We start from the raw sequence: 62,978 nt of genomic DNA, 5'->3' as shown, positions 1-62,978 counted from the left end.
ATGATATTTTGGAGACTTTCCGGTGATGTTGAATATTCTGGCTTACCTCCAATGATTGTCTAACGGGAGTTCGACAGTAGTAGGATGTAGGAGCGTCTTTAATTTTTTTTTTTTTTAAATTGTTAGAAATGGGCGCCCATGTGGCATGACCATTTCAATACTTTGAATTTATAACTGTAACTCCTGCATTAATGGGGTTTGTAACTCCTGTATTAATGGGGTTTGTAACTCCTGCCTTTATTGCAGAGATTAATGATGCATTAATGACCAGCCATAAAGGCTGAAGGCTTTTCCTCTCTCCCCTATACATGTATAAATTGAGACCCTCCTGTCAAGTCTAAAACACTCAGAAATTTCCCATATTCTGACTCTCTCTCAAAAACAACGATCAAAGTCGTTTGCACTGTGATTTGTGTGGGCATGTGATTTACCCACGAGATTTTTTCTATTCAGACTCTGCAGGAAAGGTATGACCATAATTTTTATTCCGTTATACTGCTGATTTACATTGGTATCAGAGCCTAGTTGGGTATTTTCGTATTTTCTTAATCATGTATATATATGTACACATTATATAGCATGAATTGTTTGTAAATTTACATGAAGATGCTATTGTATGGAATTTATCATGCTTTTTGACATGCCATGGTCAGTGGGAGGTTGTTCGGTTGAGAGAAATCTTTGTAGATTTACTCCCGAAAACTAATATTTTGCGCATAAATTAAATTGAATTTTGGATAATTGTCACCTGTGGCGCAAGAGATGATTACGAGCGTAGTAGATTTTCGATCTTGCGACTTGTGTAATATTGTCACTATTTAATTTAGATTTTTGCGGCAAAATTATATTATGCTAATCAAATTAATCCCAATGCGAATTTCTCTCTAAATTGACTTAACTTATGGAAGTTAATTGGTTGACCTAGACTTAGTAAAGATGTTCAAATGTAAACAATGTAATCCCATTCTTTAGATGAGCAAAAGTCTTAGAGACTTTAGGTCGAGTCTTAATTGAGCCAAAGTAAGGAAACATGACTCAAAGTCGCCGTGGTTTTGTTGCCTTGTTTGGCATAATAAAAACTAATGTGTGCGCTATGGTTAGCGGCACGCTACGTAGTGTTTGGTTGGCGAGTTTTGGAGTTATGAAATTAGTAAGTCCTCAATAGATCTGTATATGATCTTGACTATTGAGCTGCGCAGATTGACTTTGTAATTTGACTTGTAAATAATGTTACATTATTAGATGAAGTAACATTCAAGAGTCACATCATCCAAGAATGCGAGCTTAAATAAATTAGTCATTAAGTGTAAGACGAGTAAGCAGTATGAGTAGCGTTTTGCTCTCTACCCAATTATTGGGAGTGGATGGAGCAAAATTTCATGCACTATAATAGTGTGCGTTGAAATATCACGTGAAGTTAAAAGATTAGCGCTTAGAAGCTGCAAAATCTATTAACACTAAGTGAAAAGATTAGCGCTTAGTGGCTGCAAAATCTATTTACACTACGTGAAAAGATTAGCGCTTAGAAGCTGCAAAATCTATTAGTATTGCCAACTTGTCTAAGTCTGGACACTTACTGTTTTCACACTTGAGTGTGAGACATGAGGAGGGGCTTCTTTGTATGATTCTTTAGCTAGGCTAACGTTTTTTTTTAATAACGTTTAGCACTAAGCGCAAACGTTGCGGCATAGTGATGAAAAGGTCAAGGCCGACAAGGTTGTTATGACTCTAAGAATTTGACGCATCGCTTGTGAGAGCATTGTGTTGAATTAGACTCTTTAGCCTAATTCGCGCTTAAGTTACTTTGGAGCTGTCATAGTTGATAGCTTATTCTCTCTTTCTTGTGGATAGTAGAATTAATTGCAAGTAACTATGAAGCGAGAAATTGATATGGCAAGAGGAGTATCGTCATGTTTCAACTAGATGCAGTAAAGTGTATGGAGAATAAAATTGACTTGAAGATGCAAGGGGATTAGCACTTACTAGTTATATTTGCGACTTAGGCGCACTTGATATCTCCATGACATCCTTTTATGATCTAGTGAATGTGAATTAGTCGTGAGTCATTACCTAGTTGGGCCTAAACCTTTAAAACTTGTCTTCGAGAACTCACACATTAAGATGATTGGAATTAGTTTATGACATTGGTCATGAACCAATGGCTTATTATACTTAATCACATTAATGAGATGATGACACGATGGTTTGAGTAGGCCTTATCGGGCCCACTCGCTTATGACATCCTGCTCTCATGTGAATGTGTAACTTTGTTCGCAATGGGTGCGCACAAGTAAGTAGAAAAGCCGTAGAAAGTCATTTGTTTTGGCGCATTTAGTCCACTACGATATTTGTGACTAGATATGTGTAAGGGTATGATAGTTAAGCCTCCATCTCGACACATTTATAGATTACGATACACATCTGAGTCAAGACTATTTGATCTCCCATAAGTCAAAAGTTTTGAGATGATTTTTGACATTGCACATATGAGGTTGAGATCAATTAGATAACAGCTTTCGTGCTTTTAGTTTTGACCAAGGTGGCGAGTATCTATTTGAGTAATTTTTAGAAAACTCTGTAAAGAGAGATGGATGCTTAGAAAATTGATTATTCCTAGTACTCAACAACACAATGGTGTAGTAGAGATAACGAATTAAATATTGTTAATGTTAGGTGGATAATGGCGCAAGATGTTTCCCAGTTGGAAATTGAACTAGTTTGTTGCCTATATCCCTAACTAAGAGCCTTCCATATCAGATTTTACACTCTAATTTTGAGTAATAGGTTAGCGGAGAGCCATCTATGGGCGATCTGTAACCGTTAAGCAGCTTATCTTTATTTTACTTCTCATAAGATTGTGAAGTTAAGACCTAGGGTTCTATAGCGCATTATCGTATGTTGTCTTGTAAACACAAAGGGTCGTGTGGTGCATTATTGTATGCGGTCATGCAAACCCTCCAGGTCATGTGCATATAGGTAAGCAGCTTTGTGGTAGTGTAACTAAGTCACATAAAGTTTTATTAGTAAAGGTGACATGAATAGAGTTTTTGAAACTCTATAAGATAGAGAATTCTAAGCATAGCGCTCTATGTAGCCTAGTTGAGAATGGAAAGAAATTTCCAATATCCTAGGGACAGTGGGAGCGATGTGCCTACTAATGGATTACTCCATTAGAGAAGAATACTCTACATTCTTAGTTGCGTGGTAGCAAATGTGAAAATTTTCCACGTCATCACTAGGTGATTGAGAGGGAAACATTCATGATTGCTCCGCAAGATGATAAAGAGCCTAGGATAATACCAAAGGCTCTAGTCCCCTGTTTTTAGAAAGTAGATCAATGTTGCGCAGTTTAAGACAAAGTCTTTGAGGATTAACCATTTCTATAATTTGGTTGACTTTCCATTATGACACAAAACTGTTCTAAATTTATGTGTAATTTGGATAGTCATTGTTGAGGCATAAGACTCGCTAGATACCGAAAAGTCACACCATTGAGAAAAGTGTAGACCGTGAGAAGACTTCCTCCTAGAGAGTGAGGTTATTTCGACTTAGGCTATGATTAACATAAGTTCGGAACATTGACTTGTGGACATTGTGACCCGATTTCTCGTTAGAGAATTGGATAAGTAGATCCGTAGGGATTTACCATCTGCTTTTATGGTGAAAAGTTATGAGCGCAAAAAAGTTGCTAGTTCCAATAAATCTTTTACAGCCTAAAGCAGTTATCCAAACAGTGGTTCTTAGATTTCGTCAAGCCATGATAGGCCAACGATGATCGATGAAGACCACTGAGGCATGATCAATGGTCCAAAAGAAGTTTTTTCCTTACTTAGTCATTATGAGCCAGGAATTTATAAGGTTGTCGCCACCTAGGGTGGGCAGTCCTCTATTTTAGATGTGATGGACATGGGTGATGTAATTTATATACCCGGATGTATGATCCTTAGGGATTGTTTTAGGAAAATTCTCGATTTGTCTTCGATGACTTACATAAGGAATATCCTAGAACGATTCTAGATGCAAAATTACAAACCCATTGACTTACCTATCGGTAAAAACTAAAGCCTTAGCTATTGAGTGAATCCTCGGATTGTTTTTGGGAGAAACAGATGACCTATATTCCTTGATCTTTTCTTTGTTGTGGGAGCCTAAAGTAAGCTATGTGGGCGTATTCGGCATGATAAGTGTTATCTTTGGTAAATGGTCAACTGAGTTGTTTAGACATTGACCTTGCTCATTAGACTGTGGATAAAATGCTTTACTAGTAGTATATTAATTTGCTCATTGTAAGATTCAATGCGCTAGTTGGGCGCATCTGTGCTAGTTGGGCGCATTAAGAATGAACGCAAATTGGTCACCAAAATATCTTTAGAGAGGTTATTGTGCAAGAGGTAGTGATCTTAAATTACTTCATACGAGGCGCACATGGTGGATTCCGTTGTATATACTTATCACAAGAGGTGCTGATAAGGCTTATGTTTGGAATCTATAATTGCGCAAGCTGTGGTTTTTTTTAAATCGATCACTTATTTTGAGATGATGGGATGTTGACACTATTATGGTTTATGTCATAATGATTAGCAGATTATGATGTCAGCAGGCAAGATTGGCTTACTCAAACGAGCAATCGCCCTTGGCGCTTGGGAGCGAGCAAGGATGAGACTAGTGATTTTTTTATTTGGAGCCAAGAGAGGCTTAAATCATCCACTATGTATGTCGCCTTGGTTATAACCAAGATGAGGTCAAGTTAAGGACCAAACATGGATGTTAGTACCCACTTTCCATGTTGTGCCTGTTATGATTAGCCAGATGCGAGATCTCATTTGGCGCCTAGAAGGCAAGCAAATAGAGAATTCAGGTTAGGCGCTAGAAAGCAACTAGACTAATATCTGTACGATGTATCGAGTATGACGTCACTCTTTATGGAAGAGTTACTCCACCGTAGCATGTATTCATACTATATGTGCTTGGCGACCGAGTAATGAGGTGAGAGAATGGATCCCTACTTCCTCACCGTGTGAGTCTTACATGTCATTATTGATATGACTTTCATTTATGTACCCTTTTGTGACTTTTGACTATGTCATGAGGTAAAGGGTTGATGTTCTGCTACTTTGGTATGTTGCCTGAGGTCATGTATGATTCGGCCTTAAGGGACATCACTGGGAAAACGGTCAATCTTAAACTAAATGGCATGAGGGCAAAGGGAAGATCATCTAGTATTACACCACTATTGTATATTCATTGCCGGCAACTGACATCGCTCTGTATGAGAGGCGGATTGAGTGTGAATATATTGCAAGAATTGAGAGGGTCAAATATGCTCTTTTTTTAGGGATTAGAGATTTTTTTTTGTGGACCGGTGTAATTAGATGGGTCTAGGGTATATGAGGCACTATTTCTGTTCTTTTTGGGTTGATGTCTCTATGCTGGCTCATTTTGAGTTTCTAGTATAGAGCTCCCACATGCAGGTGTTCTCAGCGGTCGCACGGTGCATTGGCTAGTATGAGACTGTTCATTTTTTGGGGAGATTGAGATAGAGATGTGGCAGTGTCATGTCAACTCATGTGCGAGTGGGAGATGTTAGAAATGGGCGCCCATATGGCATGACCATTTCAATGCTTTGAATTTATAACTGTAACTCCTGCATTAACGGGGTTTGTAACTCCTGCCTTTATTGCAGAGGTTAATGGTGCATTAATGACCAGCCATAAAGGCTGGAGGCTTTTCCTCTCTCCCCTATACATGTATAAATTGAGACCCTCCTGTCAAGTATAAAACACTCAGAAATTTCCCATATTCTGACTCTCTCCCAAAAACAACGATCAAAGCCGTTTGCACTGTGATTTGTGTGGGTGATATTCACTGTTGTAATATCACCCCACTGCTGGGTTGACTGATCAGATTCAGGAATTACGTGATTTACCCACGAGATCTTTTCTATTTAGACTCTGCAGGAAAGGTATGACCATAATTTTTATTCCGTTGCGTTATACTGTTGATTTACAAAAATAAGATTTTTTTTATAACAATTAAAAATATATAAGACTAATTGACATAAGTATTTTATTTTGAGATTAAATGAATTTTAAATTTTATGTATGAAACTTATCGATAAATTCTCTTAATAATAATAATAATAATAATAATAATTACGCTGTTAAATTTTTTCATTTTAAAGTTAGATTTGGAATAGATGTTTGATAACAGATGAAGTGCTGAGAATTTGCTTTTCATTATCTAATGGGTGCGTTGAAAAGGGTATTGTTTAACATTGTTTTATGAATAAGCCTTTGTTTGGGAAGTGGGTTAGCTTTTTGATTTTTTGGTTATTTTAATTTGGGGTTAAAAAGTTTGATTTGGGAAGAATTTTTTGGCTTTTTGACTTTTTTTATTTTTTTTGTGAGAGAGGAGTGTAATGATTATGGGTTGAATTTGATGTTTTGTTTTTTGTGGCTAAAATAGTCTTTTTTTTTTTTTTTTTGTGTGGCTATTTTAGCCCCTAACTCACCAAAACCAACTTCCCAAACTATGCCTAAATTATAAAAGCTTTGCTTAAAAAATAAATTATTTATGTAGTTTTAGAAATTATATCCTTATCTTTTGAAATTTTTAATTTAAAATAAATGGTGTCTTTTATTAATAAATTATTAATAATGTTTTACAGCTCTAATTTGAGAGCTCAAATGTAACTCTAATGATGTGAAAAGTACCCATGTGAATGTAGGGTCTACACTTCTCTCTCTATCTCTCTCTACTCTCTCTCTTCCACCTCACTAGAGCTCCATTTAAAACTCTCAAATTAGAGCTATATATCATTACTCATAAATTATTAAGTCAATTAACAATTTTTAATAACATCATAAATTTATTTCAATTAATAATTTTGATAATTTTATTATTACATAGGAAAACAGTTAAAATTTTCATTTTTTAGCTAATTCTGTTAAATAAAAAATTTCAAATAAAGAAATATTTATAATTTTTCAAACTACATATATAGAACAATCCATATTTTAAGCAAACATCAAAAAATGTAGTATGTAATTTGCTCTTATTTTAATTAGTTGTACATGCACTCTTATACATTATGTACAAACAATTAAAATTTTTTAGGATTGAATTTCTTTCATGTTGGGATCTCAATATGAGAAAGGAGCTCGTAAGGCCCACCACGAGTCTCATTTTGATAATTCGAAACTTCATTTTGTAGCTTTTAATGTATATTATTTATGAAAAAATTTAGTGTGATCTGGTAATCGTAATCTTTTCATTTTATCGCATTTGTTCTTAAAAAATTGAATAGTCAATTTCAAAAATATATTTATGGTTCATTTTTTCAAAGACAAATGCGATAAAATTAAATATAAAAAAAAAGTTATGATTATTAGATAGAAGTAATTTTTTATAAATAATATACATTGAGGATCCTTAAAAATAAACGATTCAGATTATTAAAACGGAACCCATGATGACCTATATAGATCCCTTAAATTCTCTCATGATGAGAAAAGCTCCATCCATCTTGAAACACCCATTTTTGAAAGGGGCAGCTAGTAATAATTAGGAAGCATGTTCATCAAACTAGTTATTTTTAATTTTTTTTTTCATTATTTTTTTTAGTTAAAATAATGAGTAAATTGCCCAATTTCAATTCCATCAATCTAATTATCAAATTTAGTTTTGGTGGTTTTTACCCAGCAAATAGCTATTTGACTAGTCAAACATCAAAGATATATTATTTTTTTATTTTTAGTTACTTGTGTTAAGCGTATAAAAGATAATTTTAAATAAAAAAAATATTTAAATAATTTAAGAAAAAAAAAGATTTTATAATCTTGAGTTTTTTAATTTTGTTAATTGAAATTTTAAATTATTTATTTATTTTTTATCAAAATTATTTGTCTATTTTTGTTTAATAAAATTGATAAAAAAAATTTATTTTAGTTATTAAACTCAACAAAAATAGGTTTTTTTTAAACATTTTATATATATATATACATTGAGTTTAAGGTTTTAAATACTATTTTTTTTATTAATTTTAATTAATGAAAATAGAAAAATAATTTAAATTAAAAAATCAAAAAATTAATATTTAAATTAATAAAATTTAAAATTTATTTTATTACAATTGTCAAACTATAAATTTTATTTTTATATATATAAAATTGTCTAAAAAAATTAAATAAGTAAAAAAAATGGGCATATATGATTTAGGATTAGGTCTAGCCTCCTCTGGTGTTATCATCAAATTCAGCAATAATGGCTGTGTCGGGTGTTTGCTTATTCCCCTTAGCCACACCAACAACAACACAGAGGCCTCGCCCAAGTCTCCTCTTCTTCTCTGCATACACATCCTCTTCTTATTCCCACAAATTCACAAGAGAATCAAAAGACACTCCTAAAGATTACCCCTCAATCTGTTTGGGAAAGAGAATGCTCAGCCTCTCCATTGTAGCACTTGTCTTTGCTTCATCACCAATAACCACCAGCATTTCTATAGCCATGGCTGAAGATCTTCAGCTTCAAAGATACACTGATTCGAAAGAGGGTTTCACTCTCCTCACACCCCCTTCTTGGATTAAGGTCTTTCTCCCTCTGATCTATCTCTCTTTGTGTGTGTGTGTGTGTGTGTGTATGTGTACATATATTTATGTAATTACATAAACATGGGATGCCACTATAAATTTATTTAATTTATCTCAGCATACAATTGTTGTCAAAAATGATTTATCTTGATTGGGACACAAGGTTTAGTTTAGTTTGGTTTGATTTGGTTTATATGCATGTGTACTTGTGTTTGGGTTTGTGGGTATCTTTTGAAAATTGTTTAATATGGGTATTAAGGTTGACATCCAGTTTGTTTCTTATTTTTCTGAAGGTAAATGTGGTTAGCCTTTTGGATGATTAATTAGGTTGATAAAGCAGGGGCAACTGTTCTGTTTGAGGAGCCAAACAAAGGAGCTAACAATGTTGGTGTTGTGGTTAACCCTGTTCGTCTTACCAAACTTGAAGAATTTGGGAGTCCTCAATTTGTTGCAGATAAGCTTGTTCAAGCTGAAAGGCGCAAGGTAACCCGGTTGCTTTGCTTCTGTTTGCTCCGCCGACCATCCTGAATAGAACTGATTAAATAAAGAAACAATTTGAATTATGTACTAAAGGGAAAAAGCAAACAATTTAGGGGGATTAATGAAAATCACATGTAGATGTACATATATGATTTCATTATTTTGTGTAATATGGATGTGATGTATGAAGAGTCCCATGTATATGTTCTTTACTGATCTTAATCAATGTAAACTGATTTAGAGCCGCGAAGACACTTTAGAGTTTCGCCCTCTTAGCAAGACCAAAATAAATTATGTCGAATCAAGTTTTACTGTTGTAAGTTATAAGGAGGGAGGGGTTTGAAATTGAAGAAACAGTAAAGACTTAAGCATTTGTCTTTGGGCTTTTCAAAAAATCTTCAAGGAGTGTTGTGTCGACATTCAGGTGGAATGTAAAATAGGCAACATTGATGAGTGCAGATAAAGAAGCTAGTCCAGGATTGTAGGTCTAGTTGGCAACTTGAAATATAGCAACATTAATATGTAAAACAATGGAATTAGTAGATACTAGCTACTATGATTAAAAGATAATGTCATTAGAAGCATGGTACATATAGCATGCTTACAAGTAACTAAGTGGTGGGTGAGAAAACAAGATTAATAGAATAAAGAATTAGCTATACCGATAAGATAGACACAATAAATGGTCTAGAAATAATTGTAGATTTACCATCTTAAAGATAATTGAGTAACCATTGTGACAAAATGAGACAAAATAAAGCTAATTAGACTTAGAGAAAATATGATTAACTTGATTAGTGCCTGCGCACCCTAAATATGGTCAGATGAACATGCTAAAAGGCAATTTTGGGATCAAATAGATGAGCTAATTAATGCAAGAGGTACTCTTTCCCCCATCCTCTCCCTCACTACTCCAACTGGGCCACCCATAGAAACAAACTCAGATTCCCCCACCTCCAACCCCATCAAATCCATTCCACCTTCTTGAACCAACAAAGAGTTGTCCGTCTCATCCAAGACCAAACACTACCACCCCTAAACCTTGTGTTAGCTCCATGAGCCCCTCTCATTCTTTATAAGCCCTATAGTTGCCCAGTATATGCATTCTTAGCTCAATACCCTTCTTACGCTAATGTAAGCCCTTACACATTACCACCATGGCAAAAGCATTATCCTTCCCTTCCCCATCATATTCCAACCGTGCATCCCCTTTGGAAGTCCTACATATAAGATCAAGAATGATGAGAAACCACATTGTAATTTTATAATGCAAAATACTAACTTTTAAGAATTGTGTATTAATTTAAGCCAGTAGTTAGTTTACTTTTTAAATTTTCAAATATTTATTTTCAATATCAATTCTAATGTGTTTCTATTACGATAACAGAACAATTCACAATTTGTCTGCGTTTTTCCTTTTTACACCAGTCAAAAATGTTATATGTAAATTTATTTGCTTATTTATTTATTGATATTTAATTATATTGTTGTCATCTTCTCTCGTTAGCCCTTATTTTCAATGTATTTATAGAGGACATGCATGATACAATGAGGATACGTCAATTTTACAAATTCTAATACTTCTACTTACTATATTCTTCTTATCAAAGTACTAAGCAAAGTATTGAAAAAATATTCTTATATGTATCCTCGCAATTATATTATATCATAATGCTGTGCAAGAAATGCTACAATTCTAATTCGTAAAAATAAGTATCCGATACATATCCGTAAGTATCCAAGGAGTATTGATATCCGATATGGATACAATATGGATACGTCTCCCTTTTAGAAGTATATATGCTTCATACTGTATGATATTGGATTCAGCAATCTGCAGCTGTTCTTTTCTTTTTTTTTAATTAAGAATAAAAATAATAACAAAAAGCTATATATAAATTTTGTGTGTGCAAGTTCTAAGTTGTTTTCCGTATTCATGAGTTTCACTTTGTACAGGAAAGTACAAAGGACGCTGAGGTAATTGCAGTTTCAGAGAGATCAGGCAAGGGAGGCCTACGAGTGTATGAGTTTGAGTACAAAGTTGATAGCACCAGAGGAGGGCTAAAAAGGATATTTTCAGCTGCATTTGTGGCCTCTAAGAAGCTCTACATCCTTAATATTGCCCACTCTGACAAACCAGAGAGTCCTCTGGACATGAATAGAAGAAAGATACTGGAACAAGTTCTTCATTCCTTTGATGCTGCGCCTTCAACATGAATGAACATCACTGTTCATTCTTTTGTCACAATGATTTCATTCTTTACACTTCTGCTCTAGTGTTCAAAGCCAAAGGTACCACTCACTTATCCTATTTCTAATTTATCTCGACGGGCAGGGTATCAAATGGTTACCCTTTGTGCCTAGGTTAGGCTTCCCTTTGGAATATAGATGAATCCATTGTGTGTTTCTGTGTCATTTGATTTCATAAGTTTATTGGTTGGCATGGATTTTTAAGACATGATTGTGAACTATTCTTAGAAAGAAATATTCTACTTGCGTTTATGGGATTTGCCTATACAGGTCACTGATCTTGTGATGCTGGACTGCCGACAAAATGTAAAAGAAAAGAACGGCCACACCAAACGAAAATAAGAGAAACCCTTTCTGATTTCAATATCCAAAATTCAGTAACCATAGTCTGAGTGTTGCATAATTGCCTATTTATAGGCATCCAAGAGAATCCTAATTAAAAGTTATCAAAGATAAAACAATACAATGTTTAAATCCTAATTGATATCCTAATCTTCAATTCTTTCCTCATCCAACACTTTGTCTATCATCATCATTTTCTTGTCAACCATGATAGCAATTTATATGTATATTATTTATTTTTTATTTTTTTTTGTAAGTAGCCATGATGAGATTGAATCTTAGCTTTGTGTGCCTGTGCGGGGCATGTGTGACCACACTATACATTGTGAGCAAATGGATAGAGACAACATAAGATTTATACTTAGCAGAACTTGTGTAGATCATGAGTTGTCATCCATTGAAGAATTATTATTTTTGGCATCTGATCTTACTGAATCATCTTCTTTCCAGGTGCTAATGCTTGAGCATGGTAAATGACATCGGTGTCTTTGCATGGTAAATAATGAATGAATGTTCGCATTCTTGTCAATGTTAGATTCATTAGTACGATGAGGATCCTTCCTATGATTCTCTAACTTGATACGTTATTTTGTTCAATATTGAAATGGGAAATACCCAAATAAGTAGAGAGGGATTTGTATATCCGATGAAATTGTATTGGACAATTCAATTTGCTTTTTGTTTTTTGGCCCATCCAAAATACAGTTTTGGACGGCTATTTTAGTGTGTGCTTGATTTCCATCTATATGCTTGAAGTAGTCAGTTTAATCATTTTTTTGTCTGCTTTACCCTTTTCTTGGTGATTTTCTATTGAAAGACGCTTCTCATTTTATATTTGTTATGGGCGCTTGCAAGACATATTGCATGGGTTTTGTTTTTTTTTTTTAATGGAAACTAAGCTATTGACCTTTTTATTTGGATCTTTCAAGAGTTTGGTGGTGGTAGAATTTCCTGTGTTTTATATTTAAGCCATGATTGTGGGCGGCATGATATGCCTAATTGGTCAAATTTCAAAGAAATACTACTTGCTCAGCGTCTGGAAGTAGTCAGTGGCGTAATCAAAAATTCAGTGAAGAGGGGCACAAATTACTGATAATATTAATTATATAATAAATAATAATAAGATATTACTAAATTTAAATATTAAGAGTTCATTTGGATAAATATGAATTTTAAATTAAAGGATTTGAGATTAAATTTTATATAAATATTGGAGAATAACTATTTTATAGGTGGATTGGAAAATTAAAAAAGAAGATAAGTTGAGATAGAAATGATATATTTTAATAGAAAATTTTTATAAAACATATCCCCAAAATATCTATTATATGTCGCAATTATGATTTTCATAGTTTTTAGTTATAACACATTATAGTGTTAGATATAATTTAGTTATAATTTCTTGTGATTGTTATTTTGGTTTTGATTATATATCAAGTAATAGTTAGTTATGACTCATTCTGATATTAGTTGTGAACTATTGTAATTTTTTTATTTATTTTTTATTTTTTATAATTGAAGATGTGTTGCTTGATTATAATTTATATAGTGGTTATTTTAGTTATGAATGGAAAGAAACATATGGAGGATAAACTCTACATATCAAATGTAACTAACAATCTAATAAATTACATATCTTTATTAAAATTAATTATGTTTGCATGTCTATAATGATAGATATCACCATTATATTGAAATTTTTATAGATAATAATAAGACTTATCATAGTCTCTTTATTTTTAATCAAAATAACTGTCATTGTTCTCATAATTTTAAAAATGTCACTGACATTTTACTTTAAATAATATTTTTATAATTTTTTTATTTAAAATATTTTCTTTATGTTTAAAAAAAAAATCCTAAAACTCAGGGTGGCACGTGACCTCCTAGGCCTTATGTACCTCCGCCACGGGAAGTACTCAACACTTTCTTTTACTTTCAAATTTAATATCACATCATATATATAGTAGTGTTTTTTTCATACTTTGGTAGCACATTATAAAGGTTTTTTATTTTTATTTTTAAGAGAGCAATATTAACATGTATTTTCTTAATTACATATAGAATTCTAAATAAATCAAAATCTAATTTAAATTATATTAACTCTATCTATTTTATATGGATTCTATTTGACAAATATTTATTTTTCATATATTTTTCATGATAAATTGAGATAATTTGCAAACTCAATATCAATTTTGCATTTTATGTTTTTCTTCTTAATTCTTCCAAGGGTATTAGGATTTTTTTTTTCTAATGTTAAATTGCCTCCTTTTTTTTCAAAAAGTGCATAACAATGATACTTTCGAGGAACCTCAAAGTTTGGATTTATTGCTGGAGATAATTTTTCAATTGTTGAACAGTAATTTCTTTAATATTTTGACATCATATTTCAGACGATTAATCATTTCACACAATGAGATATATCTATCGTTTGGATGTTTTTATTATTTTTTCTTTTTGGAATTTAGATGTTATGTGATTCTTTTTTAGTTAGTCGTTGTTCAATTTCATTTATATAATTGGTAATTTAATTTAATTAAGAGTATTTATTTTATCAACTTATAATTTAATATATATATCACATAAAATCATTATATGACAATTTAGCAAAAACAAATTTGTATTTAAATTTTTTAATAAATGATATACAATTTCTATTTCTATATAATTTTATTTTCCAAATGAATATAAAAGAAAATTAAATAGTTAGAATTACTTTTAATTTTATATTACTAATTTTTTTTTTTCTAATTTAACTATTACTTTATTAAAAATGAGTATTTATTTTACTATTTTATAATTTAACATATATCATACAAAATTATTATATGATAATTACACTTATATAATACGATGTAATTAAAATTATCAAAATATACAAATAATTTAACTAAAATTAATACATATAGGGTAAATTGCACTTACCTCCCTTGAAATTTTTGACAAATACAGAGACATGCCTTGTAATTTCAATAATTACAGTAATCTTCTCTACTTTACCTGACAATGCCAAGTTTTTCCCATTTTTTATCGTCGTTTACACACTTCATAGAACCTGCTAATGTCATCAAAACTAAACACTAAAATGCCTATAATGCCCCTCAAGTGTCCTCAACTCATCTATATATACAATACCAAATGTTTGCTCATCATCCACCTAGACGTTCGGACGGTCGTTCAGTCGAACTTCCAGAACAGTGCTCTTTTTAATTTTTTTTATTTTTTTTTACAATTGTAACCTTTTATTTAAAAACACAACAACAGGTAGGTTATCCATAACTATCAAAATTTATCTTAAAATTTATTCTTATTTATTTATTTTATAGTAGGGCGAATTATACGAAAAGTTCCTATAGCTTGGAGCTCGTGTCATTTTGATCCTTGACTTTTTAATTGTGGTACATTTAATCCTAAATTTTAAATCTTATTCTAAATAAGGACAATTAAAGATACTATTACTTAATTTCAAGAGTAAAATCTTCAAATGGATAAAATATAAACTAATTTGACAAAAATAAATGTCAAAAAAATATTTAAAATTTTTAAAAATTATTTCTACCCACCAAAAATAAAATTATGTAAAATTGATAAATCTTTTAGACATTTATTTATTTTACTAATTTAATTTTTATTATATGTTTGGATGATAATCATGTAATGTATAGTTGTTAAGTTTTTAATGTGTAATCAATATATTTAATATATGAAATATCTTTAGTTTTGGATTTTTTGATTTAATGGATTGGTTTAATAATGATATCAAAGTTGTCGTCATATTTGAGTTTTGGAAAAACAGAAACTAATTTAATAAAAAAAAAATAACCACCCATTACATGATTATCATCCAAACATATAATAAAAATTAATTTAGTAAAAACATAAATGTCTAACAGATTTATCAATTTTACATAATTTTATCTTTGGTGGGTAAAAATAATTTTTAAAAATTCAATAATATTTTTTTGACATTTATTTTTGTCAAATTAGTTTATATTTTATCAAATTGACGATTTTGCCCTTGAAAAATCCAATGGTATCTTCAATTGTCCTTATTTGGAACAAAATTCAAAATTTAGGATCAAATGTATTATAATTGAAAAGTCATGAACCAATATGACACAAACTCTAAACTATAGGAACTGTTAATGTAATTCACCCTTTATAGTGTTACATCAATCAAAATTTTAGTTTATAATGATGTGAACACTAGAAACGTAAACAATTAAGGCCTCGTTTGGGAACATGCTAATTTAGTAACTTTTTGGCTATTTGGCTAAAATATGAGCTAAAAAAACCTAGTATGTTTGTGATGACTTTTTGACTTTTTACGAAAAGATGTACAAAAAGTAGAGAGAAAAGAGAATCTTTGACTTTTTGGTATGGGTTGTTGGCTTTTTGGCTAATTTACTAACTTTTTGACTTTTTAGCTAAAAATGAGGGTTCCCAAACGAGGCCTAAGTAACCAAACAATAACAAAGAAGCATGTTTGGTTCTCTTTTAGAATCATAATTTCAATTAAAAAATTTCAAAAATCATTTCAAAACTCATAACCCAATACATAACTCAAAACTACTCAAAACTCAATTCAAAAATTATTTTCAAAACTCATAACCAAAAATACAACTCAAAACTCAATTTAAAACTCTTTTTTAAACTCAATTTTAAATTCTATTTTAAAAGAAAAAAAAATTAAATATTTTATTATTTTATTTTTTAAAATTATTTTTAGAATCACGATTTGAGTGTGGAGCTATATTTTGAGTTGAGTTTTGAAAAGAGAAAATTTGTATGTTATAAGTTTTGAAAAAAGTTGAGTTGTATTTTGAAATTTTTTGGATTTATTTTTTTAGGGTAAATATTTTATATTTTAAATATTTATTTATTTTAATGTACACTATATTTCATACATTTATGTGCTATATTTTTTAAAAAATATTTAAAAAATTTAAATTTTTTTAATTTTAAATATTAACTTTTTATTTTAAATATTTTTATTTTTTAAAATATTTTATTTTATTTTATAAATATATTTTTAAATATTTTAATTTTTTTTTGTTATGTGTTTGGTTACTATTTAAGTGTAGAGTTTTGAAAATAGTATGGAGTTTCGAGTAATGTGTTTGGTTATGAGGTTTGAAAATAATTTTTGAATTGAGTTTTGAGTTATGTGTTTAATTATGATTTGAGCGTGAAGTTGTGTTTTAAGTTTAAAATATTAAAATTTAAAAAATTAAAATATTTACAAAATAAACTAAATTATTGAAAATAAAAAAAATAACAATTATTTAAATAAAAAATATATATTTAAAATAAAAAATAAAAATTTCTTAAACATTTTTTAATATTTTAAAAAATTGAATCCAAAAAAGCAGGGGCAATAAGAGTAATAAATCCTAAAAAATAATACATGATTTAATTACTGTATAACGTAAACAAAGGGGAGAATGGTATTATCGTCTTTTTGTGCTCAAAATGAAGGGTGAGAAACACCATTTGTTCTAATTTGACGGAATGAGAGAATCTAGACAATGTCAGTTAAAGTATGGGAGGTTTGTGTAATTGTTCAAACCACAAGACCAGGGCCGGCCCTGAGATTTGTGGGGCCTAAGGTGAATTATGAAAATGGGGCCCCTCTAATATATTTTTTTTTAATAAAAAATTTATGATTAAAATGATAAGTATTCACAAATTTTTTATTTAAGTATACTTGCACATATAATCATTAAAATTATAAACTAAAATTTACTTTCATATATTTAGTGAACAATGTTGTATATTGTATATATGGTTTGCGCTGGCCCAAACACTTTATTTGTTTTTTTTTTTTGTTTTTTATATATTTTTATTTTAATAAATATGGGCCAAACCACATAAATATGGACTAAACCAACCATGGGCCCAATAAAACATTTTGGGACCTTTAAATTGATCCTAAAACAAAAACAAAAACAAAAAAAGAAAAGAAAGGAAAAGAAAAAAGGTTGAGCCTATAACAATTTATTAAATTTGGGGGCCCTTTTTTTGGGCCAAAATTGTGGGGCCAAAGGCACAAGCCTTATTGGCTTTAGGCCAAGGCCGCCCTGCACATGTCTCTATATTTGTCAAAAAACTCATGGGAGATGAGTGTAATTTATCCATATATATAAGTATTCAAGTAATAATTTTATAGAATATTATCAAAATAAATAATTAAAATCATACTTTAATTTTAATTTAATTTAATTTTAAATTAAAATTAAAATTATTCTTTTATAACACACATTATACCATTAAATATTTTTTAAAAAATAATATATATATTATACGGATCGAGTGCTAGTTTAAATTTATTTTATTATTTAGAAGTGGATATGATTGATTATTATTTATTTATTTATTTGTAATTCTTGGGCATAAATAAATACAACAATGATAGAGAATTATAATTTTGGAGTTTTAAAAAAAGCTTTAATAATATAACCAAAATAAAATAAAATAAAATAAAATAAAGATACACACATTACGTCACATATAGATATCACTTTTTACCACATCATTAGAAATTCTTTTAGAATTTCAAAGGGCTATTTTGAAAAGATTGTTATAATCAACTTTTTAATAAAAAGTTACTTATAGTAATTTTTTTGTAAAAGAAGAAATAGATTATAATATAAGAAGTGGATTATAACCCATCTCTCAAAATAGGTCAAAATTAGAGTTGTAATTTATGGTGGTGTGGTGTCACTTATTGCTTGAAAGTCAAAGTCAAAATCTTGGAAGAATCAAAATATAGTTATGTGTTTGATTAGTTAACGTGTAGAGAGATACACGTCCCTCCAACTTGTCTTTGCATGAATATCTCTAATTTCAATCAACATGGACAAATGAGTATAGGACAACTTTTTAAAAATAATCACATATTTATAATATAAAAAAATTATGTCCTTAATAATTAAAATTTTATCACTAATTTAAATTTTTTTTTTTATTTCTTCATGAATATAAAGCATTGGTGTTGGAAGGTTGTGATGTACTGGATCATCTCTACTTCCTTATTATTGAAGCCTTTGACTTATCTTGAACCATATCTAAACCCTTTATTAATTTTTTCATTTAATTTGATTCTAGTTTGAATAAGAAAAATTTAATTTGATATGAATTATTTCAATTTTTTTATAGATTTTTTTTATTTTAAATTTCACTTTTTTTATCAAATTTGACGAAAAAAATCACCTTTAATACTTCATCTTTTTTATTCTTTATCAAATTCAAATTTTATGAAAAAAAATTACTCTTGATTTGATGAACATTTGATAAAAGAATTGAAAATAATTTTTTGAGTACTATTTATTTTAGTAATTTTTTGACTTTTTACGAAAAAATGTATAAAAAAATAGAAAAAGTGATGCAACAACTTATAATAACTTTTTGACTTGTTGACTAAAATTAAAAATTGCCAAACGTGGCCTTAAATTTGATAAAAGAAAATGTGAAAGATTAGAGCTGTTTTTAAGAAGCAACATTTAATATATATATATATATATATATATATATATATATATATATTTTAGGTAATAAGCAAAGTTAAACAACAGAAAAAAAGAAAAGAAAAGAGAGGGTTAATCCCTCTCATACACAATTCCAACCATATCAGCCACTAAAATGGGCCTTAACAAAATAGGGGGGGGTCTTCATAGATCTTCAAATCTTCCACCTGGTTTTCCCCCATATGAGCAAGGGCATCTGCGCACTGATTGACTTCTCGAAAAATGTGTTTGATAATACAGTCCATACGAGAAGTAAGGAATTTAATATCTTCCACAAAAGCACGGTAAGAGCAGTTTGGATGAGCTCCTTCATTGATGAGGTTGGCAGCATCTTGACAGTCTGTTTCAATTATCACATTTCTCCAACCTTTTTCATGAATGATGGTTGTTCCACGATAAATAGCCCATATTTCTGCTTCGAGGCTTGTTGCTACATCCAACTTTCCAGAGTATCCTAAAATCCAAAAACTTTTTGCATCTCTAAAGATTCCTCCCAAAACTAGCTTTTTCCAAACTTTCCTTGGCACATCCATCAGCATTTAGCTTGATATTACCTGTAAGAGGAGGCAACCAATTGATTAGTTTAATTCTTTGATGATCATGGATCCAAGAGAAGGCCTCATGGATCTCTTGAGTATACTGGAACACTGGGCGTAAGCTGTCACTAATGCGAACATCACAATTATCAAAAACAATTTTATTTCTACCTTTCCAAATGAACCAAAGGGTGACAGTGAATCATATGTTCCAGTTGATACTTGCAAGTTTAGTTTTATCACAAAGATTAAAAGAAAGCCAAGCATCCAGAGGCTTATCAATGCCATCCCTAATCCATCGATCATTTTTCAAATTTTTCCACAACTCCCTTGAGTAATAGCAATCTCTAAAGAGGTGGCTCATGCTTTCCCCATTAGAATGGCATCTAGGACAAAGATCGTTGCTGTCAAAACCTCTGCTGACTCTGAGTTGGTTTGTGAGGAGTCTACCATGCATAACAAACCATAAGAAGCCTTTGAATTTTTGAGGAATTTTTAATTTCCAAATCCAATTCCAACAAAAGTTATGATCTTCAACATTAAAGATGAGGTCATAAGCAGATTTGGAAGAAAATCTACCTTGGGGAGAACCTGTCCAGTGGGGTTTATCAGGAAAAGTCACAAATTGGGGAAGTTTGACTTTATGGATGTTAGCAATATCAATAGGTAAACGGTGACAAGCAATCGGGTTCAAATTCCAGTCCCCCTCCTCATTGATGATAGAGTTGACAGTGTTATGAGTGGTAGTGTGAGGGCCAAGTGAAGTATTAGCTAAAGGTTGGGTTCTGCACCACCAGTCATTCCAAAGAGAAGCTTTATTACCATCTCCAATAGTCCATTTATATATATTTACAACTATAAGTTTTACAAAAGTTCTTATAAAAATGATGTGTTGATGGTATTTTTAAAATTATTATCTTTAATAGTGAATGTTTTAATTTGAAATATAAAAATAAAAATCATAAACAACCACATCATTCTTCTATATGAAAATTATGTGTAAAAATTTTCATTGGAAGAAATTACATCAAATTAATATTTAGAAGCTCAATGACCAACCTAAGAAAACCTACAATAAAAAATAAACTAATTTTTTTTGCCCTTGTTATATATAGGTTGCTTTTCAAATTTAATTTTATGTATATGTGAAATTTTTTTAACAGTCGTGCATCACAAATATATGTTTTTGGGTGTTCCCATCCACAATTTCCAAACTTGCATTTGAATGAAATCGTGTATATAAGTTGCACGACTACAAATGTGAAAGGGGAAATTACTATTTAGGATAGATTTTGAAAAATTATTACACATAAAAAATTTAATAATTTTAATTATTAATATTTATGATGTTTACCACCATCTTGTAATTTTCCAGTGTGAAATTGGAGATGATAATTTTCCAATGTGAAATTGGACATGATTCAAAGTAGCCGTTTCCACATATTTAGTTGAAGGAGACTTGTTAACGAAAATTCAAACTTCGGCTAATGAGCAAAATAATACATATATCACCTAGTTTTTCAACACAAATCTCCACTTTTAAGACACAAACCAATTCTATATCTGTATAAACACATGAACGAGTCAACTCTTTCTTTCCACCTCTCTCTCTCTCAAAACCCATTTCCATATGAGTGGTTGAATTCCATTTTGAGTTGGGTTTTCATTTTGAAATCTTGATTTCTTTGGGTTGGGGAAATCAAGAACAACAAGAAGGACAAGAAACAAAAACCCATCAGAAATCATGTCCATCCAAGCTGAGGAAATGGATTCAGGGGAGAAACGGCTCAATGAACTTGGATACAAGCAAGAACTCAGAAGAGAGATGGTGAAAGACATCCCAAAAATCCTCACTTTGTTAACTTTTCTTCATGATTTCAATCAGTGATCTTGTTTCCTCTTCTTTCTCTAGTTCCCCTTTATGCTTTCTTTGATTGGTTTACAATATTTTTTGCTTCTTTGTATAATTGTATGGTCTTAATTTCATTGATTTGTTTGTGCAGACTCTGTTCAAGACCCTAGCAATATCATTTTCAACAATGACACTTTTCACTGGAATCACACCTCTGTATGGTTCAAGTCTGCAATATGCAGGACCAGCAACTCTTGTTTGGGGATGGGTTGTGGTTTCTTTTTTCACTTGGTTTGTTGGTATTGCTATGGCTGAAATCTGCTCCTCTTTCCCTGTAAGTCCATTCATCATTAGCATTGATGCACGTGTAAAATATGTATCAAATTGTGTGAAAAAAATGCATAGAAATGTGTAAAAGTACATTGGAAATACGTAAACTATTTTGGCACTATTTCCGTCTTAGAGTAAAGTCATTAAACTGTTATTAGTATGACCCTTCTCTATTTATTTAGTTCTTTCAATTGTGGTTTGATCACATATCACTTTAGTTCACATGGAATGGATTAATTGAAAGTGCAATAAGCAAACAATCAACTTTTTATTGCATGTCTTGTAAAAACTGTGCAATGAAGTAAGAATACTTGGAGAAATAGGCTTTTAGCAACAGTTAAAACCATGAATGTTTTCTAAAAATTGAGTAGCTTGCTATGTTATTTTTTCCAGAAGGATGAATAACCACTAAAAGAGTCTGAATACTGATCATTCATCGTTTTTTTTTTTTCAAAAGTAAATTTATGGTGAACTAATCCAATTAATTTTTTATTTTTATTTTTTATAAATGAAATTGTGAGAAAAAGCAACATAGTTCGCTTTTCTGTTGCTGTGGTGCATTACAGTGAAATCTTTGGCTACTATCCCAAGTTTTGCACATGCATGGACATGTTTTCCACTGTCAACAAACATTGAGAATGCCAATTTTCAGTGAGAAAAATCATTCTATATTTCGTATTGTAAAAAGGTCTTGAGAAAGCCTACTTAGCATGCTTTGTTTTGAAAATTTTGTCTAACTTCAAAATCTACAGACAACCGGTTCTCTTTACTTCTGGGCTGCCCATTTAGCAGGCCCCAAATGGGGACCATTCTCATCGTGGTGCTGTGCTTGGCTTGAGACAATAGGCCTGATTGCAGGCATAGGAACACAGGTACTTCCTCTACTCTCAAGGTATAACACGAGTCTATGAACACAGAAACCAAATACAAAATCAAACACAGAAAACACAGGATGAACATAATTTTACATGAGTTGTTGGTTTCTGTGTTTCTAACCCTTTTACTATTGATGGTTTTGTAGGCATATGCAGGGTCTCAGACTTTGCAAAGTATCATTCTATTATGCACTGGGACTAACAAAGATGGAGGGTACTTAGCCCCAAAATGGTTGTTCTTATGTATGTATGTGGGTCTTACTGTCATTTGGGCATTCCTCAACACATTTGCATTAGAAGTCATTGCTTTTATTGATATCATTTCAATATGGTGGCAGGTATGCTGTTTTTTGCTCTCTACCTTGCTTTCAAGTTTCAAATGTTTCTTTTTCAATTGCTTCACCCCCCCATGCTGTAGAATCACTTTGGCTGAGTTTGGCTACAATGGAAGTGGTCGAAGATGCAAGAAGGATAAAATTTTGAAAAATTTCCCACATTTGTTTAGCATGAGAATGATGGAAAATACAAGAAAGTTAAATTTCTTATACAACCCCATCTCAACATGGTAACTTGATTTTAGAAAAGTGAGTTTCAGAATACTTGGAGGCTAGATCGGACTAGGGTTCTAAGTTTCCAAGAAATAGAAACACACATTAGTTTCAAATTAGCAACTATAACAAAACATGGATTTAATCCAAACTAACTCCAACTTTGGCTGTGACTTTTGGTTCCAAATCTGTGGAAAAAAAACACTTAATTGACTCGAGTTTTTGGCAGGTTATTGGAGGAACGGTCATAGTTATTATGCTTCCACTAGTGGCAACGACAAGACAATCTGCTTCCTATGTTTTCACTTCTTTCGAACTGGCAACAGAATCAACCGGAATATCAAACAAAGTTTACGCAGCAATTCTGGCTCTGCTTGTCAGTCAGTATTCGCTATACGGATATGATGCTGCAGCACATCTAACTGAAGAAACAAAAGGCGCAGACAAGAATGGCCCGATTGCAATTCTTTCTAGCATCGGGATCATTTCCATATTCGGATGGGCTTATATTTTGGCCCTCACTTTCAGCATTAAGGTAACCATTTAAGATTAATCATCTTTGCTTTTCTTGGGATATTTGGAAGCATCTTGAGGTGGAGTTTGGCAATTGGTTTTTTAGGTTTTTTTCGTTTTTTTTTCTTTTTACTTGTTTGCTATTTTAGAATCTAAAAAAACTGATGCGTTTGGTAATTGCTAAAAAAGTTGCTTTTTATGTTATTGGAAAACTTTATTTTATTTTTTTTAAAAGCTTTTTTAGCTCAAGACAAATAGGCTTTTCCTTTTTGAATTGTTTAGCTAAAAAGCAGATGTTTTTTAGCCATGCCAAAGAGGAAGAAAAATAAATTGTATTTGATACAAAGTAACTTTCGCAGGTAAGAGTCGCTTTTAACCAATTTTGGATCCACGAAAACTAGGACTACGGACACCACTCATATCCCTATCTCTTAAAGCCCTAGCAAACTTCTGATCCATCACTTGTTTGCCAATTGAAGTAAGCCTTGTATGATCTCAAACAAGCAAGAAAATCCCTATATATGTCATCAGTAAAAGCCTAAAGACCCTGCAATCTTTCTAAAGCACTAACGCATCCCTTATTGACTAAAATTTTCACGCAACACCTTGAAGTCAGAGAGCATGTTTATTGTGAGGTCCAAAACAATTAGATAGAAATTAGAATGCTAGTGGCTATTAGTGCAACTCACTATTGAAATGCATTCCAAACACTTAATTTGACGTGGACTAGTTAAATTTTGGTTTATGTGATTACAAATTTACAATTCCTCATTCAGGATCCGAGCTACCTGTATGATACATCAAATGAAACTGCCGGGACATTTGTACCAGCTCAAATACTCTATGATGCGTTCTATGGGAGATATCATAGTTCTACCGGAGCAATCATTTTACTCTTTGTCATCTGGGGCTCGTTCTTCTTTGGTGGGCTTTCAATCACTACTAGTGCAGCCAGAGTGGTAAGCAAAGTACCATATCTTTTTCTTTTTAATTTAGCATTTTGGGTAGCATATGCTTTTGAATCACATTTCAAACCATTTTGAAACATGAAAAAGTCTATGGGCACAAAAAGAACCAGACACATAATGTACAGATGTGAATCAAAATGTGAAATTCTTTGTCCTATTTTGTGAAATTCTTTCTGTGCATGTAGCGCAACTGTTGAAGCATTGCACAATTTAAAAACTATGCATGCGTTCGTGTCTCTTTACGTGCCATTGGTGATTAAGTGTTTGTGTGTGATCATTGGCATGATTCAGGTGTATGCTCTATCAAGAGATAATGGAATTCCATTTTCATCTATATGGCGAAAAGTGCACCCAAAACACAAAGTTCCCTCAAATGCAGTGTGGCTTTGCGCAGCCATCTGCATTCTGCTCGGGCTCCCCATCTTGAAAGTCAATGTAGTCTTCACTGCCATAACTTCCATATGCACGATCGGTTGGGTTGGTGGTTACGCTGTTCCAATCTTTGCAAGATTGATAATGGCAGAGAAGAACTTCAATGCCGGACCATTTTATTTGGGCAAAGCGAGAAGGCCTATTTGCTTGATAGCCTTCTTATGGATTTGTTATACTTGTTCAGTTTTCCTTCTTCCAACATTCTATCCGATTACATGGAACACTTTCAATTATGCACCTGTTGCATTAGGTGTTGGCCTAGCCCTCATAATGCTTTGGTGGGTGATAGATGCCCGAAAATGGTTTAAGGGTCCAGTTAGGAACATTGATGCTCAAAATGGGAAAGTCTAACTTTCACAGCTCATGTATTATTTTTGATGTTGATTTTATATTGGCAAACATTATTTGCCTGAAGATTTAGTAGAATGATACAACATTGTCAATCATCACTTGTTGCTCCATAATATTGATTTTATTTCTTTATTTATTCTTACATACATAACTCCTAGTCAATCAGTAAGATCACATCGCGAAGCACTTTTTTATTTTATTTTTTTCCTTCCTGTTAAACAATTGGTAAAATGGAAATAGGGGAAAGAGAAGTTGCATAGCGCAACAAGACGACTTGAAACCAGACTTCTTGTCTAGTAAAGGAGTGCCTCTGCCTGCCTCTGCCTTGCTTATCAATCTTAGAATATAATCTATGGAACGACATTCCCTTTAAAAAAACCTGGGAACTGAGGGGGGAATTGCTGCAGCTGTGATTTTAGTTCTCCCCATTCCTTCACCCACAAATGGTAGCTTGAATTTTCTGCCAAGACATCTGTCGACACTTCCTTTCTTTCAACAATTCCACTTGCATACTGTTCAAACTTATCAATATTCTCGAGTAACATAGAGAGCTTCCTCATATCCCTCTCACTCCTTATGTTCTCTGTCCACTCCCTCGCTTCCTCCACTCTCGCCCAGAAACATGAGTCTTGTGTCAAGCCAGCAAATTTGCTCCTTTTGTTATTTTCTTCATTGCCAACCTTCCTATTCCTCCACCATCTATCAAAAATCTCATACCTCCTCTCTCTCCCATGCTTCACATAATGGCCTTTGACTCGATGCATTCCCATTCGATAATACTCTGCAATATCCAACGGCTCAAATAGGAGTTTATAAGAATGGGAAGCGTTTACGAATTTCGCTCGCTTCTGAAAATCATGGGGTAGTTGATTGGTGTCCAACATATGGATTAGGTCATCCCAAAACCGGGCAAGCTTTATACGGTTCATGTTGACTTTAGCATCCCTTTTTGACGCTCCCCTTAGCTTGAAAGTGTCATAGTACCCCATTCGATTCTCATCAGACTCATCACAAGTCTTTTTATACCACTCTACTTGCGCTCTTAATGGTGTGATTTTAGACAGTGCTATAGCAAGATTAGCACTATTGAGGTTTGGCGTACGTCCCATTCGTTTGGCTGTCTTTAGGCATTGTATCACTGGTTCAAAAGCCGGTTCCTGTAAAAAAATAATAATAAATAAATAAATAAAGAAAATGATCAGAAAAATAGGAATACTATATTGGAATGAATCTTAAATGGGTATTTTTCGGTTTACATGACTAGAAATTTCTGAGGACTGCAATGCCAGTCTAACCCCGGCTTCATAGCTTGAATAATCCAAAAACTCCCCTTCCAAGAGGCCTCCAGTTTTCCAGAATTGCCAAGAAAGGAACTTCCCAACATACTCTTCATATTTGAGATGATCTTCAATACTAGAGCTCGCAGAAGCGGTTGAAAACATCAAATGCAACAACTTAACAACCGCGATTTCATTGTCCACACAAATCGCTCCCTTATTAGTACAAAACACGTAACTCCCAAATGGCCAAAAGGACTCTCTACCAGGCCTTTGTCCCCCTTCTAGCTTTGCTGATGACTCGGCATAGGCCAACACAGAGAGAAATATTTCATTTTTCATTTCATTGGGTAATAATTGAATGTTTTGAACCGCGAGGTCTTTCATAGAGAAGTGATAATATTGGAGGAGGGAATGGAGGTGAGGAGTGAGAGGAGATAGGGGGGCTAAGAGAAGTCTTGGCACAATGTCATGTTTTGAGACTACATGGCAAAAGTTGGATCCCCATCGTTCTTGGAGGATGGCTCGAGAGAGAGATTCATTGCCAAGGAGAGGAGAGCCAAATGTGAAACAGAGGACAGAGGTGAGGGGAGAGGAAATGGATTGGAGGTAGGAGAGGAGATAGAGAGTTGAGAGTGAAGCTATTGTTCCTCCAATTGAGTGGCCTGTCAAGACTATTGATTTGCTTTGCTTCATTAGTTCAAATAGCTGCATTGTTGGATATGTAAATGAATCATTTAGTGGGGAAAAAAAATCTCAGTTTTTGTGAATTGGAAATTAAGAGTTCTGTAATGAGAAGCAATTGTAAATTTGAGACAACAAAAAAAGATTATCAGTTGCAATGCTTGTTTTGCCAAGTTCCAGGCTTAATCATGAAATAGGCTAACCCAAAAAAAAAAAATATTTCACAACAAACTACATGTGTAAATGTACGACTTACTATATATTTAAACATAAGGAGATTCACCATGACGCATGAAAAATTACATAGGTTGCAAGAATTTTGAAGAAATATTTCACTGATATATAACAGCTTAGTTAATATTTTTATTGCAAAATAAGTAAAATTTATTCTTTTAACAACTTAACTTGAGATTATTTGTTGCGAACTTATTTTTTAGATGGGTCTGTCTTGAACTTATCTCGTCAAATTTTTATTCCAATTCTACTACAAAACAAATACATAAGGTGATCATAAAAATATACACAAAATATATTATAAAAAATCTATAAAATTTGTGCGAGAAATCTATTTTTAAATTTTTTATCTGGTCACATACATTGTGTGGGTCGCGTTTAATAACACTACAAACTCAAACTTATGAACCCAGAATTTACCCAAAAAATTGAATCAATGGTTTAAATTTATTTTACTGATAGACTCCACCAATTTAATCTCCACCACACTTTATCAATTTAATTTTTACCGCACAGGGTAAATTATGAATTGATAGGGTTCATTGCATTTTGGGATCACGCTCGTTATATGACTTTATGGGTTAGTAGTAGATTTTATATTCATGTAATTCAGAAATCAAACATTTGATTGCTTAAAGCAATGATGAACAACGAAAATAGAAGAAGCTATGGTGGTGACCAATTGGTTATTGACTTAGAAAAGTATTTATGTGAATAAATAAATTTTATGGAGGACTGGGTCGACCATAATGGCTTGACCCCATTTCCATTAAGCCGTGGGTGCATTCTAAGTGTGAAAATGATACAGACACATCCATGATCATCATCTTCTCTATCCCAATGATCCTTGAAATTTGTGCACTTAATTGTATATTTTTTTACCACTAATGATACATGACCTAATTTAATACCTAACTTTAAAATTTTATTCGATACATCATCAATGCATTAAGTATAGAGAAAAAAAATGGAACTCTTTAAAATTGCACATTATTAATACAATAATATTATGGATTCGGACTTAATTACTTAAAAATTATTTAGAATTATCATATTATAATACAGATTTAATCTACATATAAATCTCACACTACATAAATTTAATTTTCACTAGACTTATTACTATTAGGCTATTAATATGGTTTGCATAAGGTATGGTGAAAATTAGTAGAGAGAGAGAGAGAGAGAGAGAATGTTATGTGCAGTGAATAGCAGTTATTGACATAATGAAATTACTTTTTCAACTACGTAGTAATTGCTAGGCAATAAAAATACAGTGGGAAAAATATAATTGAGGGTTTTTTGAAAATTAAAACTATAGGACAAAAATAATTATACAAAGTGAGTTCTATGATTTATATAATAGTATAAATAATATGTTTGTGATTGCTAACATAATTTAACACTAGACATAAATTGAAAAGAAATTCAATAAGTCTTACTTTTTTTTCATTAAATTTTCATTAAGTTCTATAAACATATCAACCAGTCCTCTTAACGTGGTGTCAAAAATACCAAATGAAAAGTTTTTGTAAAAAGTATGACTTGATATTTTCATTAATTTCCATTAATATATTGACCAGTCCTCTTTTTTTTCCCTTTGGTTATAAGTAGCAAAGATTTTTTTTTTTTTTTTTTTTTTTTTTTTTGACCCGCTTACAGGAAAGAAATTATCTATGGATTTGGAGCACCACATCAACGGTATACCTAACCAATAGAGGTGTAGGAAAATTGGTAAAAGTAAAATTCTCTAAGTCATCCCATCCATATACATAAGGCTTACTTGTTCTATTTTTATACACTTTTATTGATCGAGCACACTGCAAATGGGAAGTAGTGAACCATCTTTGGCGAGACATATAGTCCTGAGTCGGCACTTTTTTTGTAACAATAATTCAGATGATTATTTTTAAGAATTTGATCCTGTGCATGGTTCTTAAATTGTTTGTTTGTTTATTTTATTTTTTTATAGCAAAAATAATAAAATTAATCTGTGTCCAGTTTTTCCAAATTTCTAAATGTATCGGCAAATATAATAATCTAAAGCCGTAAAAGTATTGATTATAATAATCTAACCGAATTCTATGACCCTGGTGGCGGCTTTGGTAAATCTCTTATTTATTAGGGTTGGGAGATGTTTTTCACCTCTAAAAAGGTAGAAAATATTTTTTTGCCAAAATCATCACAACTTACGTTAATTACGAAAAATATTACATTTAAATTATAATTATTTTATTTTTTTTTCTCATAATTATTAAATCAACTATACAAAAAATAAAATATAATAAAATAAAATAAAATAAAATAAATAACTAACTAACTAACTTTTCAATGACAACTTTTTTTAGTTAGACATTATTTTTTTTTATTTATCAAAGATAGAATGTAGTATGTTAGTAAAGTTAAGTCACAATTTAAAGAGGCCGACCTTTCACTTACTGCACCCCAAGGCGCAGCAACTGCCACTTCGTCACGAGGGATGAACTTTTTAATCAGATTAAAATACTCAAAAAATTAAAAAATTAAAAGGCCTAGACAAATTATTAAATAAGACCATAATAATAAAGGTGCCGTTTGGTAACACTTACGTTTTCAGTTTATATTTACAAAAATTTTAAAAACTTAAATAAAAACTTGTTTGGTAAAATTTTTGATTTATAAATCAGTGGTCTCAGTTTATAAATTTGGCCAAAAAATAAAAACAGAAAAAATGTGTTTCCATTTTGAGTTTTGAGTTTTTTTTTTTTTTACCACCCAACACTAGCCACCACCCGCCACCATTTTCCACCACCGTCTTCCGCCACCACCACCCACCACCACCCATTAGCCACCCACTAGCCACCACCACCACCCACTACCCACTTGCCAACCACTCGCCACCACCACCACCGACCCCTCGCCGCTACCACCACCACCACCCACTACTCACCAGCTACCTGCCATCCACCCGCCACCTACTTGCCACCACCACCCACCCGCCACCACTATCCACCACTTGCCACCCACCACCACCAGCCACCTGTCATCCACCCGCCAACACCACCACCACCACCCACTACCCATCACCATCCCCACCACCACCACCATCACCCACCACCCACCCATCACCCACCTGCCACTACCACCCACCACCCACTCGCTACCACCTACCACCCGCCACCGTCACCCACCCACCCACCACCACCACCACCATTCGCCACCACCCGCCACCACCCGCCATCCGCCACCCACCTGCCACCACCACCCACTCGCTACTACCCACCACCCGCTATCGTCACCCACTCATCCGTCATCACCACCCACCACCCGCCCGCCATCACCACCCACCATCCGCCACCACCCACCACTCGCCACTGCCACCACCACTACCACCACCACCCACTCGCTACCACCCGCCACCGTCACCCATCCACCCACCACCACCACCATCACCCACCACCCGCCACCCACCTGCCACCACCACCCACCACCCGCCGCCATTACCACCACCCGCCACCGTCACCCACCCACCACCACCACCACCCACCGGCCACCAGCTACCCACCACCCACCGTCACTACTTTCCACCACCGCCTTCCGCCACCACTTGCCATTTCTCACTCTTTTTTATATTTTTAAAATTTTTTAAACATTTTGTCAATTACCAAACGCGTTTGTAGTTTATGTTTTTCTAAAAATAAACAAAAACCAATTTATTAAATTTTTGTAAATATAAACTGAAAACGTAAACGTTACCAAACGCACCCTTATATTTTCAGTTTTCTGTTTATATTTATAAAAATTTTAAAAACTCAAATAAAAACTTGTTTGGTAAAATTTTTTATTTATAAATCAGTGGTCTCAGTTTATAAATTTGGCCAAAAAATGAAAACAGAAAAAATGTGTTTCTATTTTGAGTTTTCAGTTTTTTTTTTTTTACCACCCAACACTAGCCACTATTTTCCACCACCGTCTTCTGCCACCACCACCCACCACCCACCTGCTACCCACCACCCACCTCTCGCCACCACCTACCACCCACCACCCGCTACTACCATCCACCACCCGCTACCTACTTGCCATTACCACTCACCACCCACCTGCCACCACTATCCACCACCTGCCACCCACCACCACCAGCCATCTGCCACCCACTCGCCACCACCACCAACCCGCCACCCACCTGTCACCACCACTCACTACCCACTCGTTACCACCTACCACCCGCCACCGTCGCCCACCCACCCATCCACCATCCGCCACCTACCTACCACCACCACCCGCCACCACCCACTCGTTACCACCTACCTACCGTCACCCGCCCACCCACCCACCCACCACCACCCGCCATCCGCCACCTACTCGCTACCACTCACCACCGTCACCTACCCACTTACCTACCATCACCACCCACCACCACCACCCGCCATACCGACCTGCCACCACCACCCACCACCCGCCACCACTACCACCACCACTTTCTCGCTACCACCGACCACCCGCCACCGTCACCGTCACCGTCACCCACCCACCACCACCACCCACCATCACCCGCCATCCACCACCCACCTGCCACCACCACCACCACCCGCCACCACCACCCACTCGCTACCACCCACCACCCGCCCCGTCACCCACCCACCCACTCACCCACCACCACCAGCTACCCACCACCCACCGCCACCACTTTCCACCACCGTCTTTCACCGCCACTTGCCACCACTTGCCAATTCTCACTCTTTTTTATATTTTTAAATTTTTTTAAACATTTTGTCAATTACCAAACGCGTTTGTAGTTTATGTTTTTCTAAAAATAAACAAAAACCAATTTATAAAATTTTTGTAAATATAAATTGAAAACGTAAACGTTACCAAACACGGCGAAAGTGTTTCGAATTCAATTTCCCCACAAGCTACTGAACCTTTGGGCTCCATTCTTGTCCGTTGTTCAAGGTATTTTATTGAGATTATCTAATTTTTTTAAAAAAGAATTATGTCAAAATATTTGGTAGGAACTTAAAAAAGAACTAAAAAATCTACATATAATCAACAATCAAAACTCAAGATTTGCACAATAACAAGTTTAAATATACACTATCGACTTAAATTTTCAGCCGTCATTTTTTGATTTGTTTATACATTAAGAAATATTATATATATATATATATATATATATATATTTATTTATTTATAATAGTAAACAAACTAACACGTATAAGTAGGGATGCAATTTAAACCCGGTCTGACGGGGACCCGACCCTGATTAGAACGGGTTTTTTTCGAAAATAATCCCCATAGGGCTGGGGATGGTATTGAAAATTAAATTCCCATTGATTTTTGGGCTGAGAACGGTGATTGGCGCCCCGGCCCCGACCTCGGCCTTGCCCCGAAGTCCTCGAACAGTCCCCCATGTATATGTATGTTTAGGCTTTATTGCTTTATTATATTATATCTAATATAATATCTATCTCAACTTAATGTCTATCTCATCTCTCTCTCTCTCTCTCTCTCTCTCTCTCTCTCTCTCTCTCTCTCTCTCTCTCTCGTTCTTCTCCCTCTACTCTCTGCGAGAGAGATAGACATTTTTTATTTGAGCACCTTCCAGATCCAAGCCTCGATGGAGAAGTCTAGAGAGAGATCAGTGACAGAGAGCATTTCTGAGCACCACCGTCGCTGCGAATCTGCGATGAACATTTCTGAGCACCACCGTCAGCCGCTGATCGCACCACCGTCACTCTCTCTCTCTTTCTCACACCTCTGTTTGCTGTCCCGTCTCTAGATCTACCGCCACTGTTCTTCTCTCACTGGTTATCCTCTAGCCCTCTCTCACTGTAATATATATACACTGGTTCTCAAGATCTTCACTATATCAACACCATTGATATAGATATAGATATACATGTTGTTGTTGTTGTTGTTGTTGTTATTGATGTCGATGATGATGATTATTGATGATGATTTTGTGGACTATAGTTGTTGTTGATGTTGATGATGATGATGATGATGATGAGATGAAACAGATACTGTTTTGCTTCTTTTTTTTTTTGGGAAGGGGAGGTGGAGAATTTTTAGGGTTGGAGAAACTCGATCTCCGTTAGAAGACAGGGGCAGGGGCGGGGGTGAGGACGGTGATAGGTTCCCCGTCGGGAATCAGGGCCTGAGACGGGGAAATTTTTACAATTGAGGATTGGGGACGGGAAGTGTGATCCCCGGTCCGCCCCGGCCTGTTGTCATTCCTACTTATGAGGACTGGTGTTTAAATTTTTCTAGTAACTTTTATATTATTATTTTTACGGATTCTCCTATGGTGTGCACCCTTTTAGGAGTGCATACCATATGCACCCCTATCACAAAATACCATATGCACCCCTATCACAAAATATATAACTTGTAATATAAAAAATAAAAATAATAAAAAATAATAAAAATTGGATAATCTTGTTACAAATTGGCGCAATGAAAAATGTCATAACCAAGCCATAGGCTTTTGCAAAATCAACCACAAAATTGTGGACATTTTGTTATTTTAATTTGTGGCGAGGTTACGCATTTTATGATTAATGTTACAAAATTTTGTAATAAAATTACACATTTTATGATAGTGCCATAGCATTTTCCTATTTTTACACACAAAACTAATTAACAAATATGTTACGATTAAATTATAACCAAAACTTTAGAATTAGGAATTGGACGATTTGAATGGGTCAACTATTTTTAAAATTGGAACCAAAATCGAAGCTGATAAAAATAAAATCAAATTGGCAATTTGATTCGAATAAAATTTTCATTGATTTTTTTTAACACCCTGGTAAAAAACTTAATCAAATTGTTGTAAGTTGAAAAAAGTTTTGAGTTAATTTTCTACCTAATATGTGATTGTAAGTGTAAATTATTAGAGAGAAATACTTTTTAAAAAAATTTAATTAATTAATTAATTAATTTATATATATATATATATATATATATATATATTGCAGTAAATTGGACCAAATAAATGAAGTCAAATAACGTGAAAATCCCGGCCGAGATTTAGTAGAGTCACAAATTGGTACCCTGTGGGCTCCTCCTCAGAATGGCCTTCTTTGACCCAACAAACAAACGTGTCCCTTCGAACATAGGGCCGAAATTGTACTCTTCAGAGACAAACAAGTCACACTCATTTAATTTGCCAAAAAGCTGAAGTCTCAGAATTTGGGACTCCAAATTTAATTAAAAATTGATAGGTTTAATAGAGATTGAATTAATTAAGTGTGAGATTCATATATAAAATAAATCTGAATTATTGATATAAAATTTTAATTAATTTTAGATTTTAATTAATTTGACCTTACACTAAAATGTGTTGGGAATTTGTTTTGGTTAATTATTATCGCGCTCTCATTTTCCCTTATTGATGATGAAATCCTTCATGGATGTTTTCTTTACTCATTTTCTCTATAAACAAACAAAGTTAGGCCTCTTCTTTTTGATTGGTAGTAGGCCTAAGTTGTTCTGGCGATCTATGCGTATTACTGTTGATTTGTTATGTCTTGTTTTTTTATAATTTTTTATTCATGGGTCGATTTGCTCTGTCTTGTTTTTTTATAATTTTTTATTCATGGGCCAAATTATGTAGATTTTCTTTAGTCATGACATTTGATTAATGAAAGTTCAAACGGTCTCCTAGGCCTAACTGCTAGAGTTGTTTATTATTTTTATACGTTGGTTGGTCTTTGTGGACGCATAATGGAATTCAAATGGATGATCTAATTTTTAAATAATTTAATTACGTTGATTGGATAAAAATAATTATTTGGTTAGATTATATTTGTGTAAAAAATTTATTTAAAAAAAAATTAGTCAAAACCTCTCCATTAGATCCTTGTTTAGTGAAAATGATAGCCCAATTTATTTTGCTTCATAAACTCCCTAAAAAGGAGGCGCATGATTGAGTAAGGATAAAGTAAAATATCTTTTTTTTTTTTCTCTTGAACAATATTGTCAGAGTAATATGTTACTGTGAGATAAAGTAACATGTAACATGTTACTCTCAAATAGAGTATTATGTTACTGTTTATATCAATTTCAAAGGTAATATTTTTTTTTATTATAAAGAATTTCATAATCAATATAGATCTTATTTGATAGATCTTGATGAAAGAATTTTAAAAATACTATTTTTTATAATTAAAAACCGACATGTAGATCAAAATTTATATTATTTTAAAATTTAATATTTTCGTAATAGTGGTATGTGTTGAACTTTTCAAGCAAAACTTTTTGTACTTGTCCTTAACACATTAAAGTTTTATTACGAGGGGGCTTTAACTAAATCCCTTTTTTTTAAAATCATACTTATTATTAACACAAATTTGATCTAATCAATTGGCTATCGATATCCGATCAATATGATTTTTTATAAAGATGAAGTACTCGATAAGCCTTACATATCAAACATTCAAATCATTGAAGTGAGTTCTATACCACGGAGTCCAACATCACGCTCCAGTCCAATTTTTAGACCGAAGAAAAGTCTGATCCATTTTTATATGAAAAATGATATACAAATCGACTTTCTAAACCCAATGATGTGTAAGTAATATGATTAGTTGATGATTAGAAAAGATATGAGAAAGAGTATTGTTTTTAATATTCTAATTGATTTTCACATCATTGAATTTGAAAATTGAGTCTAATTTTTTATTTTTGAATAATAATACTATTTTTATATATATGCAAAGAATGCCAACATGTTGTGTTTTAAAAATAATCAATAAATAATCCATAAATAATAACAATAATAAATTCGTAAACCATAATTGTCTTTGTATCCTTCTTTCTTTCTTATTTTTCTATATCAAATTGTTTATTAGATGTATAGTCAAGACAAAGTTGGTGTGTAGTTTAGTTCATTTTTTAAAGGCATATTCGGTTGTGTTTTTTGTTTTATGTTTTCTGTTCATTTTTGGGAAAACAACAAAAAATTGTTTGTGATTTTTTTTTTAAAACAGCTTACTTTAAAAAAAAAAAAACAAAAAGTTGTTTTCTAATTTCAGAAATTATTTTTACACAAAAGTAAAAACAATATGAAGATGATGGATATTTTAAAAAATTTATAATTTTTTCCTCTAGAGCACAAAAAATAAAAATAAAAATGACATTGACAATAAAAAGACACAAACAAAACTACCCTTATTACTTATTTGGTCAAACTAAAACTAAAAATAAATTTTACTCAAAAAAATAAAAATAAAAAGTAAAGCCTAATAAGTGGCAACTACTCTCGTGTTGGATCAAATTAATAAAGAGTCATGATTTGAGAAATTCTATTATACACATTTGAAGAAAAATACACGTTATGTGCATTTCAATTTTTAATTATTGAATTAAAAAATAAATTCAAATTATTGATCATAGTCATTAAGCCGTAACCAGTCTATAATTTAACAGATGAAATGAACTCCTAACTAACCTATTTTTAAGTCGTTCTTTGGCAAAAACAGTTTTAATTGATTTTTTGGAGTTAGGCTTTTTAATTTGGGATTAAAAAATTCGTTTGGCAAATTTTTTTTTGACTTTTGTGAGAGAAAAAGTAAAATGATTATGGTTTGAATATAACATTTTATCTTATTGACTTTTTAATCTATTTTATCTTTCAGTGACTAATTTAGTCTCACCCAACCCAACCCAACCCAACCCAAAGGAAGCCAAATACCATGCCAATATTTTCTTTCTAGTATTCACATAGTTGCTAATAATTTAGTGAAATATTTCTCTAAACTCCAAACAAAATGAAAATAAAATTACTTTTTTTTTTTTATAACCGGGTGTCCGGGCCAACTTAAGCGCACCTTGACTAATCTCGGGACCCATGCAAAGTGCCCCCTCCATGTGGATCGAGCAAATCTTGAGCAGATCCCGCTAGCGTGGCCATAAGAAACGAATTGCTCCTAATGGGAGTTGAACCTAAGATCTAAAGAGAGCACACCTCTAGACCCGAAGTTGCACTCACTAGACCAACCCTAGGAGTGTAAATCTGGCCTAGCCCGGACTCGGCCCATGTCAAGTCTCACGGGCTCTCGCCAAAATTCGGGCAGGGCTGGGTTGACCCACGGTCCAAAAATTTAAGCCCAGGCCTAAGTCTAAGCCCAAGGGTATTCGAGCCTTGGGCGGGCCGGTGGGCAGCGCCTGAGCCTGGCCTAGGGCTTAGGCTGAGCTTGGGCGGGCCTGACCATTTTTTTTTTGTTTTTTTAAATTTTTTCTATTAAAATTTTATTATTTTCTATTAAAAGAAACACTGAGCCTCAAGCGGGCTGGGCTTCAGGCCGAGCCTTGAGTGAGCCGATGGGCTGGGCCTGGCTGGGCTTCAAAATGATGGCCCAAGCCCAGGCCCTAAGGCTCAGGCCCGAGCCCAAATGGGTCGGGCCCACCCCGAGATGCAGGCGAGCTTTGGGCTACCTATGGGCCACGAGTCATTTTTACACTCCTAGCCAACCCCTTGGGGTTGAAAATAAAATTACTTTAAAAAACTCTTTTTGATACTATAAGGGTTGGTATTAACAATTATGTGAATCCCATATAATTCATGTCTATTTACCAAAAAAGATGTCACAAATAATTTCATGAATGTGTTAATCTCCCAAAATGAAAGGATTAGAAATACGAGGAAGGATGTTATCCTCTCTAGTATGAAACAATTTTATTCTTGCTATGTATAAATAACAAAACCTAATTTAATTACAACAAACTAGCACAAAATAAACATGAACAATTGTTATTTATGTAATAATTATGTGGTAAACAATAATGAGCAATTGATATTACATTTTTCACTTGGCAATATCATTGTCATCACTTACATCTTCTATATTTCTCAGTTGATATCGCATCTCTTACTTAATCTCACTTGCACTAGTAGTAATTCCATCGTTTAATTCCATAAAACTCATAATCCTACACAATTTGTACAATCGAAAACCTAAGAGATTAATGAATGTATAGTGATTCCAAATCACAACAAAATCATGACTATATGGAATTATTTGTATGAATATATCAGCTATGATATGATAGCACTAAAATGGCATTGTTTGTATATAATATAACAGCCAAATGCACTGAATTTAGACCACCGTCACCCTACAAGCTTTGTTTGGCATATTAACTATGGAAGGGCCACATGCTACCACTTCCAAAAAATATATATATATTATTTGAAAAATGGTCAGAAAATAAAATTTATGAAATAAATTTATTTTAAATGTAAGCCACATCATATTAGGTGGCTACATTGATAATTAATATGGATATATCTTGTGGTTTTTAAGAATATTTTCACCTCATGCATTGGAGTGTCAAATTAAATATTAAATAAATGAATCTAAATTAAGAAAAAGGTGTAGAAAAAAATAAACAACTTAAGGAAGAATAGTTATTTGTTTTTCTTTAACAAAGATTAATCCCAAATTTCTCTATTACAATATGTGAAGGTGACCAACTAAATTAACTCAATTAATTATAACTTATACACTTGCATGTTGCTTCTAAACATTTGATGGTGTTCATTGAATTTTTAACATGTGATATACCATTTTTCTTTTTCACCACCATAGATTAATGTCTCTATTTTTATTTATTTTTTTAGAAATATAAGCAAACTAATAACTTAATTGCAAAAAAAGCCTACTCATAATTTCTTTCATATTCAGCTCCAGCTCCAGCTCCAGCTCCAGCTCCAGCTCGAACTTGTAATAAAAAATTTAATGGATCGACCTTTTTTTTGAGTAAGGATCCTCTAGAGTTTTTTTTTTTCTAAAGTTTCCTAGAGTAGTGCATTGTGTGGTTGAGATTTAATGACAAGTCACATCAATTTTTCAGCATTAAATCTCAACCACACAATACACCACTTTAGGAAACTTTAGGAAAAAAAATACACTAGAGGATCCTTGGTGCTTTTTTTTTGTTTGCTTTTACGATTTCACATCACCTAACAATAGACTTTAGTCACATAAATATACATTCCTTAGACATCCTCCCTTTGCAAGCCGAGTTTCATGCGTGAATTCTGCCTAATAGTTTATATCATTTGGTATAGCAAGTCACCATGTTGACTAGAATCAGAGGCAACCCAAATTGAATATGGCATTGCATGAACTGCCGACTTTAATCAACATATTTGCTAAAGTACCCTCGCCTTATAAGTCGGGTTTCAAAAATAAATTCTACCTAATAATTTATATTATGCATGAACTGCCGATTAAATCAACAAAATTGCCAAAGTACCCTCGCCGCATCTTATAAGTCCGGTTTCAAAAATAAATTCTACCTGATAATATATATCATTTACCCAGAAAACACAAAAAAATATATGTTAATTTTTTTTTAAAACAACATTGTTACCTTCACGAAATTTGTTCAGTTCAAATTTGTCCGAGACTTTTCCGATTGAAGTTTTATTTAGTCCAACTTTATATTTGTCTGAGACTCTTTCCAGTAAAAGCTTCTCGTTTTAAAAACTCATGAAAGACTCTTTTGATAAAAGTCTCATTCCGACTGATCAAATTCGGTGAATAAAATATTAATCAATTTAAAAAAACTGGACTTCAAACCATGGAAACTAACCTGGAATTGAAAGTCTGTGTACTTGAACATAGAGAGGAAGAGATTTAACATGCCAGCATGAACCATGACAGGTTCCTCCTCCGCCTCGCCGCCGCGGCATCGCAGCTCCGAGAAAAGTCCGGCAGCGGCGTCGCAATCCAATGCCACCAAGTTCCGGCATCCAGTAAGGTCGAAATCCAATCCGGCAACGGTCTGGACACCGGAAAACGCCACATAAGCGACGCCGGCGATTCGGTTGACGAGGAAACCGTGAGGAGCGGCGGAGTTGGCGTGGCGGCAGAGATTCCATGAATCCGATAACAATGGGGTGGAGCCTAGAAATGTTGCCAAAATTTCACTGGTCTCGAACCTGCAGAGAGCAAAAGCAATAGATAGGGTTCAGAACAATTTCCATGAAATATGTATGTTTGAGAATTGGAATTTCTAGGTCAAATTAGGCGTGGAAGGAATTGGAATTACGATGAAGCTTCGGCTTCCATTGATTTTCTTAATTTCGCCCTGTGAGAGTTTTAGTGGAAGATATTTGATATTTTTTTTTTTTTTTTAACCAGAATATATTTGATATTGGTGCACTCAAATTTCGAAGTGGGGGAGAGGATTGTATAGAAATACTATAAGGAGCATATGGTAAGTGGGCCCCTTTTTTTTTTTTTTTTTTGCAATAATTTAATTTGTTTTATAAATGCTATCACCCTCCCTTAATTACTTTAATTTAGTATGAATAAGAGTTGTATGGTTGAGATTAAATTTGTATAGTGTAAAAATGTTTGAGGTCGGTTTGAGTAAAAAAAAATAAAAAAAATAAAAAAATACTCATAAACAATAAATTTCAAAGGGGATTTTCTTCAATTGCCAACTTGAAAAGTATTCTAGGGTTTTAATAGGGTCATGATACTTACTTTAATGATTTGAATCGTTATTAATTTATTAGGTTTTTTTGAATGAATTATTTATAAAAATATTAGATTGATTGAATAATTGTAGTGAAATTATCATATTAGATTTTTTATAATAAAAAAAATTAGCCTATTAACCCGTGCAATGCATGGGCTAAATAAATAATTAAAAATAATTTTAAAATTAAATAATAACATAAAATTTATTTTTAAAATATAGAAAAATAATATAGAATAAATTGGATTTTAATCATTCTATTAGAATTTATTATGTCATTAATTGTATATTTTAAGTTCAAAATAAGAAATAGATGTCATTATTTAATTGGTAAAGATAAAAAAATAGAAAAGATTGAAAAAACTTACATTTATGGAAAATAAAATAAAAATTCATTTTATAAATTTTTTAGTTTTAGTTTATTCTATGTTAAAATTTTTGTCTTAAAACTTAAACATACCTTTTAGAAATAAAACAATATATATATCTATATATTGATAAAATTGTTAAAATCAGTCAAAAGACCAACCAGCTTACATAAAAATTATTAGTTAAAACTTTTTAGTTTTATTTTATTTTAAAATTTAAACGGTTTTCAACTGAAACATTCACAACACTACAATATTAAATGAGAACATATGTTTAATTTATGTAACTGAAACAACTCACTTTTTCCTTCTTTATCGATGTGGGATTGTGTAAAATAAAAATTAACAATTTTTCGGGGCAGAAAATTTATTTCGAATCAAACAATATTAGTCATTTAATCTTTAATTAGGTCAATCTTTAATTTATTTTGAATTAAACAAATCTAACAAATATATTTTGATAAAACCGTTAAGATCGCGGTTAAATAAGCGAATCAATCAAACTAAAAACGGTCTTTCATTAGGTCAATCTTTAGTTATTTCAAATCAAACAAATCTAATTAATGTATTTTGATAAAACCACTAAAATCGCAGTTAAATCAGCGAATCAGTCAAACTGAAAGCGATTCAACCTAATCGGCTAGGTTAAAAGACCAACCAACTTATATAAAAATTAATTAATTAAAATTTTTAAATGATTTAAAATGTCTTGAATTGAAGCATACACAACACTACAATATTAAGATTTATATTATATAAGTGAAATAACTCACTTTTTCCTTCCTTTCTTGATGTGGGACTGTAAAATAAAAGTTAACAATTGTTTGGGCAGAAAGTTTATTTCTAATCAAGCAATCAGTTGTTCAATCTTTAATCACGTTAATCTTTAGTTTATTTCGAATCAAAGAAATCTAATTAATATATTTTAATAAAACTGTTAAAATCACGGTTAAACCAACGAATCAGTCACACCGAGAATGATTCAGCCTAATCGGTTATATCAAAAGACCAACCAACTTACACAAAAAATTAAATAATTAAAACTTTCAAATTTTATTTTAAAATTTAAATTGTGTTGAACTAAAATATTAAATGAGTATAATATTCACTTTATATAAGTGAAATAATTCACTTTCTCTTTCTTCTCCCAATGTGGAATTATAAAATAAACCATATCATAGACTAATTAGAGTTTTTTATTTTAAAATTTAAACTGCCTTGAACTAATCTATGCACAACACTACAATGTTAAATGGGAGTATAAGATTTACTTTGCCTCCGAGTTAAACAACTTACTTTTTTCTTCTTCTTCCAATGTGGGATTATAAAATAAATCATAAACTAATTAGAGTTTTTATTTTTATATGCTTAAAGGAAAGTTAGCTAATAGAATTTTTTTTAATTTTTTAAAATTAAGAAAATCAATATGAGAAATCGCGATTAAACCAACAACTCAGTCTAACAGAAAATGGTTCAGCCTGATCGATTAGATCAAATGGCAACTAACTTATACAAAATTAATTAATAAATTAAAACTTTTTAAATGTTATTTTAATTTTAAAATTTAAACTGTCTTGAATTGAAACGTGAACAGCACTACAATATTAAGGTTAGACGGAAAGTTCATTTCTAATCAAGCAATTTCAGTCGTTTAATCTTTAATTTATTTCGAATTAAACAAATTTAATCAATTTATTTTGATAAAACCACTAAAATAGCGGTTAAACCAACGAATCAGTCAAATAAAAAATGATTTAGCTTAATTGGCTAGGTCAAAAGACCAACCAAGTTACACAAAAATTAATTAATTAAACCTTTTACATTTTATTTTAAAATTTAAACTATATTGAATTGAAACATGCACAATACTACAATATTAAATGAGAGTATAATTCACTTTATATGAGCAAAATAACTCACTTTTTCCATCTTCTCCCGATGTGGAATTATCAAATAAATCATAGATTAATTATAATTTTATTTTTATATAGTTAAATGGAAATTAATCAATGGAAATTTTCTTAATTGTTTAAAATTAAGAAAATTAAAAAAATTAGTATGAGATATTGAAACTCAAGGTTCCTCACTAAAAATCCCATTTTTTACTTATACAACTAGTAGTTGACCTGTGCAATGCATATGCTATTTTTTTTTTCAAAAAATATTTGATGGTATAATGTGTGTTACAAAAGAAATAATTTAAAATTAAAATTAAAGTATGATTTTAATTATTTATTTTGATAATATCGGCGCAATCGTTCTATAAAATTGTTAATTGAATACTTATATATATTATTTTAGTTAAATTATTTGTGTATTTTGATAATTTTAGTTCTGTCATATTATAAACGTGTAATTATCTTGTAATAATTTTGTATGATATATATTAAATTATAAAATAGTAAAATAAATACTTATTTTGATATTAAAAATAATAGTTAAATTAGAAGAACAATTAGCAATATAAAATTAAAAGTAATTCTACCTATTTAATTGTCCTTTATAGTCATTTGGAAAATAAAAATATGTAGAAATAGAAATTATATAAAATTTATTAAAAATTAAATATAAATATGTTGTGGTTTGATTATCATATAATAATTTTATATGATATATCTATATATATATATATATATTAAATTATATAATTGTAAAATAAACACTCTTCATTAAATTAAAATATCAACTATATAAAAGAAATTCAACAATGATTAACTAAGAAATAATCACATAACAACATCTAAACCCAAAAAGAAAAAATAATGAAAACATCCAAACAATAAATATATCTCTGTGTGTAAAGTAATTAATTATCTGTAATATGATGTCAAAACATAAAAGAACATATTTTTCAACAATTGAAAAAGTAACTCAAGCAGTAAATCCAAATTTTAGAGATTCCTTGAGAGTATCATTGTTGTATAGATTTTTCTTCCTATGAGTTGTGATTATATAAAATAATATAGGAATATAAACTTATAAAGTATAATTTCATATATAGAATCACTATAAAATTTAAACGATAAATTCATAATATAAAATTGGTATTGCATATAGAATAATGTAAGGGAAAATAAGAAGGGAAAAAAATGCAATTCAGGGGTTGTTTGAGATATTCTAAATAAGTACACATTTTGACTTTTTATGAAATATGGATTAGAATTTGAAGTGATGTGGTAAAGAAGTGATGTGACTTAAATAAGATGATGCGACTTAAATAGAATAGTGACTTTTTGACTTTTTTAATATATGCCAAACAAGGCTTTAGCATTAAAAAAAAATTCTAACTTTTCTGGTTTTTTGGTTTTTTTGGGTTACATCACCTTTCTATTTTTTTACACATTTTTTCAAAAAAATTAATGATAACTTTTAACCTACTTTCAAAATATGCCTAAGTCTTTCATTTGAAGGAGAACAATAATGGTTGATAATTTATATTTAAAATTTTATGAGAAAGATTATTTGAGGATTCAACTTAACTATTGTATAATAAAATCTACACTTAAAATGAATCTAAATAATATAATAATTATAAAAATGCAACAGTCATGAATAATTTGGTTCAAACTTATACATTGCCAAGGTAAACATTGACCAACTTCAGAACAAAAATACATTCTAAGATAACAAAATTTTAGAATTGTAGTAAGTATAAATTGTAAACCTAGAGATCTTCGAGGAGTGCCTCTGACACTTAGGGGCCGGCTTGAGTTTTCAGGGGCTAAGGTGAAATAATTTTTTGGAGATTTTTTAGATATTTATAAAAAATAAAAATAAAAATCACTCTGTTTAGTTTAGAATTTTCAAAAATAATTGTCTAAGTTGGTAATTCGTATTTTTTGTATTTGGTAATGTTTTTTTTTTAAATATATATAAATATTATAGTTTTTAAACGTATCTAAATTAGATGTATTTATAAAATAAATAAATAAAAATTATGTAAAATATTTTTTAAAAAAATACTAAAAAACACATAATTGGGCCATAAAAGAGAAAAAAAAATAGGCCACACAAAATTAGGCTAACGACTAATACATGTACATATATTTTATATATATATTTTTTTAATTGGACCTTTTATCAATTAGGCCGAATAGATTTTTTGAGGCCCCCTTTAAAATGGCCTAAATTAATTAAATATAATTGGGCCATTTTGCAAGACTAAATTTGGGGGTCTTTTTTTGGGCCCTGGGCCCAGGCCTCACCAGCCTTAGCCTAGGACTGACCCTGCTGAGACTGCAAACGTGTAATAGCCAGAGACAAATCTTTTTGGAAAAGGTTTAATATGATCATAAATTCCAAGTTGCATGGATTATCTCAATTTACCATGAAAAATATATGAAAAAGTAATATTTATCAAATAGAGTCCAAATAATATAGGTAAAGTTAATATAATTTAAATTAAAATTGAGTTTGTATAAAACTTTACATGTAAATGGAAAAGACATACTGATGTGACTTTTTAAGGAAAAAAAAAAGAGTAAACATTTAGAATGTGCCACATAAATAAAGGAAAAACATTACTTTTAATAATATATATATATATATATATATATATATGTGATAGACGATAAATATGATTTTAAGAATAGATCATGATCAGATTATATTTGTTATGATAAAAATAAATAAACGATAAATATGATTTTGAAAATAGATCATTTATTATTTCGGACACAAGTATAATCTAATCATATTTTTATGATGAATAGTACTATTCTAGCCTAAAAGTTGTACTTACTTTACAATTCAATGATATGACAGTCTAATAAAGCATTTAAAACAATTCTCCCTCTCATGTATTATATAAATCATCTCTTTTTCCATATCATTTTGCATCTATAGTTTGTATTATATAATTATTAGTCAACCATCTCTTTTTCCATATCATTTTCCATCTATAGTTTGTATTATATAATTATTAGTCAACCATCTCTTTTTCCATATCATTTTGCATCTATAGTTGTTTAATTAATTTAATTTCTTAGATGAGTGATTTACTTGAATGGTCCTTAGATGTCTGGTCCAATAATGTATGCTTTAGTTCGCTCAAAATGTCAAATTAATAGTAAAGTGATCATTCTTATATCACAATCACATATTGGAATTTTTGAAATCAAAATTGCATAGATGGTTTTGTCATTATATTTGTGTTTGTAAAATTAGTTAAGTGTTGTTTCACCTAAATCGTATAAGATTTTAGTGGACAAGATCTCTATTCCAATTTGTTGCTCCATGTCCTTAATACACTTCTAATTACATAATCATATTTTCAAATTCTGATTATGTCTAGTGATTCACAATAATGTGTACAAGCTAACACGGTTAAATTTTTAATTACTATTTGATGTATTTTATGAACAGTTTTTTTTTTTTTTTTTTAAATTTCTTTCAAATCTAAGAGGTTTGGCCTAGTAGGTGGAGAGACAATTAAACGATTGACTACCCAAGAGGTTGCAGCATCGAATCTCATAAAAGCCAAATATCCCAAAACTTGGAGCCACTAGAGTTTGCTTGATCATTAACTTTCTAAATTTTGAAGTTACTGAAAGTTTGTCCAAGTGTTAACTTGAGAGTCCTAAGTTAGTCCGAACACTCAATTATAAAAAAATAAATAAATAAAAAGAAGTTTTCTTTTTATATTTTCTTAATCAGAAAATGACCATTTTATTCTTATTATTTTTTTTTATAATCAAAGGAATCCCAATGAGTAGTTTTTTGGCATATTGAATAAGTTCAAACGAAAGATAAATGAGTTTATCTATTATTTTTTTATTTGGCAATTTGTGATTTGTCAATTTGATAGTCCAAAAGAGTACAAAGAAATGGTAAACATTAACGACCACTAATCGGTACAGTCCACATTTCCAAAGTCGTGTCCAAGTTGGACTTGGCTTGGGATCCCGCCTTTCCCTCTGATAACTTTACCTTCATATCCCATCTATCTATTGTTTTTATATCTGTTTTAATTAGAATTTGTATCGATGATTTGAATTGCCTATTTTATAAGTCTTATAATAAAAATTATTTATACAAAAAATTAACATTATTAAAAAATTATAAATATAAAAATAACTCATAATTTGTTTTATAAAATAAATGTTAAATATAATTAAATCTAAATCATTTATTTTATAAAATGAAATGTGATTTATTTTTCATTTATAATTTTCTCATAATATTAATTTTTTATATAAATAATATTTATTGTGAGACTTATGAGATAGACGATTCAAATCATCTATATAGATTTTAATTGAAACCTATAAGAAAAATATGAAAAAATATAAAAAGATGAGATGTAGAAAAGTACTTATCCCTTAAAAATTACATGATTAATCAAAGCAAAGCCTCTCGAACATTGAACATTCTTAAAATATACATAGATAAAATTAAAAATTAAATAAGATACAAGTTTTTTTTTTCTTTTTTAAAAAATAAAATAAAAGTTACTAGTGTATGTTTAATTCCCGACCACTATTGTAACATTCTCACGTTTGATATGTGTGTATGTAATAATTTATACTATTATATATGTAAGTATTTAGATTAATATTTTAAAATTTTATCTCTCTTCATGCCAAGTGTCCAATGTTCTATCCAAAAAAAAAAAGTTATAGAAAAAAATGGGTTAAGACTTGAACTCAAGACCACAAATTTAGGGTTAGTTTGGCAAGTTTCAAAAAAATCAAAAAGTCACTATCTTATTTAAGTCACATCACTTTTTTAATACATCACTTCAAACCCAATTCAAATTCAACCCATATTTTATAAAAAGTTAAAAAGTATAAATAAAGTCTTAATAAAAAAGACTTTTATTACTTGAGATTACAACTGATATATATTAAATATTTTATTTATTTAATTTAAACACCTAACACATTTGCCAACCACTAATAACAACAAAATATAAACGCGTTTGCGTCTTAAACGGTGGCGGTGAGGCATTTGATAATAGTGAATTCATCAATGCGTCACACTGCAACTTGTACGCGCAGATCCACTCCTTTGACTTTGTACGGACTAATAAAGAGATTGTTTGAGGTGTCTTAAATAAGTATATTTTTTAATTTTTTATAAAATATGAGTTAGATATAGGTTGAGTTTGAAATGATGTAAAAGAGATGGGATAGTGACTTAAATAAGATGATATAACTTAAATAAGATAGTGATTTTTTGACTTTTTAATTTTTTTTAGTTATGTCAAACCAAGCCTACGTTTGTAAATTTAGAATAAAATATATACATCTTCTAGATTTTGTTGAAAAAACAAATATTTTATTATTACAAATTTTCCTATAACTAACCTAACCAAAAATAAAATAAAATAAATTATTCAAATAACCAATACTAAAATAAAATTATTGTTTTATCTTTATTTTTATTTACCCACCGTCTCTCTACACCTTTACAAGGTTTTCTAATCTTGTTTTGACCATACATTAAATCTCTATAGATGATAATTGTAGTGGTGTTGATCGAGAGTATGATATAAATACGTAATAATTGTTTAATATTATTTTTTAATTAATTAGCAAATTAAAACCGCCACAAACTATTCAAACTACTCTTGATTATTGGATAATCCACCATTCATGTTGGTTTATAATTTTACTTTTAAATTATCTAAATCATACTGTGCACACCTCTAAGTCTGATGATTGGATAACGCAGTATACTTTATTGAAAAAAATAGAGAATAAAGAAGGTGAGTTAAGACAAAAGAAAAGAAAATGAAGTGTTTAAGTTTATAAAGATTAATTTAAGTATTTCTAGAAGAATATATATATATATATATATATATATATTGTTTACGTCACACACGCTCTATTCGTTTGACTTTATGATTGATTAATCGAGGGACATTTGTTATCAAAGCGGAGCTACCTGCTGTTTAGTGGGTTCAATTGAACCAACTCAACTTTGAACCTTTTTTTAGAATTATATAATATTTTGTAAAATTTTGGGGAGATTTTTGTAAATTGACACCACTAAAATTGTTACAAAAATATTATAATGGTGTCAAAATAATTTACAAAAGGAAAATCTATAAAGAAAATATATTCATAATGTTGTGCCAATAATTTTTTTGAAATTATGAGAATAATGGTGAGTGTTTTATCACTACAAGAAATTAAGGTTTTAAAGACAAATTTTTAGGGACAAAAATAATTTGCCTATAAAAATTATACTTTTAAGGACAAAATGAAAGAATTTTAAAAATATATATATTTAATCATATTATTACATTTTCTAGACAAATTTACTTGGTTGTAAAAAGATCAATCACTTTTCCTTACAATTTTAATTGGTTCCTAATAAACCCAAATCATATATTATTGTATTTTATATGTTAATTTTTGAACTTAATAATCGAGACTATCAAAAAACAAAAAAAAACATCAGTTTCATCACTCACTCTCTCCCTCTCTCTTAAATCCCTAAACTCTTTTCATATACCAGGTTTCAAATCCCTAATTTCTTTTCATCACTCACTCTCTACGGATTCGATATTCTGATCTGTGGTTCATCATTGTCTCATAGCATCTCTCTCTGTTGCCGCCTCATCTCTTCTCGATTCTCCGATTTGCCGGCGACTCTCCAGTAGCGATTCCAATCAGGTACCATTATATATGTATATACATATATGTATGTATCCGTATAATCGATTTGATATCTCAATTTTAGCCATGTATAGATTCATGTGTTTGTTCAATCAAATTTACCAAATTGAAATATACAGATCTTGTAAGACAATCTTCACTGTAATTAATTAATTCAGTTTGTGTATTTAACAACAAATATAAAATAAAAGAAATAAAGGAAATGAGAGAATTTGTTTGATTACAAAAATCAAACTTGAAATAAAAATAAATAAATAAAAACAGATTTTATTTTGTTACAAAAACAAAATTAAAATCTGATTTAAATAAATAATAAAACACCGAAAATAAATTAAATAACTTACTTGATTTAATTTGTTCGAATTATAATCTGATCAAGTCCAGTGTTTGACACTGTATCCTTAAGACAGATTCGTCCTCTCCACGGTGCTTTCAGAATTTGGACGTCTATCTCCCAGGATGAAATGATCTACTACAAACAATAGCAACACTACAAATTGTTTGCCTTACTAACACACTAAGTGTTTACACTCTTTCTTTTAGAAATTAAATGCAGCAAAATGCAGAGATTTATAGCAGAGGATGAAGTACGAAAATTGGAGTAAAATCCAAATGGGAGGCTAGTCTATTTATAGATGTAAAGATGGCTGCTGGTTTTGAATTGAACATGTATGAAACCTGTTGGTTTTGAATTCAAACAGATTTGAATATGTTGGGTTCATAATTTAAACAGATACAAAAACGGGAAGGGCCCTGTTTGGATGTATGTTAAAAACCAGACTAGTTTATTTCGGGAAGGGCCCTGTTTGGATGTACAGTAAAACCAAACCAATTTATTTCTGGTTTAATTTGAATTCTGGATTTTATTTTATACAAAATAAAATTAAATTCAAATATTTTTGGCCCAAAAAGATTAGTATTGGGCCGAACAAGCCCAACCCAACCTCACACCACGCACCCAAGTCCAGCCCAGCCCGACCGACCGAACGGCCGGCGGTGCGCGTGCGTGTGTGGTGATTTTTGGGTCCAATGGGCCTAGCCCATTTTGCCCATAACCTCTCCCTCTAAAACACTTGGGTACCCCTTAGGGCACACCCCAAGTACCAAACCCAAGCCTTATAAACCCATTCAAAACTTCCCACCAAATCAATGTGGGACAAGCCATTTTACAACCTCAAGGAATTTCCACCAAAACTCCATTTCCATGGAGCACACTTTGGCTTCAATTTCCCATTCACTCGGTAATGGTTTTGAGCAACCAAATATACCACGTGAATCACAACGCGGTATAGAACACGTTACCACTTTGACCCGTGAAAATCGACGCACGGGGCCCACCTAAAAAATAGACCAAACTTAGGAAAAAATTCTGGTTTTACCCAGAATTTTATAACCATTTCCAACAATCCCCCACATGAATGGAATTTGATAACAACGGAAATGCAACAATATGCAGACTATATCGAAAGAGTATAAGTCGAAAATATCTTGCATCAGGATACGTAGCTTTCGGTCTTGAACCTTCCCTAGTGATAACCTATCGGACTTATTGGCTAACCAATGGACGCGATGCCTTGAATTGTTCAGCCGTTTGTGTAAGCCAAGACAATAGATTTCACACAAAATATCTTCTAACACATCGTGGTTCTCACTGTTGTGTTCATTTTGGCCTTGAACGCGCCTGGTTTTCATAAGTGTTTCTAGAGAATTTAGCCTCTTCATTCTCATAGAACCGGCCCTAGTTCAACACTCATATAGGTGATTCTTATTGTGAGTATCTCCTTATACTCATCTTGATTTATGCTTCAATCAAGATATAAGTAATCATTAAAAGCAAAGCTTATCCTTATGCCCCTGTATACAACATATGTTGCAGATATCACTCTCACCATAGGAATGGGTAGGGAATTTTTTATCTCTTGGTGATTTCTGGCGAGCCATACATAACTTAGTTGTCCCTTTGAACTTAGTTCTTGGGATCTCCATTCATATAAGTAGAGTTACCATTATGACGACTCTTATGTAGTAGGCTTTAATCCCATCCCCTTTAATGAACTATACACTAGCTCTTTTGTCAAACCTTTTGTTAACGGATCCGCAATATTCTCTTTAGATTTTATATAATCTATTGAGATTATTTTATTTGACAACAACTGCCTTACGATATTATGTCGACGACGAATATGTCGTGACTTACCGTTATACATATGATTTTGTGCCCTACCTATGCAGATTGACTATCACAATAAATGCAAATAGCTGGCACAAGTTTTGGCCACATTGGAATGTCTTCTAAGAAGTGACGAAGCCATTCGGCTTCTTCCCCTGCTTTGTCTAAAGCAATGAACTCGGATTCCATCGTGGATCGTGCGATGCATGTTTGTTTCATGGATTTTCAAGAAACAGCAGCGCCTCCCAGAGTAAAGACATATCCACTTGTAGATTTTGAATTTTTAGTATCCGATATCCAATTTGCATCACAATAACCTTCCAGTACTGCTGGATATCAAGTAAAGTTTAAACCATGATCACGGGTGAATTTCAGATATCTAAGAACCCGAATGATCGCTTTCGAATGGTCTTCTCTGGGGTTACTAGTATACCTACTCAATTTATTGATAGCATAAACTATATCAGAACGAGTACAATTCATTAGGTACATTAGGCTTCTAATAATTTGGGAGTATTTTAACTGAGACACTGCATCACTTTTATTTTTTGATAAATAAAGATTGACGTCTACAGGTGTTCTAGCTAAATTCATATCATCCTTGATAAATTTATTAAGAATTTTCTCAATATAATGTGATTGAGATAATGCATATCCGTCAGATGTTTTAGTAATTTTGATTCCTAATATAACATCTGCGACCCTCATATCTTTCATATCAAATCTTTTGTTAAGCATTTGCTTAGTTGATTTGATCATGTTTTGACTGTTTCCAATGATAAGTATGTCATCCACATAAAGACAAACTATAACATATCCTTGGTCAGTGTTTTTAACATAGACACATTTGTCACATTCGTTTATCTTAAACCCATTAGTAAGCATTGCATGATCAAATTTTTCATGCCATTGCTTAGGTGTTTGTTTTAATCCATAAAGGAATTTTACAAGTCGACAAACTTTCTTTTCTTACCCTGATACTACAAACCCTTCGGGTTGCTCCATATAGATCTCTTCATTTAGATCACCGTTTAAGAAAGCTGTCTTAACATCCATTTGATATATTTCTAAATTAAACAACGCTGCTATAGAAATAAGCATGAGAATGGATGTTATTCTTGTCACAGGGAAATATGTGTCAAAATAGTCCAGACCTTCCTTTTGTCTGTAACCTTTAACTACAAGTCTTGCTTTATACTTGTCAATTGAACCATCTACTTTCATTTTTCTCTTGAAAATCTGGACCAAAGGATTTTGATGTTCTCGCTCTCTTACTTCGTCTTGGTTCATCATCAGTTAAATCCTGTTGGTCGAGACTATTACTAGTCTCTTGTGTTTGTTTGTCATTAGTCGCTTGACTTTGTGTACAAGCATAAGTTCTTTTCTGTGAACTTAATTCCTGTCCTTTCTTGTAAGAAAAGACATGTTCAAAAAACACAACATTCCTTGACTCTATAATAATGTTCACATTTATATCAGGTATTTCTTATTTATAAGTCAGAAACCGATATGCACTACTATTCTGAGCATAACCAATAAACACACAGTCTACTGTTTTTGGTCCAATCTTAGTCTTTTTAGGAACAAGAACTTCAACTTTTGCCAAACACCCCCACACTTTTAAGTATTTATAGGAAGGTGGTCGACATTTTCACAATTCATAAGGAATGCTTTTGGTTTTCTTATGGGGTATTCTATTAAGAACATAATTAGTAGACAATATTGCTTCCCCCCACAAGTTCTGTGGTAAGCCTGAACTTAGTAACATGGCATTCATCATTTCTTTTAGGGTTCTATTCTTCCTTTCAGCAATTCCATTTTGTTGAGGAGAATAGGATGCTGTAGTTTGGTGAATAATGCCATGTTGTGCACAAAATTCTTTTAATGGTGCATCATATTCACCACCCCTATCACTTCTAACCATTTTAATGGTTTTACCAAGTTGATTTTCAACTTTTGTTTTGTAGAGTTTAAACATTTCTAAGGCTTCATCTTTACTTCTAAGTAAATAAACATAACAATATCTTGTGCAATCATCGATAAAAGTTATAAAATACTTTTTACCTCCTCTAGTTTGAATAAATTTTAAATCGCATACATCAGTATAAATTAATTTTAGAGGTTCGGTTTTCCTTTCAACCGATTTAAATGGAGCCTTAGTTAATTTCGCTTCTACACAAACTTCACATTTATGATTAGGATTAATTTCAAACTTTGGTATATAATCCAAACCAATTAATCTACGCAAAGCATCATAAGTTACATGTCCTAATCTACCATGCCATAAATTAGACTCAAGAATATAAGCAAAAGATGTGTTATTCTTATTCATAGCAACTTTCGGTACAACTGTCATTACATTCAACTTAAAGAGACCATCACTCATGTATCCCTTACCAACATACATACCACTCTTTGTTAATACAAATATATCAGACTCAAATACAAGCCTAAAACCATTTTTACTTAACAAAGAATCAGAAACTAAATTCTTCCGGATGTCAGGTATATGCAGTACGTTGTTGAGGGTCAGTTCTTTCCCTGATGTCATATTCAAGATTACTTTTCTTTGTCCAGCCACAGTAGAAGTAGAAGAATTTCCCATAAAAAGTTGTTCACCATTTGCAGCCTCATTGTAAGTAGTGAACATCTTCTTGTCCGTACATATGTGATGAGTTGCTCCAGTGTCAACCCACCACTCTTTGGGATTTCCAACCAAGTTAGCCTCAGACACCATAGCAGAGAGGTTGATGTCATTCACTCCGTCAGAGATGTAATCTAATTCAGTTACATTGGCTTGATTGGTGGTCTTTTTGCTTGTACTTCCATGATCCTTCTTAGGGCGGCGGCAATCAGAAGTTCGATGTTCAGTCTTGCCACAGTTATAGCATTTTCCTTTGAACTTCTTGTTGCTATCGCCTTGTTTAGGACCATTTCCAGTAAACTTCCTCTTTTTGTTATGTGGTTTATGAACTTGTTTAACCACATTAGCCTTGGACTCAATGGGATTTTTCCTATTCCTCTTTTCAGCCTTTCGGTTATCTTCCTCAATTCTTAATCTTATAATCAATTCATCCATAGTCATCTCTTTGCGTTTATGTTTTAAATACTTTTTGAAATCTTTCCAAGCTGGTGGTAACTTTTCCACTAAAGCAGCGACTTGGAATGACTCGCTAAGAGACATATCTTCTGAATGAATATCATGCAAAATTATTTGAAAACTTTGAACTTAAGAAATTACCTGTCACGACCCAAACCCACCCCTATGGGTTTAGTACCGTAACCGGCCAGTAATCCGAGATTACCGAAGGCCTGCTTAACAGTAGAACAGTAATACAGAGTATAGGGGCTGGCGGAAGCCAATACAGTAAGGGTGTGTTTGTTTGGACAGACTGGATAAGGGAGGATTGTAATCCATCGGACTGTTAGTCCCGGGATACATTGTCCTGGGACTATTTGGTTGGATTGGATTTGTATCTTATGTTTGTTTAGTCATGGGATTAGATGTCTGGATTAGACTATTTTTAGTAAATCCAATGTTTGGTTAGACGGACTGGATAAGGATAAATGTTCAAAAGACTATTTTACCCTTATAATCTATAATTTATAATTTAACAACACTAAAAAAATTTAATTTATAAGGCCACAATTTTTAATTTATTATTTTCAATTAAATTAAATTTATATTTTATATTTTATATTTTTATTTAATATATAATTTTAAATAACGACAATAAAAAAAATAATTTTATTTAATATATAAATTAAATTTTCAACAACACTAAAAAAATTTAATTTATAAGGCCATAATTTATAATTTATTATTTATTATTTTTAAATAAATTTAATTTATAATTTATATTTATTATTTAATATATAATTTTAAATTAACAATACTAAAAAAAATTTATTTAATATGTAAATTTAATTTTTTAACAACACTAAAAAAAATTTAATTTATAAGGCCATAATTTATAATTTATTATTTTTAATTAAATTTAATTTATAATTTATAATTTAAATTTTTTATTTAATATATAGTTTTAAATTAACAACACTAAAAAAATAATTTATAAATGTTCAAAAGACTATTTTATCATTTTCTAATTGTTCACTAAGTAATAGCATGGAGGGTAAAATGGACATTTCACAAAATAATCCCATGGGATACCAATCCCATGGTTTCTATCCCACACCCCCCCATGGGATAGGATAGTCCCATGTTTGTGGGACTAATAGTCTGGGGGGACTATTAGTCCGGAGCAAAATTTTTCAAACAAACAATGGACTACTAATCTGGTGGGACTAATAGTCCAATCCCACCCTCTTATCCCTCAAAACAAACATGCTCTAAGTAAACAATGTCCAATGAGTTATGAGTCTGTATGCAAAAAGATTTTTCATACACATATACATGAACAGTACAGAACAGTATGTACATATATACAATCATTCAGTTCAGGGACCTTGACAAAACTGGAGTTACCCCAACGCTTCTAGCCACAGTCTGGTGCCTGTACACCTACAAATATATATGAGCAGTGAGCTAAAGCCCAGTAAACAACGTAATGCGTAAAGAGATTAAGAATGAATGTCCTTACAGTAATGAAAATAGTTCGTTAATTCAGTATATCAGTCATTCAGTCATATGTGGTACATCTATTAGCATAACAGTATAGTAAACAGTAGATCTTAAAAGACCGAACAGTAAATGATGGCTATCAATCAGTAACAGTAGTGGTTCCAACAAGGGAACCGACAGAGATCTCTATAACAGTAACAGTAAACAGTAGTTGCTAAGGATGCCACAATACAGTTCAGAATATAGGACATTCATTCATTCAATTAACAGTATCAGTTCAGAAAGCAGTACAGTTCAATTGTTCAGAAGATAATCATTTTGAACATATCTTTACACAGTTGTTACTCACAGAGTTCTAGGTTACAGCAAAGCTAGAGCGCGTCCCCAGTCGCCAACCCTACACAGTTACAGATTGAACACACACTAAGCTACACAGTTGGGAAAGATAATAACTTAATCTCTAATTTGCCTCGGTGTGTTCTACATCTATATCCTCATTAAGATGTCTTAAACTAGGCCTAAGAATGCCTAGGATGGGATGAGGATGCAAAGATGCATTCAGAAAACATTTTCAGAATTTTCAGAAAACAGAGGTCCCGCTCGAGCGTAGGTTTACCCGCTGGAGCGGACATACAGGCAAAGGTATCCGCTCGAGCATAGACTTTCACGCTCGAGCGTTCTGCAAAATAGGGCAAAAGTATTGGATGTGTGAAAATCGCGCTCGATGGGTACTCGATAGCTGCTCGAGCGGGCTCGAGCGTGAGACACAAGGTCCCGCTCGAGCGTCAATTATTTCGCTCGAGCGGACATCAAAACAGTGCAAAGTACAGAGAGCACGAATTTCCCGCTCGAGCGCCACTTCCCCCGCTTGAGCGGGAGTTCAAAATCTGAAATTTCCAGATTTGAACTTCCAAGCTCAAACCAAGTTCAAATGCATTAAAACCAATTCCTTCGGGCCCTTTTCCTGGAAAACATTTGTAAATACATAGAATAACATGATTCAAAGCTCAATTTGTAAAATCAAGGCCCAAAAGGAAGATCAATTCAACTCAATTTGAAACCAATTTTCATGAACATAATTCAAACATAACATGCATGAATTTAAACCATTTCAAAGCTTCAATTTCATGCTCTAACGAGTCAATATCTTCAAAGACAAGATGAAATCATGGTTTGCACTCCAAACATGGACATGCATGTGAGGAATTATGGACTACAACCTCAAAACTTCAATATATATACATGCATGCAACACTTAAGCTCCAATTCAATAATTTGAGCCATAAATTGGCTCTAGACTTCAACTTTGCTCAAAAACCATGCAAGAACAAGCTTAAACACAACAATAAGAGGTTGAATTCCCTTACCTAGGTCTCCAATACAAGGTGAGGAAGCTTAATTTGCAACCTATATTCCAATTCTTCAAGCCAATACACAAAATCAAGTTGAATTCATTCCAAACCTCTCACTCTCCTCTCTTGGTCGGCAATAACAAGGAAAGAGGCTGATGAAATGTTGTGTTGAATGTATAATAAAGCTCAAATATGTTGCCTAAGTGGTCCACTAAGTGGCATGTTGGTAATTAAGCCAACTATTGCAATTTAACTCATTTTAATCCAATTTAATCATACCAAATTACATTTTAGATAAATACACCATAAAATCATATAAATTCCAATGAACACAAATCATCAATCAATTTCAGATTCGGCCGGCTATAAGGCCTTCAATTCGCAATTTAAACACAAAGACATGAACAGATAATCAAACAGTCAACAGATAGACATACAATTAAACAGATATACTTAATCAATTCAGTTTCAGATTTCAATCAGTCAGTTCAGTACTTCAATCAATTCAGTTATCAATCATAATCAGTCTCAGTTTAGCAGTAATCAGTGGTTAATCGGTAAACAGTGACGAGGGTTGTTACATTACCGTTTGAGAGTCTACCATAACAAAGTCCAGAAATTTACCGACGACAAATTTCTTCGTGCCGACATCTTCTGTCTTGTATTTCTTCTCCAAAGAATCCCACAATTCTTTTGTTGACTTCAAAGGACTGTATATATTATACAGCATGTTGTCAAGGCCATTGAGGATGTAGTTTCTGCACAGAAAATCTGAATGTTTCCAAGCATCTACAGCGGCAACAACTTGCCGATCACTTTCACCCTCTTTAAGTGCTGAAGCCTCTTCATGGAGAAACCGGGCCAAATTAAGAGTTGTAAGATAGAACAACATCTTTTGCTGTCATCTCTTAAACTCGGTACCGTTAAATTTTTTAGGTTTTTCTCCATGATTGATTGGTACGTGAACATGGTTCTGGACCAGTGTTGGTGTAACAATAGAAGTACCACTACTAGATGCAGTTTCAATTGCAGTAGCCATAATCTATGATTACAAAAATCAGAAAAAATTAAAACACAATTTAATTTTCTAGTTACTAAAACCAGAAAATAAATTATATCACAAAATAATTTTATTTTCCTTGTTACTAAAACTAGAAAAATAAAATATCACAATAATTTTCTGTAACACAAATTAATATTCTGCAATTGTTAATGACACCAGTATATTACTACTAGTTGTCAAAGAAAAGAGACAGTATATTACTACTATTTGTCAAATAGCATTAACCACTATTTATTTTTCCAACCAGAATATGTCTTATGAAATCACAGAAAATTAAATAGAATGAAAATACCAAAAATAAAATTCTGTCTTAAGATTGTAGGACAATCTTCACTATAATTAATTAATTCAGTTTGTGTACTTAACAACAAACAGAATATAAAAGAAATAAAGGAAATGAGAGAATTTGTTTGATTACAAAAATCAAACTTGAAATAAAAATAAATAAATAAAAACAGATTTTATTTTGTTACAAAAACAAAATTAAAATCTGATTTAAATAAATAATAAAACACCGAAAATAAATTAAATAACTTACTTGATTTAATTTGTTCGAATTATAATCTGATCAAGTCCAGTGTTTGACACTGTGTCCTTAAGACAAATTCATCCTCTCTACGGTGCTTTCAGAATTTGGACGTCTATCTCCCAGAATGAAATGATCTACTACTACAAACAATAGCAACACTACAAATTGTTTGCTTTACGAACACACTAAGTGTTTACACTCTTTCTTTTAGAAATTAAATGCAACAAAATGTAGAGATTTATAGTAGAAGATGGCGTACGAAAATTGGAGTAAAATCCAAATGAGAGGCTAGTCTATTTATAGATGTAAAGGTGGCTGTTGGTTTTGAATTGAACAGGTATGAAACCTGTTGGTTTTGAATTCAAACAGATTTGAATCTGTTGTGTAACGCCCTCAAAATAATACATAAAACCCATTACTTTAAACATGCATTGTTATAAAAGAAATCAGCCATTTCTATTCATCAGAGTAATTCTTTAACTGTATTACATGTTAACAACAAAAGCAAATGCCCTATGGGCTTACAGCTTTCCAAGTTAACACTTGGTTACAAAAAAAGAGTGCTAACTCAATACATATTAAGCCCTTGGCTTGAAATTACATGTAACACATCAAAATAAACAAAAAGAGTCTTCCACTCTCATCATCATCCAAGCTATGTCCTTGGAGGTGGCATACTACCTGTACCTGAAACTAATGTCCCATAAAGGGTGAGCCAACGCCCAGTAGAGATATGCTAAACACAACATGAGCAATGACTAAGACATTAACAATTGATAAATGTTCAATTTCCATAAACCAATTCATAACCCATTTCCATTTCATGACCACTATGTTCATGTTTCATTTCAGTTTCCATTTCTTATCAATTTCACAATTTACATCAACGGCTTAGAACCTGGCCAACCACTTATATGAGACAGTGACTCATATTACATATTTCCCATTTTACCAAAGATAAACGTACTAGTTGTATCAACATCTCAACAGATAAGCATACAAGCTGTATCCACATTTCAATAGATATGCGTATTAGCTATATCAACACTTCCAATGATAAGCATATGAGCTATATCAACACTTCCAAAGATAAGCATATGAGCTATATCAACACATTATCTGACAAGCATATGAGCTGTATCAGTGGAGCCCATCCCCTATCTCCTCCCAAACAACATCCGGTTTAGAGGTCCATCCCCTATCTTCCCCTAAACCGTGGAGTACATCCCCTATCTCCTCCCACACACACAACGTATATACACAAAGGTCATATACACAATCAACCAATACATAACGTTAATGTATTCTATCAACCGTCATGCTCTATGACATATCCAATTAATTAGTTTTAGTCTGCCTAATCATCATGCATTGTCTACAACAATCAAAACTACCCTCCACCGGTAGCCCAAGCAATTATTTCTAGATAGATAATAAAAGCTCCAACAGATAAAATATCAATGTTTTCAAAAGTGAGCGATTGATAAATCTAGCTCCACTATTCACCCATATAATAAGTCAATTTCATTATTTCCAACGCAATTCCATATAACCATCATTTTCCCAAATTAATCATACAAATTAATTTATACAACCAATTAGGGTTTTCTACCCCATTTCCCAATATTGACCCAATGGTCTAAATATCAACAATCAACATCAATAACACCATTTTGAAATCCAAAATACACATTATGAGCCCAAAATCACAAAACCCTCTTTCAACACTTTGAAACCCTAAGTCCCAAAATTACCCAACTTCAACCCTTTATCAAAACAACCAAAAATCTATGTCAAAGACCATGAGAGTGAGTAGGAATCCCTACCTCGAAGTTAGAGCTCAAACGGAGAAGGAGAAGAAAGTGAAAATGCTCCAAACACTATGATTCTCGGATCAACACGAAGCCCTCGACGATCAACACACTTTTTACAAAGGCCGGAGGGTAGTGAGACACTCTAACTTGATCAAACCCTAGAGAGAAGGGAGTTTCTAGAGAGAGGAGCTCTCAAAATAGCTTTTTAGAAAGTAAGAGAGAGAGAGAATGTAAAAAATGATTTGAAAATGCCCAACTGCCAACTGATATACGACATTCCTGCTCGAGCGGAGAACACAACGCTCGAGCGTCAGGAACAAAAAACTAGGTACGCTCGAGTGCAATAAGGCTCGCTCGAGCACCAAGACACAAGAATAAAATACATCCACTCGAGTGCGAAAACCAGTCCGCTCGAGCGCGGATTTCCCCCTCCCAGAACTTACACCAAAAAGTACTACCCACTTGAGCGCTACCGCTCGAGCGTAAAAATCACATCTGCAGAAGTTTTGCAAGGACACGAAAACTGGGAGCGTGCAATCTCCGCTCAAGCGCAAGAAGACCCGCTCGAGCGGACCTCCTAAAAACTGGGCAATAAGGAATTGAAACCAAAGCCTAACCAACCTGTAACAACTTTGCCCAACACATCCTAAAAATCAATCAAGTGGAATTAAAGGATGACAACAAGGTATACCACCACCAATATCACGGAATCGAGTCCGGAATACAACAGAACAGTAAAGGGACAACCAAGTCCGGAATACAACAAGATACGTTTGATATTTTCTGTTTGGTTGTTAAGAAATCAAGAAAGGAATATAAGTTGATGTTCATACTAGTATTTTTAGAGTAATTGTTACAAAAATAAATAAATAATAATAATAAATAAACAATATCAAACTTTTAGAGACCAATTTTAGTTGTCTCAAAAAAAATTATAACCTTTACACACTACTTCCATTTGTTCCAAAAAGTAAAACTTTTGGAGACCACTTTCATTTGTCCCAAAAAATAAACTTTTAGAGACCAATTTCGGTTGTCTCAAAAATTAATTTTTGTCTCCATAACTACTCCGATTGTTGAACTATAATCAGACTATTAGAGACAAATTTTGGTTGTCTCAAAATCAAAATTTTTTGCAGCCACATATTTTTGTCTCTAAAAGTCTATTTATAGTGACAAATGTAAAATTTTGTCTCTGAAAGTCATTTTTT

At 32.1% G+C, this 62,978-nt stretch overlaps 3 protein-coding genes across 3 annotated transcripts; 2 read left to right on the top strand and 1 right to left on the bottom strand.

Annotated features, from left to right (window-relative positions):
- Positions 1 to 8,204: 8,204 nt before the first annotated feature.
- LOC114256953 (Photosystem II reaction center PsbP family protein) lies at positions 8,205 to 12,431 on the top strand. The gene is made up of 4 exons (XM_028196657.2): positions 8,205 to 8,586; positions 8,916 to 9,071; positions 11,025 to 11,360; positions 12,111 to 12,431. Exons 1-3 carry the CDS (start codon positions 8,263 to 8,265, stop codon positions 11,283 to 11,285), a joined length of 741 nt encoding a protein of 246 aa, XP_028052458.1. The 5' UTR covers positions 8,205 to 8,262; the 3' UTR covers positions 11,286 to 11,360; positions 12,111 to 12,431.
- Positions 12,432 to 21,131: 8,700 nt separating this feature from the next.
- LOC114256970 (amino-acid permease BAT1 homolog) lies at positions 21,132 to 25,689 on the top strand. The gene is made up of 7 exons (XM_028196672.2): positions 21,132 to 21,553; positions 21,729 to 21,911; positions 22,660 to 22,779; positions 22,929 to 23,120; positions 23,560 to 23,865; positions 24,620 to 24,802; positions 25,103 to 25,689. Exons 1-7 carry the CDS (start codon positions 21,470 to 21,472, stop codon positions 25,592 to 25,594), a joined length of 1,560 nt encoding a protein of 519 aa, XP_028052473.2. The 5' UTR covers positions 21,132 to 21,469; the 3' UTR covers positions 25,595 to 25,689.
- Positions 25,690 to 25,696: 7 nt separating this feature from the next.
- PAD4 (alpha/beta-Hydrolases superfamily protein) lies at positions 25,697 to 40,969 on the bottom strand. Its single transcript, XM_082890384.1, has 4 exons — positions 40,831 to 40,969; positions 40,372 to 40,720; positions 26,851 to 27,579; positions 25,697 to 26,751 (listed from the first exon to the last, which is right to left on the bottom strand). Exons 1-4 carry the CDS (start codon positions 40,848 to 40,850, stop codon positions 25,945 to 25,947), a joined length of 1,905 nt encoding a protein of 634 aa, XP_082746510.1. The 5' UTR covers positions 40,851 to 40,969; the 3' UTR covers positions 25,697 to 25,944.
- Positions 40,970 to 62,978: the final 22,009 nt, after the last annotated feature.

This window comes from Camellia sinensis, chromosome 1 (genome assembly GCF_055761805.1).
Source record: "Camellia sinensis isolate YWXY chromosome 1, ASM5576180v1, whole genome shotgun sequence".
NCBI lineage: Eukaryota > Viridiplantae > Streptophyta > Magnoliopsida > Ericales > Theaceae > Camellia > Camellia sinensis.
This window is presented reverse-complemented; position numbering and strand designations above follow the sequence as displayed.

Coding starts and splice junctions, on each gene's coding strand:
- LOC114256970 (XM_028196672.2), top strand. CDS start 21,470: ATGTCCATCCAAGCTGAGGAAATGGATTCAGGGGAGAAACGGCTCAAT. Junction 21,554..21,728: donor AAGAACTCAGAAGAGAGATG/GTGAAAGACATC, acceptor TTGTTTGTGCAG/ACTCTGTTCAAGACCCTAGC. Junction 21,912..22,659: donor AAATCTGCTCCTCTTTCCCT/GTAAGTCCATTC, acceptor CAAAATCTACAG/ACAACCGGTTCTCTTTACTT.
- LOC114256953 (XM_028196657.2), top strand. CDS start 8,263: ATGGCTGTGTCGGGTGTTTGCTTATTCCCCTTAGCCACACCAACAACA. Junction 8,587..8,915: donor CACCCCCTTCTTGGATTAAG/GTCTTTCTCCCT, acceptor ATGATTAATTAG/GTTGATAAAGCAGGGGCAAC. Junction 9,072..11,024: donor TTCAAGCTGAAAGGCGCAAG/GTAACCCGGTTG, acceptor CACTTTGTACAG/GAAAGTACAAAGGACGCTGA.
- PAD4 (XM_082890384.1), bottom strand. CDS start 40,850: ATGGAAGCCGAAGCTTCATC. Junction 40,721..40,830: donor ATGGAAGCCGAAGCTTCATC/GTAATTCCAATT, acceptor TGCTCTCTGCAG/GTTCGAGACCAGTGAAATTT. Junction 27,580..40,371: donor ACACAGACTTTCAATTCCAG/GTTAGTTTCCAT, acceptor CCAACAATGCAG/CTATTTGAACTAATGAAGCA.